At 44.2% G+C, this 60,276-nt stretch overlaps 3 protein-coding genes across 4 annotated transcripts in view; 1 reads left to right on the forward strand and 2 right to left on the reverse strand.

The window, feature by feature from the left end:
- The first annotated feature begins 3,007 nt into the window (after positions 1-3,007).
- On the forward strand, positions 3,008-4,066 carry LOC119821970 (C-X-C chemokine receptor type 1-like). The gene has a single exon (XM_038341050.1). It carries the CDS (start codon positions 3,008-3,010, stop codon positions 4,064-4,066), a length of 1,059 nt encoding a protein of 352 aa, XP_038196978.1.
- A 40,021-nt stretch (positions 4,067-44,087) lies between these two features.
- On the reverse strand, positions 44,088-45,335 carry LOC119821437 (C-X-C chemokine receptor type 2). Its single transcript, XM_038340442.1, has one exon. It carries the CDS (start codon positions 45,333-45,335, stop codon positions 44,256-44,258), a length of 1,080 nt encoding a protein of 359 aa, XP_038196370.1. The 3' UTR covers positions 44,088-44,255.
- Positions 45,336-58,406: 13,071 nt separating this feature from the next.
- Positions 58,407-60,276, reverse strand: part of Rufy4 (RUN and FYVE domain containing 4) — a 21,472-nt gene continuing 19,602 nt past the window's right edge. For both annotated transcript variants that reach the window (XM_038339794.1, XM_038339792.1), the window contains 2 exons: positions 59,776-59,886; positions 58,407-58,872 (listed from right to left, as the gene is read on the reverse strand). In XM_038339794.1, the coding sequence (XP_038195722.1) occupies positions 58,770-58,872; positions 59,776-59,886 (214 nt within the window). In that variant the 3' untranslated portion in view covers positions 58,407-58,769. The remainder of the gene's footprint in view (positions 58,873-59,775; positions 59,887-60,276) is intronic.

Consider the following 60,276-nt stretch of genomic DNA (forward strand, 5'->3'; position numbering starts at 1 on the left):
AGGGGGTAACACAGAATCGGGTGTTACAAGTAAGTGTAGACCTCACACTCTCTAAGCTTTCCCCTCAGTTCTCCTCATAGACTCCCCCAAGTCTTTTCCACTCTGGACTTCTGAAACTTCCACTGTAGAAAGTTAAACCCCCTTCTCTTTTATTTTCCCCGGGGAAGTTGGAAGCTTCCCAAGGTTCTATTAGGGAACTCGGGGACAGCACGTGAGAGTAAATTCAAGAACCTGAAGATGATGAAAGTGACCGTATTTGGAGGGAAGAATTTAGAGAGCACACCCTCAAGTGCAGCTGCACCCAGCTATCCCTGCTGAGCCCATGGGACTGCTGATGCTGTCGGGTCCCATGACCTAATCTGCACCCAAATGCAGACGTGGGTGGGCCTCTGAGGGGAGATATGGTCTGGTGTGGTTTCTCCCCCTTTTCTTTGCTTATTCATTTCCTTCAGCTGTTCGGTCATGCTGGTCTCTGAGCTGCAGGCTCCTGCACACACAGAACATAACGCAGCTGGTGCCTCAGGTAGGCAGCCACCCTTGTGTACCACACACTTGTTGGGGTAAGAAGGCTTGATTTGATTTGATTTTAGAAAATGCATTGGTTTCTGTAGAATGCAGGAATTTCTGATAAACTATTTCCTTTTTCTTTTCTGGGTTTGTTTTTTGAGACAGGGTTTCTCTCTGTGGCTCTAGCTGTCCTGGAACTCACTTTGTAGACCAGGATGGCCTTGAACTCAAAGATCCACCTGCCTCTGCCTCTTCAGTGCTGGGATTAAAAGTGTGCAGTACCACTGCCCAGCTTCTAAGATGTTTCCCGTCTACTCACTAGGAGTAAGTTCTCAACTCTGACTTCCTAGTGGTTGTGGTCACAGCCCCCTCATCTTTTGTTGTTATTCCTCTCCTGTTATGTGGCTGAGATGGATAATTCCCCAATTCTGTGTGATTGTTCCTGATAAGCTTTCGTTTTCTGTGAAGATACAAACACTGGCAGGGAGAGAGCATCCCAAGGTGCGGGGAGGTAAATGCACCTGCCATGGAGTCCAAGGCCTTGGAGTCAGTGAGAGCATCTCCCCCTCCCCCAATTTGCAGATGACAAATGGACTCTGTAGGGATTAAAGACCCTAGTCAAGGCTACCACAGAGAGAGGGGGCATTTGGTAACAGGTAGCAGTCCCCTCATTTCTAACCTGGTTAACTTCTAAGTGTTTCCAGGTTGGAGAACCCTCAGTTGGGTAGAGGCTTATTTATTTGTGTGTGTGTGAGTGTGTGTGTGTGAGCGCGCACAGGAATATATGTATGTATGTACACACACACACACACACACACACACACACACACACACAATCAGGGAATGATTTTAAGGAGTTGGTTCCCCTGTCCATCAAAGGTTCTGGGAGTAAACTCAAGTTGTCAGGTTTGTATGACAAGCTCTTTTGCCTGCTGAGCTATCGCACCAACTCTTACGTATATTTAAAATTTTTTCTTTTTCAAAGTTAGTGTGTGTGCATGGGTTGGGTGTGGAGACCAGAGGATGACCTGCAGGAGATGGCTCTTTCCTTCTACTTTGTGGTTTCTGAGGCTCAAATTCAAGTTGTTACACTGGGCAGCACCTTTGTCCACTGAATCACCTCATTGGCTCCCCCATACGTATTTTTGACGTGATGTTTACAACTATGAAAGCTAGACATAAACCCATCATAAGTCAAGGCACACTGGACAGTTTAATATAATCTGTCTCTCTCACTTCTTTCTCCAGGTAGATTTCATGAAAGGCAAAAAAGGGCCTGGAGAGATGACTCAGTAGTTAAGAGCACAAATTGCTCTTTTTTTCCTATTTAAAAAACTTTTTTGTGTCTTTTATGTCATGTATCTTTTTTTATTAAAATTTTAATTTTATTAAAATTAAAGAATTTTTATGATTTATTTAACTTTATTTTATGTGCATTGGTGTGAAGCTGTCAGATCCCCTGGAACTGGATTTACAGACAGTTGTGAGCTGCCATGTGGGTACTGGGAATTGAACCTGGGTCCTCTAGAAGAGTAGTCAGTGCTCTTAACCACCAAGCCATCTCTCCAGCCCCATGTCATGTATCTTGATCCCATTCATTTCTCCTTCCCTTTACATCTACCCTCCACCCCTTCACCCCCCTATAAAACAAAATTTAAGAGGAAAAAGAAAAAAAAGGGAAAAAAATCTCCTTATGGAAGCTGCAGTGTGACACAGTGAGTCATGCACTAAACCCTTTTGTCTATATGTCTTTATTTGCAAAAGTTCGCTGCAAAGAGTCGTTGGTCTGGCTCGAGGCCTCTGGTTTCTATTACACTATGGATGCTGGGCCTCACTGGGACCCTTCTTGGCTCCTGTGTCGTTTTTTATGTGTTGTGGAGATCCTGTAAGAGCACAGATTGCCCTTGAGGGTTTGTTCACAGCTCCCGGTAGCTCCAGTTCCAAGGGATCTGATGCCTTCTTCTGGTATGTATACAGACATACAGACTAGCATGCATGTATACACACATAAGTAAATGCCATGAGGAATAATAAGTCTTTTTTGAAAAGGGCAAACAACCACGAGGGGGCTCATATACAAAATAATGTCAGGAGGGACACCCAGATACACCACACCTCCTTCTGTTTTGCTGCGTGCTGGCTCTTTCCTGGGTATATAAGAGCGACCTGGTGGCTGCATCTGAATGTAGGGGCATGGCTGAGGACAAAAATGGTTAAAAGAAGACAAGGTAGCTGGAGATAGAGTTGAGAACTATAGTGCCAACTGAAGGCAAAAGTATCTTCCATGAGTTTTATTTTATCCGTACTCAGACTGAGTCTCCAAGAACTTTGACAGCATTAGGAACCAACTTTTATAGAAGTTCAAATTGAAGGCCAAGGGAGTGAACGCTGGTTGTCAAAGCAACAGGGAAGCCAATAATACTATCCCCTAAACATTCATGATGCTTGAATTTGGCTACTAAATCATATTTCTCTCTTGACCTTTCACCTAGATCGAACCATGGCCAAGGCTGACTACTTCTGGGCTGTTACTGATAATATGACATGGAATGACTTTGAGAAAGAATTCGGAAATAGCTCCGAAATACCCACTGGAGATTATTTCAGCCCTTGTAGGAGGGTTCCAATAACCAACACGCGGGCTCTGGTTGCCGTTTATGCACTGGTGTCCCTGCTGAGCTTGCTGGGAAACTCCCTGGTGTTGCTAGTCATCTCATACAGGCGAAGAAGCTGCTCTGTCACCGACGTCTACGTGCTGAACCTCGCCGTTGCCGACCTGCTCTTTTCGTTGACCCTGCCCTTCTGGGCTGTCTCTAAATTGAAAGGCTGGATTTTTGGCACACCCCTGTGTAAGATGGTCTCGCTCCTGAAGGAAGTCAACTTCTTCAGCGGTATCCTGCTACTGGCCTGCATCAGTGTGGACCGATACCTGGCCATCGTCCATGCCACGCGCACGCTGACCCAAAAGCGCCACTTGGTTAAGTTCATATGTCTAGGCCTCTGGAGTCTCTCTTTGATACTGTCCCTGCCCTTTGCCATCTTCCGTCAGGCCTATAAACCATACGGTTCTGGAACAATCTGCTATGAGGTCCTGGGTAAAGCCACAACAAATTTTCGGATAATGTTGCGGGGCCTGTCCCACACATTTGGCTTCCTCCTGCCGCTGCTGGTCATGCTGTTCTGCTACGGGTCCACACTGCGCACACTCTTTAAGGCCCGCATGGCGCAGAAGCACCGGGCCATGAGGGTCATCTTTGCGGTTGTGTTTGTCTTCCTGCTCTGCTGGCTGCCCCACAACCTGGCCCTGCTCTCAGACACTCTCTTAGATACTCACTTGATTGAGGACACCTGTAAGCGCCGCAGTGACATCGATCAGGCCCTGTATATCACTGAGTTCCTGGCCTTTTCTCACAGCTGCCTCAACCCCATCATCTATGCCTTTGTTGGCCAAAATTTTCGTCGTGCGTTCCTCAAGATCCTTGCGAACTGTGGCCTGGCTCGCAAAGAGGTTTTGACACCGCATCGTGCTGCTTTTCACACATCTCTTACTGTCCGCTAAACCTCTGAAAATTACCAGAGAGGATAACAATAGTGCTGACATGCGGTGCCATGCTGCGTGTGTACGTGAGTGTGCGTGTGTACAATACAGCTACGGACAGATAGTACCCGGTCTGGGGAGGGAGGTGACAGGATCAGAAGTTAGTGACAACTGTCTCTAGAGCCCATACCTACTTTCTGAGGTGGCACTGATAGTCCTCCAAGGACTGCCTTTACACTTCCACGGGAACAAATGTCACCATTTCTACTGAACACCTGCATCTATGATTTGTAATCTGGGTAATTATCACGGTCACATCTGCAGCCTAAGGCCATTAGAACCAAGAACTGGAGCTTGCATCTGACATTAACCCTCACGGACTGGGCTTTCTCCTTGGAACACCACCCTGACTGCTCAGCACATTCCAGCGGGCTGTCTAGTAACTCTTCATCCTGTGATCTGAGTTCATGAGACCGTTTTTCCCATCTTGGGGAATGTTGCAATGTATGCTGAGGACATCAGTCAGGTGCTGCTGAGGCACCCAGCCACCAGGCAGCCTTGTGACAAAGCTGAAGACCATCTTCCCTTTAGGTGTCCTGGGTGGACAAAGGGTGTTTGGGAAACTAGGCCTGAGAATCCCCTTTACCTCGTGACCAGCGTCACAGAGGGGGATGAGTGTGTTGGGTACCAGCTGAGCCAAGGATGGAGCAAGACTGGCAGCTGTAACTTTTGCCGTCTTGGCACTTCCGGTTTGACAGGGAACAACAGCAACTTTATAAATCCAAATATAGCTGTCGATCAACTGGACAGGCAGATATTTCCAATAAAATTTCTGTCCCATGTTTGTCCTTGTGAAAGTGTCTTGAGCGTGCCAAAGAGTGAAAGCCGTGGATGGAACGGCCGTGGTTCCTGCTGTAAACTGGGGTGAGTGTTCCTTATGCCTGTGGGCTAGTGGATTTACTCCCCGCTAGAGCCGCCTTTGCAGGCACAGCCTTGTGCTCATCATCACAGCTCACATTCAGGAGGGTCCCTTGTCCCTCATATGTGTGAGTTCAGCCTTACGTCTTTGTATAGCCATTGTCTCCTGGAGTGACCTGGCCTGTGTTTAATTTATATTCAGTGACTTTCTCATCTCCAGATGACTCCAAGAAATTGTGTTTGAGACTGGCGAGAAGGCTCAGTGGTTAAGAGCACTTGCTGCTTTTTCAGAGGACCCAGGTTTGATTCCCAGCACCCACATAGTGGTTCCCAACATCTGTAACTTAGGTCCCAGGGGAATCTAATACCCTCTTCTGACTTCTGTGGGCATTGGCTATGCACGGTAGAAACAGAAACTCCTACTAGCTTAAAGCGAAAATGGAGAAGGTACTGGCCTGTGTGCAGGCAGAGAGGGACCAGGATGGCCGGAGGCTGAGCTTCTGGGTGGGGCTGCAGTGAAGGCTGAGACTGGGATCAGGGACCAAAGCCGGGGTAAGGCTAAGGGTGGGTACAGGCCTGGCGGACAGCTTGGCATAAGGTAAGGTAAGGTCAGAAGAGGGCAGTTATCAGTAATAGGGAAAAATCCAGCCATGGAGAGACTGGGAGGGAGAGACTTAGGGACCCGCTGATGGTTGGAGGCAAGGAGTCCAGCTAGGGCCTGGACCAGGCCAGGACTGGAGAATGGCGTATGTCAGAGAGGGAATGAGTGCCAGGGATGACTGAAACTAAAGACCTCACAGGCAGGGTCATCATCCTCTTTGGGATATTGTCTTGGACACACATCCAGAGTCAGGACAGAGGATCCTAGGGGAGGAGTCAGGGGTTCGAGCTAATGGAGAGAGAGTACTGAGTTAGGAGAGAGGATGTGTTAGCTGCGTTTCCCTACGATACTTGAACTCTATTGCCTATAGCAATAATTCCAGCTGATATATGGCGTACTCACTCATGTCAAGAACTATGCTGAAGGATTTGCTACTAGGAACAGCTGCGGCTGGGTTGGGGAGATCTAAGAAATTCTGCAGGGTCTAAGCAAAGGTGAGAGAGAGAGGACACAGCCTGGGCCAAGCCTCAAAGGGCATGGAGTGCTTCAGTAAACCTTACCCGATAGCTCTTGTCCAGCCCTGGTTGAGCCTAAAGCTTATGTAGCGAAATCAGGTGAGTTCCTTGAGCGGGCTGTTAGTGAGCTTAGAGACAGGCCCTGGGATCCTGTTAGGAAGTAGAAGCAGAAATGGGGAGGGTATGGACAAGCTTGTGACAGTGTGGTAGGAGAGTGAGAACTCACGAGTGTTGCGGGACACAGAGACTCAAAGACCATTCAGCATGATCAAAATTCCAACTGAGAGTCTGTAGTAAGTCAGCCTGCAGCTGTGTGTAGAGAAACACTTCTCACAGGGCAGCTGGGATGCACATTTCAGGGAGACCCCCTCTCCTCACCCCCAGCAGGAGGAAGCAAGCAAGTAATTTAACAAGAGCCAAGACCGTGCAGTTAGCTGGGACGTTTCAACCCTGAGATTCTAGAACAGGGTTGGCGGCTTTTCCACGGTACTTTTCGGGTTGAGGTGGGTAAAAAAGGGGAGGGCAGTTTTGTTTAAACCAAAGATGGCTTCAGCTGAGACAAGATGGAGAAACCTTCAGACCTGTTACGAGGAGCTCTTCGAGGGGAGACCAGTAGGACCCAGCTGTCAGCTGAGGAGAAGCGGTGAAAGGGGTTCAACCACTAGCCTGGCTAACAACGGGGGCGGGGGGGGGGGGCATGAACCACTAGCCTGGATAACAACAGGGGCGTGAACCACTAGCCTGGATAACAACGGGGGGGGGGGCGCGTTATGGCTGGGTGGGTAGTGTATACATTTAATCCTAGCATTCAGGAGGCAGAGGCAGAGGGGAATCTCTGTGAGTTTGAGGCCAGCCAGGGCTATGTGGAAAGACCTTGTTTTTTTAAAAAAAAAAAGCAGTAAGAGGCTGCTTTTTGATCTGTGGGGTACAAGCGGATATACCCAATTACACAGAACAAGCTAGCTCTGAAGGTCTGGGAAGGATTTGACTAGCTTGGACTCACATTATTGAATCCCTTCTCATCGAGGCGACAGATCATGCAAGCTAGCAGAGGGCAAAAACCAACAGAGCTGAAAAGAGAGTGCGGAGAACATCGGATTCCAAGGGGCTGAGATGTGGCTCAACTGGTCGGGTGGCAGCCTAGCACGAACGAAGCCCCGTGTTCAGTTCTTAGCACTGTATAAACCAGGCATGGTGGGACACATGTATAATCCCAGCACCTGGGTGGTGAAGGCAGGAGCATGAGGGGTTCAAGTTCATCCTCACCTGCATGGCTTTCATCACCTCCTGACACTACATTTATGCTTAGCTGTTCGCTGTTAGCACCGTGTATACCTCAGAAAGAGGCTCCATATCTGCCAGGACCGCATGCTCAGCATCAGGCACTGATGAGTTTAGCAATATGCTTCACACACACACACACACACACACACACAGACAGACACATGCACACACACATGCACGTGTGTGCGCAATGTTGACAATAAATATATTTGGTATGCTAGATCTTAGATTTATTAGAGTAGCTTGCAGGCTGTCTCCGGACAGAAAGGCCATGAGGTGGATGTCTCGGCGGTCCCAGTCTGGTGCTGGAGTCCCAGGGAATTCCTAGAGAGCTGCCCGTCTTCAGTCTACATTGAAATCCCAAAGAAGTAGGTACTGACAGCAGCGAAGGAATGACTCAGAAACAGGGTAGATGAACTCGCAGGCAAAAAGCAAATGTCCTCTTCCATGTGATTTTCACGTGGGCTGCCACCAGAGGGTGTGACCCAGATTTATGTCGGCTTCCCACCTCAAATTAGGAGAATTCCTCGGTTGATTTCAGACAATGTCAAGCTGGCAACCAAGTTTAGCCATGAGAGCTTCTCAAACCAAATTTTTATATTCTTTCACTCAGAGTCCAGTTCTATATTTATCCTGGTGAAACAATCAAGGTGACCCAATGTAGCTCACTGAGTGGAATGCTTGCTTAACACACATGAAGCCCTGGGTTTCACGTCCAGTGCCACATAAACAAGGCATAGTGGCACGTGCCTGTTGTCCTGGCACTCAAGTGGATGACACTTTTTCTTGCTTCCAGGTCCTGTTGAAGAAGACATGTCTGCTCTTCATGAAGTCTTCACCTTATAAATGTTCATCTCCAGCCCCCTTTGTGGCAGGGGAGTGTTCGGATAGCCAGACAGACCAAGTGTCATTTAACTGGCCTTGTATCCACTAGGCCTGAACCTTTAAACTGTGGCGTCTGCACTAACTTTGGCTGCCAAAATTGAACTGAACTGTTGAACACCCAGTTTATGTCTGGGGAGATGGAGAATCGGTTGGTATGGGAAGAGACCCCACGCAGCTGGTGTTGAAGTGTTTGTGGCAAGTACACATTGCACAGAAGCAGTGTGCCATCATACGGGTATCACAGTCGCTGCTTCCCCTGGGACATTCCTAGATTTGAGCTATGCTGAGCACTGTGGCCATTAGCATTCAGATATGTCTTTGGGTAACTTTTGAGGGACTGGGGAGACGGCTCAGTTGATAAAGTGCTTGCCTTGTATGTATGAAGATCTGAGTTTGAACGCCACACAGAGAGCTGGTCATGGGGATGTACCTTGTAACCTAGTACTGGGGAGGGAGAGCAAACCCCTGGGGCCTAAGACCAGCCAGCCAGTCTAGACTACTTCATAAGTGCCAGGGCAGGGAGAGGCCTTGTTTCAGAAAACAAAGTGGCAAACCAATACATATACACTGTTGAAGGTATCGTCCATTCAAGGGACATTTTGGAAATTACTTTGTTTAATTTTGTTTTGTTTTGTTATTTTGAGTCAGGTCCAGCCAGGCTGGCCTCAAATTTTCTATGCTTCTAAGAATGGTTTTAAACTTTTGATATTCTTGCTTCCACCCCCTGACTGCTGGGATAACAGGCATACACCTTCATGTCTAGTTTAAAGACCACAAGGTCAAAATAGTGGATCAGAGTCCCAGAGTTTCAGTAGGTAAATGTCTTAACCTCTCAAAATATTGTTCTTTTTCAGGATGGGCCCTAAAAGTTAGAGGAAGCCAGGCACTCAGGAAGCTGAGGCAAGAGTATTTCAAACTGCAAGCCAGATTGACTGTATAAGACCTTACCTCAAACAAACAAAAAAACACCCGAGACAGATCAAGGCAGGGTAGTACATCCCTGAGAGCTCAGTATTTGGGAGGTGGAGACAGAGGACCAGGCCATAGTTCACTACATAATAAGTTGGAGGCCAGCTTGGGCTACTTAAGACCATGTATCAAAACCCATTTTCCACACCACTGCCACACAAAAGTAATAAAAAAAGGATACATCAAGAGCCTATACACATCAGAAATGGCCCTAGGATGCCTTTTTCTTGGTGAGGCTGGAAGTGTAGCTTAGCTGTAGAGAGTTTATCTAAGATGAGTGAGGTCCTGGGTTCCAACCTCAGTACTGGAAAGAAAAGGCATAAATTATTCCTTTGGGCAAAAATAGACATAATCAAATCTTGATTGGTTTAGTAATATTTAGAGTTTTTTTTGTAGTTTTAACTATTTAAAATAGTATGACTGAGAAAATAGTTTGACTATAACCTATATGGTTACAGTTTGAGCTGTCTGCACTTTGTCTCTCTGCCAAGACAGTTTTGTTATAGCAGCATTTCTTAGGAATATTGTGACATCACAACAAGACAGGCTGTACTGAAGAAGACAAGGGTGGGAAAGATGGCTCAGAGCTCAAGGGCGCTTGTTCTTGCAGAGGACCTGAGTTTGGTTCCCAGAACATATGGCAGATAGCTGGCAACTGCCTGTAACTTCAGCTCCAGGGGATCCAGTGTCCCCTTCTGGCTTTCCTGGACACTCGGACACATTTGGCATACATTCACAAAACAACCTCACGTACACATTAATAAGTAGAAAAATTAAAACAGCAGAGAACAAAACCAGGCCAGGCTACAAAGCATTGTCCTCTTGTTTTGTTTCCTTAAAAAAGGTACTCAGGAGGTAGAGACAGGGGGATTTCTGTGTTTGACTCCAGGCTGGTCTACATAGTGAGCTCCAGGATAGTCAAGGTTACACAGAGACACCCTGTCTCAAAGATAAACAAATGTGACTGTGCATATATTATGGCATTTGTGTGGAAGCCAGAGGGCAACTTTGGGGTTGTCATCGGGCTTCGGGCAAACACCTTTGCCATGGTCAGTCACAGCCTGGGTTCAGGTCCTGGGGGGGAAGGGCGTCGGCCTGAAGAAATGAATTATCTGACCACCAGATGACTTTCACACAAGTGGATAGCTCCAAATAGCTCCAAAATTTAGACATCAAAACAAGTATATTTTTCCACATTAACAAACAAGTTTTTCCCATCCTCCAACATTAACCTCCGGCAAAAACAAGTATGCTAAATGTGTGTGTTTTTTTTTTAACCAACTTTTACATCAACACATCTTTAAACCAAAAACAACACTTAACCGTTTTGTTAACTTGGCCAAATATAGAGCCAGGAACATCTCGTCTTTACAAAACTAAAAGGTGATTGACATAGGCACACATTTCCAAGAACAACAATCCCGTTCAGAATGTATTTACAGAAACAGGGGTGATCTGCCTCCGATCCTGTCAGCACTGAGTCAGCACAGCTGCCAGGTCTGGAGTGACAGCTGCATCCTCAGACAGCAACATCAGCTCCCAAAGAACTTTAGGTGAAGATATTCTAGGAAAAAAATGGCGTTTCCAGGAATGATCACATCTGTCCCATGCATGATTGACAAAAATGACATCAAAACCACCAAGAGAATCATCAGTCATTATAAGAGAGAAGAGAGTGTGCAGTTGCTCAGTCCCAGCAGTGTCCTTGCTGTCCCCAAAGTCCCCTGGTTCTTGTCCAGTGAGACTGTCCCTATGAGCTTTGCCTCATCTGGAAACCCGTTGTACAAACACTGGTCCAAAACTAGGCCACATGGCTCCCAACATACCTTTCTCCTATGAACCATCTGACCTGTCTATCTTGAATCTTTTTTTTTTAAAGATGTATTTTTTTTTTTTTTAAATTATGTGTATAGTTGTTTGCCTGCATGTATGTCTATGCACCGGGCACATGCAGTGCCCAAAGAGACCAGAAGAGGACATCAGTTCCCCGGGAAACTGGTATTACAGATAGTTGTCAGCTACCAGCCACGTGGGTGCTAGCAATAGAACCGCAGGACAGGCACTACTCACAGCTACTGAATTATCTGCTCCCCGCAAGCCCCAATCTCCACAGATGCTTCTCAGGTTGCCATGTTTTCAAGGAGAGAGGGTTGTGAGAAACTAAGTAACTTGCTCAAGATGACTCAGCAAGGACAGACGAAGACAGGCCCTCACTCCACCAGGGTGCCTGTCACAGGGCAGTATCAGGTAGCCACTTGCCTGCGTTACTGTGGGTGCAACCTTCGATCTGGTTTGGTCTTATTAAAAAGGGCAATGATAACTCTCACTACATACTTGGTGAGTATCAAATGAGATAAAAATGTTTTTCACAGTGCTGTGCCTGGGTTTGTGGTAAGACATATTGTTACTCCAAACAAAGATTATGTCTGTTGGTTAATGTAAAAGGAAACCCCTTGCATATATAAGGATTGAGAAAGGCCTTTTTATAATTATAAAATGTAGAGTGGAACTTAAGGAATAACATGCCATTTTCACAAAGCATAGCCGGCTTGTCTTTGGCTCCCTATTCAACAACTCCTTTTCCCCTTTGCCCAGAGCCCACAGAACATTTGTCTTCTCTTTCTCTCACCTTCCAGGTGTAATGATCGCTTCTGCGTGGTTCTTGATATTGAACGTTTACTTGCTAGATAGGTGCTCTGCTGCAGAGCTAAACCTCTACCCCATAGAGAGCCCTGATTTGCTCATTACCTGTGATGAAGATGTATCATTAGGTGAAGGGACCCCATAAAGATGTACAAATATCGCAGGTCAGAATAGAGTCTAAAGGGCTGTTCTGAAGTCCCAAGTAGACCCAGGTAAGTGAGCTGCAACAGAGTGAGACACTCAGCTGGTAAACTGGACCATGGTTTTCCAGCTCAGTTATGACCTTGAAGCTTCAGAATAAAGAAGATTTTTTTTTTTATTGTAGCATTTTCAAAATCAGGTACCCCTTTCTTGGTTTTATTTTTTTTTTTGATATTTATTGAGCTCTACATTTTTCTCTGCTCCCCTCCCTGCCTTCTCCCCTCCCACCTTCCACCCTTTCCCAAGGTCCCAATGCTCCCAATTTACTCAGGAGATCTTGTCTTTTTCTACTTTCCCATGTAGGTTAGATCTATGTAAGTCTCTCTTAGGGTCCTCATTGTTGTCTAAGTTCTCTAGGATTGTGGTTTGTAGGATGGTTTTCTTTGCTTTATGTTTAAAAACCACCTATGAGTGAGTACATGTGATAATTGTCTTACTATGTCTGGGTTACCTCACTCAAAATAATGTTTTCTAGCTCCATCCATTTTCCTGCAAAATTCAAGCTGTTGTTTTATATATATATATATATATATATATATATATATATATATATATATATATATATATATATATATATATACACACACACACACACACACACACACACACACACACACACACACACATATATTTTGCTGTGTAGCACTCCATTGTGTAAATGTACCACATTTTCCTTATCCATTCTTCAGTCGAGGGGCATTTAGGTTGTTTCCAGGTTCTGGCTATGACAAACAAAGCTGCTGTGAGCATAGTTGAGCACATGTCCTTGTGGCACGATTGAGCATCCTTTGGATATATACCCAAAAGTGGTATTACTGGGTCTTGAGGAAGGTTGTTTCCTAATTTTCTGAGAAATCACCACACTGATATCCAAGGGGTTGTACCAGCTTGCATTCCCACCAGCAATGCAAAAGTGTGTTTCCCTTTCCCCACAACCTCTCCAGCATAAGTTGTCATCAGTGCTTTTGATCTTGGCCATTCTTACAGGTGTAAGATGGAATCTCAGAGTTGTTTTCATTTGCATTTCTCTGATGACTAAGGATGTTGAGCATTTCCTTAAGTGCCTTTCAGCCATTTTAGATTCCTCTGTTGAGAGTTCTCTGTTTAGGTCTGTACTCCATTTTTTTTAATTGAATTATGTGATCTTTTGGTGTCCAATTTCTTGAGTTCTTTGTATATTTTGGATATCAGACCTCTGTCTGACATGGGGTTAGTGAAGATCTTTTCCCATTCTGTAGGCTGTCATTTTGTCTTGTTGACCATGCCCTTTGCTTTACAGAAGCTTTTCAGTTTCAGGAGGTCCCATTTATTAATTGTTTCTCTCAATGTCTGTGCTTCTGGGGTTATATTTAGGAAGTGGTTCCCTGTGCCAATGCATTCAAGTGTACTTCCCACTTTCTCTTCTATAAGGTTCAGTGTGGCTGGCTTTATGTTGAGGTCTTTGATCCATTTGGACTTGAGTTTTGTGCATGTTGATAGATATGGGTCTATTTTCATTTTTCTTCATGTTGATATCCAGTTATGCCAGCACCACTTGTTAAATATGCTTTCTTTTTTCCATTTGATATTTTTTGCTTCTTTATCAAAGATCAGGTATTTGAAGATGTATGGATTGATATCCAGGTCTTCTATTCGGTTCCATTGGTCCTCCTGTCTGTTCTTATGCCAATACCAGGCTGTTTTCATTACTGTAGCTCTGTAGTAGAGTTTGAAGTCAGGGATTGTGATGCCTCCAGAAGTTCTTTTAATTTCCAGGATTGTTTTGGCTATCCTGGGTTTTTTGCTTTTCCAAATGAAGTTGAGTACTGTTCTTTCAAGGTCTTTGAAGAATTTTGCTGGGATTTGGCTGGATATTGCATTGAATCTGTAGATTGCTTTTGGTAAGACTGCCATTTTTACCATGTTAATTCTGCCTACCCAAGAGCATGGGAGATCTTTCCACTTTCTGGTGTCTTCTTCAATGTCTTTCTTCAAAGATTTAAAGTTAAAGAGAATATTGTATCCAAGAGAAAAGTTTCAAAAACCATTCTCAGTATTCTCAGTATTTGTAATCCCAGTATTTGAAAGGCTGAGGCAGGAAGAGGGCCATGAACTTGAGGAGAACCTAGGGTTACTTAAAGTCTCAGGAGAGCTGGACTTAATGCCATCCTGTCTAAAAATGATCTCCTTCCATGCTTAATGGCTCAAAGAGAATGATTTCCCACTCAGAGGTGCTTGCCCTTTCCCGAGGGGCCTCTATCCTGAAGCAAGGAACTTCTGACATTTGGGGAAGATAGTATGGGAAAGGGAGGAAGAGAGAAAAGGGGTGGGGTGTGGGAAAAACTCCTCCTGTCAGATTTGCCTGGAAACCCCATACTAAGAAGTGGCTTCCCTGGGGCACCTCGTCACTGACAACCAGGGTCTGAGGGAAGGCAGATGCCTCTCAAGTCCTCATGACCCTGCGAACTTGTTGGTGAGGCTGTGCAGTCTCGGCTTTGGAGCCTGACACTTTACTAGAGCTGGAGAAGACCCTGTTTGACCAGACCGCAATTCACGGTAGAGAAAACCGACGTTCAAAGTTTGAAGGGAATAGTTAAGCAACAGCTCCCAAGTCTTTCTGTTTATTCTCACTTATTGAATTAGATGTGTTTTCCTAAACCTCTTGGTACAGATGGTGGGGCACAAAGACCCAGAAACAGATGTCCCTGTTCCAGCCACCCCACAGGGAGTTTTGTGCCTCCTCATGTGTCCTCCATTTGCCAGATTCCTTTGTCCTCTTAAATGCCATTTCCATAAGGCATGACTGCGTTTTTGAGGACCACACACAGCAGAGGGTGAATGTAGGCCTTTGTTATATAAACACGCAACCAATTGGCTCTCGTTTGTTTTGTTTGCTCACTTCTTAAGATTTCTTTTCTATTTCCCTTTCTTCCTCCAACCTTCCCATACACCTGTCCTTGCTATCTTTCAAATTCATGGTCTCTTTTCTCATTGTTGCTACACACATGTATGTATGTATATATGTATACATAAGCATATATATTCTTAAAAACATTATACAGCCTACTCGGCCTGCATAATATTACTTGTATGTATGTTTTCAGGGCTGACCATTTGTCACTGGAAACCAACTGTGTGCTCTTCCTTGGGGAAAACGGTTTTTCTTGTTCTCAGCATTCCTTGGTTGCCTGTATTTCTTTGTGTAGGTCAGAGAGGCCTCACAGACTTTCCTCCATTGATTTTTGGATTCAAGGGAGGGTTTCATGTAGCTCAAGCTGGCTTTGAACTTTTGTTATTTGGCACAGGATGACCTTGGGATCCTGATCCTCCTGTCTCTACCTCCCAGCTGCTGGGGTTACTGGGGTGTAGACCACGCAAGGCTTCAGCTTTACTTATTGACATGTGGGAATACGTTGAGCAGAAGGCCTACTGAACTTAGTACTATTTGCATTCCAGATAAGAGGGATACTCAATGCTGGTGACAAAGTGGGGAGCTTGCCTGAGGTCATGTCACAGTCGCCCCACACCCACCACACCTCCAGTGTTGGAGCAATGCCAGCTCTTTCAGGAAGACGGTCTTGTTTACAGAATGGGAACTAAGGGAGAGGCACGGATGTGGTCGCTTAGGTTTCAGTTGAGCAACAGGCTTCTTCCCCATGTCGGATGTGACTGGATTTCTTCAGAAGCCTCTTCCTACTTACCTTGTAGATCTTGCTTCTTCTACTCACCCTACATTAAACCTGGTTGAAGAATAGGGTGGGGAAACATGGCGTCTCTCTTCCTTAGCATACACATACCCACACGCATGACCATGTGGTATACATTAACGTGACAGGCTACCTAGAAATACGGTCAACGTGTCCTAAGGCTGATCTTTGCTTTTAGTGCTGAGGGTTGAGCCCAGGGCCTTGGACATGCTCCACAAGCACGCTGCCACTAAACCTATTCCCCAGGCCAACATTTCAGTTCTCTGGGAGAAAGTTTTAACAATGCTGATCATTATGAACAAAAATAAAGAATGGGAGGGAAAATCCGTTAGATTTGCTTTTAAAATCTTACTGATTCCCAGTTAGGATGATGGGGTTAGGGGACAGAGAAGAACACCCCCGCACACGTATTCACCCCAAAACTCACGAACATGGACAACACTTGTGCAAATACAACGACTGTGAAAATGAATAACACATTCACATCTGTGAAACACATAACACAAATAGCACATACACATGTGTACACACAAAACATGCATATGCATAACACACAAATCATGTAACACATACATGTGCACACACGATGCATATACACAGGTAACACACACACGTAGCTTGCACTTGTATAACACACGTACCACACACCACACATGCACATCCTCACTCTACACTGCAGTGCTAGATCATGTACCTTTAAAATCTAAACCTACAAATGTCCTTCAAGTTTGGCCTAAATCCTTTCCCAAACATAACCCCGAGTTTTCTGGAACTCTCACAGGCAAGACTACAAACTTTGTTTACAGTAAGAGTTCACCTCAACTCCCTTGGGTAATCCTTGTGACTGATATTTTCATTTTATAGTGGTATGTCTGCCCAGTGCTCCCCAGGAACAACCCTAGGATCTCACGTAAGTTCCTCTGCAGTTGTCCGAGATGTAGCGGCAGAAGTGGCAGAAGCAGTAAGTGTGGCTAGTACAAAGACACCTGAGGACAGCTCCCTGACAAACCCCACACCCAGGCTATGGTCTCTCCTTTCCTAAACACCTCTCCTCCTCCTTTCAACCCCTGTGTTTAAATTTATGTTAAGATCTCTGCTTTCAAAACTCTAGCCATGCTTCAAACTGACTCATCTTGAAGTTCTTTTCTGCAGAAAAGGAAAAGATCCCAGTTTCTCTTCTGAGCATTCCTCTGAGAGGAATGCCTCAAGCTGCTGCAGGCAGCGTCCTCTGAGAGGAATGCCTCAAGCTGCTGCAGGCAGCGTCGTGGAACTGTCATCAGCTATAAATGGCATTTATTTATTTATTTATTTTTCAGACAGGGTCTTGCTGCCTTGGAATTGGCAGCAATCCTCCTGCGTCTGCGTCCTGAGTGTTAGAGCAGATAACTTTTTTACTGTACCCAAACTTCCAGCATACCAGTTTCTCAACAAAGCATGTCCTTGTGTATTTCAAAACTAAGGATAAAGAAAACAATCCAAAATATCCTAACAGAAAATTCAGCCTCACACCAAGACTTCTATGTTAGAATAAAGTAAAAAACCTGGACCGTAACAGCTGAAGGTGGAGGAAGGCGGAAAGACTTCCGCAGGATTCTAAGAAAACAGATTCTAATGAGAACTCAGTACCTGGACAAACATCAACCCAGTGTCAAAGTAAAGGCAGTTTTGGAAATGAAAGGGTTTAAAAGTTATTGCCTATATACCCTTTCTCAGCAAACCCAGGAACCCAGCAAAAACAAAACAAAACAAAAACAAACAAGAACAAGTCAAAGAGTGATGGGCCCTGATGTTGCACTAGAACCTACGGTGTGTTGGCTATTCTCTTAAATGCCATCTGTGTGTGCACATGTACACATACGCCTTTTTCTTAATCCTCATAGCATTCAGCCCTGCTTTATTTCTGGTTACACTGTTCAAGGACATAGAAGGAAGTTCATTGTTCTGCAATCAGAAAGTTGGAAGAAGTAGAATTGCCTGTAAGCAACAATAACCAGGCTGCGTGATCCCAGAGATCAGGTCCTGCAGAGAAAGGGAGGATCAGCACCCACCAGTGATTTGAATATTTAATATTCTCAACTGCAGTGGTGGTGAATGAATTTAATCCCAGCACTAGGGAAGCAGCACTAGAGAAGCACTAGGGAAGAGTGAGTTCCAGGACAGCCAGGGCTACACAGAGAAACACTGTCTTAAAAAACAATAGACAGATAGACAAACAAAAACACAAACAAAAATAGAAAATTTAACATTCTCAGCAAGTTAGGACTAACAATAACGTCCTCGATCCCCCAAAAGCCTCTCTGAAATCATTGGCATCTCATTTGGTAAAGGTTAAGATCGAGGCCCACACGAGTTGGGCACAGTGGTACATGCCCGCAATTTCAGCACTTGGGGGCCTGAGACAAGAGGATGGAGAGTTGGAGACAGGTCTACATAACATAGCTAGACCTTGTGGGCAGCGAGCCTGCAGCAAGGCAGATGTTTGATCTCAATGTTCTTTAATATTATGCTCGGCTTTCTTCTTCTCAGTGAAGTAAGACAGGAAAAGGAATGATAGACAAGAAAAAATTCCAGGAGTAATTCTGGCTTTCTTCTCGGATCACAGGATTGTATAGTATGGACTTCAAAAGTGTTATTTAAAAAACTCTACTAAAACCAGTAAATGAATTTATATGGCCTCACATCACAAAGTCAACTGTTTTCTATACATCAATAACAAAAATCTGGAAAATAAAACTTTTTCAAAATATCATTATAGTAGCTCACCCTCCAAACCTATAAAATACTTAGGAATAAGCTTAACAGTGTATCTATATGAATTGTGGACTCTAAGCAGTGAAGCATTCTTTGTAAAGAAACAAAGGAGACTCAAACAAATGGAGAAAAATACTTTTACAGACCAGGAGACATCTCGAGAGATGTCAGTTTCCTCCTAACTGAGCAGTGGATTCAACACAATCAAAGTGAAAATCCCAAGCGGAAATGTTGTTGAAAGTTGCAATCAGGTTTAGAATTCGTCTGGAAGTGTCATCAAATGATGCAGAGAACAGAAACAGTCCTGGGAGTGAGCAGTCCAGGCTGAAACAAGACCATGGAGGCCCCCAGGAGAGAGGTTCCTAGAAAGTTAACACATTCCCTAGTGAGCGTGACCGTATCGAGAGTGACAGATGAGACAAATGCAATGATGAATATGTGGAAAACCCTAATTCCAAGGACAACAAAATAGGTCCAAAGACAGGAATGTAAACACTTGAACAATTGTTTTTATGGTCATTATAACAAAAACATTGAACCAAAAAGTGGTATCTGTGTCCAGGGAGAATATGGTATTTTATTTGGTTGGGTGTGGTTGAAAGGAGAGAGGCTGAGAACATTAAATTCTCCATTGCCACAGAAAACAGTCAATAGGAAATCTTTAATTTGGGTCGTGGGCATGTCAGGAATTTGCTGAACAAATATGGTACTGAGAAATGTACAGACCATTATTAGGTAAAAGGATTTTTGAATTCACTGTCCTTACCATGAGGATTAGGGCTGGAGGGCTGTTGGTTGTCATCAGAAGTCATTTCATGGCTCAACCATAGGTGGCTTAAAAATAAGAAGATAGTCAAGGCTACCCTGAGAAATCCTGTCTCGAAAAACAGCAGCAACAACAATAAGTAAATAAGTAGAAAATTTACTGAATGAAAATGGATACACAATAAACCCGAGCCTACGCGACACAATGGAGACCGTCCTAAGAGGCAAGCTCATCGCACTAGTTCCTACAGAAGAATCTGGAGTGGTTTTGCACCATCAACTCAACAGCACCCCTGAATGCTCCAGAACAAAAGGAAGTAAGAACATCCAAGAGGAGCAGACTGTGAGAAATAATCAATAAAGTAGGAACAAGCAAAAATACAAACAGCCAATGACACAAAGCTTGTTGTTTGAGAAAATCAGTAAACTGACAAATCCCTATCAAAATTAACTAAGAGGAGAAAAAAAATATCTAAATTAACAAAATTAGAGACATAAAAGGGGATATAACAGACACTGAGGAAACCTAGAGAATCATTAGGTCATACTTTAAACTTGTACTCCACCAAACAGGATAATATAAAAGAAATGGACAATTTTCTCAACGCATACCATTTACCAAAGTTGAAAATGAAGATTGAATAAGCAATTTAAATATACTTCTGGCCCCCGGTGAAATAAAAGCAGTCATTGAAGGCCTCCCCAACCAGCTGGGCGTGTTGGTGTATGCCTTTAATCCCAGCACTGGGGAGGCAGAGACAAGTAGATCTCTGAGTTCAAGGCCAGCTTTGTCTATAGTTCCAGGGCAACCAAGGCTACACAGAGAAATCTCTTGTCTCAAAAAACTAAAAACCAAAAAAGTATCAAATAAGAGTTAATTCCAATTCTCCTCAGATTATTCTATAAAATACAAACAGAAGGAATGTTGCCCAAGGCCTCTTATGAGGCCACAGTTACCCTGATACCCAAACTACATGAAGACCCAACAAAGAAAGAGAATTACTTACAAAATAAATCCAAGAACACATCAAAACAATCATTTACCATAATCAAGTAGGTTTCATCCTAGAGATGCAGGAGTGATTCAGTATATGTAAATTTGTAGACAAAAGTTTCTGTCTCTGCCAGTCCCACAGCTGTTCAGTCCCAAAGAAACACACAGGGACTTATATTAATAATAAACTGTTTGGCCTATTAGTTTGGGACTATTATTAACTAGCTCTTACAACTTAAATTAACCCACAGTTCTTGTCTATGTTTAGCCATATGACTTGGTACCTTTTCTCAGTAAGGCTTTCTCACTTTGCTTTCTCTGCTTCTGGATGATGACTGTCTCTGCCTTTCCTCTTCCCAGAGTTCTCTTAGTCTGGTTGTCCTGTCTATACTTCCTGCCTGGCTACTGGCCAATCACTGTTTTATTAAACTAATATGAGTGACAAATCTTTACAGTGTACAAGAGCATTATCCCACAGCATAAATCAATAAATGTAATCCATCATACAAACAAACTGAAAGGCAAAAACCACGTGAACATCTCATTAGATGCAGAACAAGCCATTGACAAAAAAAATCTAATGCCTCTTTCTGATAAAAATTCTGGAGATTTAAGGATACATGGGACATATTTCAACATAATAATGGCAGTTTACAGCAAGCCCTTAGCATCAACTTGAATGGAGAGAAACCCAAAGGAAATTCTACTAAAATCAGGAACAATACAAGGTTGTCACTCTCTCCATACCTATTCAATATAGTACTTAAAACCTTAGCTAGAGCAATAAGACAACTGGATGAGATCAAAGGGATACAAATTAAAAAGGAAGAAGTCAAAATATCTTTAGTTATAGATGATATAATAGTAGACATAAGTGATCTGAAAAATTCTAACAGAAAATGCCTACAACTGATAAACACTTTCAGCAAAGTAGCTGGATACAATATTAACTTACACCAGTATCTACCTATATACAAATGACAAATGGTCTGAGAGAGAAATCATGGAAACACCTTTTACAATGCCTCATATAATACAAAATGTCTTGGGGTAACTCTAACCAAGCAAGTGAAAGACTTGGTTGATAAAAACTTCAAGTCATTGAAGAAAGAAACTGAAAAAGACATCAGAAGATGGATAGATCACCCATGTTCTTGGATTGGTAGGATTAATATAGTAAAAATGTCCACTTTATCAAAAGCAATATATAGATTTAATCAGTCCCCATCAAAATTCCAACACAATTCTTCACAGATCTTGAAAGAACAATTTTCAGCTTCATATGGAAATACAAAAAACCTAGAATAGCTAGAACAGTCTTGAATAATAAAAGACCTGCTGGAGGTATCACCAGTACCAATTTCAAGTTGTACTACAGAGCTATAGTAATAAAAGCTGCATGGTAATGGCATAAAAATAGACTTGTTGATCAATGGAATCAAATTGAAGACCAGGACATAAATTCATACACCAATGGACACCTGATTTTTTATAAAAATAAGTCAGAAATACGTACTAGAAAAAAAGACTTTTATCTTCAACAAAGGGTACTGGTAGAACTGTATGGTAAAAAAAATCCAAATAGATCCATACTTATCACCCTGTACAAAATCCGACTCCAAATGGATCAAATGCCTCAACCTAAAACAAGATACACTGAACCTGATAGAAGAGAAAGTGGGGAATAGTCTTGAACTCATTGACTCAGAGAAAGACTTTCTGAACTGTTAGTGCAGAAACTAAGATCAACAATTAATAAACAGGACCTTATGAAAATGAGAAGCTTCTGTATGGCAAAGGACCCTGTCATTTGGAAAAAACAGCATCCTACAGAATGAGAAAAGGTATTTACCAATTACATAGCTGATAGAGGGCTAATATTCAAAATATATAAAGAATTCAAGAAACTAGATATCAAGAAAACAAATAACCTACTTAAAAAATGGGATACAGATCTAAACAGAGAATTCTCAACAAAGGAAATTCACTTAAAGAAAGGTTCAACACGATTAGTCATCAGGGAAATGCAAATCAAAACTACTTTGAGACTTCATCGTCTACTTGTCAGAATGACTAAAATCAAGTAAACAAGTGACAGCTCATTCTGGAGAGAATGTGAAGTAATCTTGTTCATGCACTGCTGGTGGGAGGGCAGCCGGTACAGACAATATGGAAATCAATGTGGCAGTTAATGAGGAAGATGGGAACTGGTCTACCTCAGGCTGCTCCATCATACCACAGAAATACTTGCTCAATCATGGTCATTGTTGCTCTATTCATAATAGCCAGTAATTGAAAACAACCTAGATGTGTCTCAACAGAAGAATGGATAAGGAAAAATGTGGTAGATTTATGCAATGGAGTATTACTCAGCCTTTTAAAAAATGACATCATGAAATCTTCAGGCAAATAGATGGAACTAGAAAAAAAAACCATCTTGAGTGAAGTATCCTAGACTCAGAAAGATAAATATGATATGGTATGACTTCACTTATGTGTGGCTATTAGCTGTGAAGTCATTGATAACCAAGCCATAATATATAGAACCATAGAGGGTAGGTATAGAGTAAGGGACTGGAAGGAACAGATTGATCTCTTTAGGAAAGGGAAATAGAATAGATAGTTAGGGATGGATGTGAGGGGCTGGGATAAGAGGATCAAACAGAGGGGGGTAGAGAGAGGGGATTATGGAGGGAACACAGGGAGAGACAACTAAAATTTAGGGACATTTGAGTGGGTAATATGGAAACCTAACACAGTAGAAACTTTCTAAAATATGTACATATATGAAAGCAATTTAAATGAAAGCACAAAATAATGGGGGAAGACAGAGTTTCAATTGGCTATCTCTTGTTACCAAATAAAGCTTCCAGTATTTATATGGTTACATATAAATGACTTGTTTGCCAGAGGCTCCCTATGGGAATCCCCAAAGAACCCAAGTTGTTGCCAAGACTCATTGCTCTCCACAAAAGGACAGTAAGGTCCATTGTTGAAGACAGTACCTACTCAATTCATTGAAGATGGAGATGGCAAATTGGTGCCTACATAAAGCCTTCACCCCAATATTCCAGTGTTTTTTGGTACAGTAACATAATTCTGCATGCTCTCAAAAGAGGAATGCAAATACCAAGCCAGCCACAAATCCTTTATCTATATTGCTCTACTGCCCACAAGATATGCTAGGGCAATGGTGGCACAAAGCTTATGGGAGCAACCAACCCATAACTGATTTCCCTTAAGATTCACTTTTTGAGATGGACTCCATGCCCAACACCACTTGGGTGACCAAGAACCTGGGAGTAGATAGCCCAAAGACCTAGTGTAAAGCCAAATAATACTGGTTAAAAAAAAGAAAAATGAGGTAGTGATAAAGTAATTCCTGATGATGTTCTGCTATACTCATAGATCCGTGCTTTGCTCACCCATCATCAGAGAAGCTTCCTCCTGCAGCAGATGGGAATAGGTATGAGATCCATAGCCAGACATTGTGCAGAGAGTGAGAAACCTTGGAATATTCATCCCTAAAAAGGGATGTATCCATCAAATCCCTTTCCTCAGAGCTCAGAGAACCTCATGGAAGAGGAAGCACAAAGAGTATAAGACCCAGAGGGGATGGAGGACACCAAGAAAACAAAGCCCCCTAAATCACATATGCAAAGCTCATATTGCTCGGAAACCTTCCAATGACCTTTGAGATACTGGACCAGGCTGGGCATGGCCTTCAGTACCAAAAACGTGTGCACTCATGCACCTGCTCTCTCTTGGCTGCTGGATTTGGTTCCTGTTCCCTACACGTGCAGAGGACTGTGACCTGTGAGTCTGCCCCTGTTGCGGGAGCTCCTTCTGCTCCTTCAGCCAATAGCCGCTGAGATACCAGCCCATTGGGGCGTGGTCTCTCTTTTTAAAAATGCGGCCACTTCCCTCCACTTGCTCTGGCTTCCGGCTCTGCTTCTGGCGACTAGGCTCCTTTCCTGATTGTGCAGAGGGCTGTTGTCTGGGATGGTGATCTGTAAATTTTTCCCCTTAAATAAATAACCATTCTATTAATAATAATTCCAAACCGGTGTGGGATTGTTTGTGATTTATGCCTTCATTCCCCCCTAAATAAAGAACCTTTACTATACTCAATTCAGAACTAGTGTGGGACTACTTTATTCACATTCATCTACATCTGGCGCCCGACGTGGGGCATGAGCCTACACCTACAGGAATTGGCTCAAAAGGTTTGCACATGCCTTTTTCCCCACACTTCACTCCCTGGCCTACCAGCCTGGGCATACTTCCTGCCACTGCAGCCTCTCCCACCTACACCCAGACTGCCCTGCACACAGCATGCTACTGCAAGTTCTCTGGCCACCCAGTTTTTCTCCCACCATGATACGCACAGCAACATGTTTGCCAGCCATGCCCAGGCCCTATTTGTGGCTCTCCACTGCTGGCAAGCTTTGGGTTCCTTGATATTCTGGCTAACTCAGCCCTCTGTGTACGAATGCACTGCTCTTAATTAATTGATTAATTCCCAGGTGATTTAGGTACTGGAACTTGCCTTCCACTGCCCGTTGTGTGCACCTTGCAACTACAACACCTGCTGCCCAATAAAGATTATTACACCTACAACAATTTATTGAAATCTCCTAATGGAGATAAGTATAAATAAAATAACTATCTAGAAAGGATCACTGCTTTCCTCTTTTCTGCTTAAATAAAAAGGAAGGTTTTAACTTTAACATAGTAAAATTACATATAACAAGACAGGTATTAAGCAAGAATTACAGTTACAACATTTATATCTACTTTATCTTTTATCATAACAAAAGAAAACTGTAATTATAACTACCTATTCTTTAAATCCATCAAAGACCCCAGAAGGACATAAGATTTCCTAAGTAAACAGGAAGTACATTGTAAGCAACTTTCAAAACTCTAGAATTTACAGAGACATCTTGCTGCCTAGACAATCACCCAAAGTTCTTCTGTAACATTGCAGACACCCATCTTCAGCCTACTGGCCCATAGTATCCAGCAGACTTTTCCATGAAGCAGGAAATTTCAAAGACAGCTTCACCTATATTGGCAGTTTGTGTTCTGCAGAATGTCTGGCAAACTCTTTCATGAAGCAGGGACCCTGAAGGATCATCTCACCTTTAGGCAACTTAACCAGTCATTTTTCTGTGGGTTGTGCATCTCCAGTTCATACAGCATAACATTAAACAGTCCAGGCAAGAGCAGTTTCATGCCCAATGGTTATCAAACTCCATAAGGAGCCTCATCAGTGCCCATCATTCTCTTGAAGTAGATTGGTGCTACCAGGAACAGATGAGTCTCATTGTCATAAAACGTCCTAAGATCTTAAAACATTTTAAGGTCTGAGAGCTGCTTGGCCTGCAAGGGGACCTCACAGTCTGCAGAAGGATCCATCATTCTTTGGGGTGAGTGAGGAGTGAGTGCCCGAACCGCGGCAGCTGCCCGGAGAGGGACCACCGACTCTCCACAACTCCCCCTGCCACCAGCACACTTCCTGCTCTTCCTGCAGGGGTTATTCTCCCCGGATACTGCCTCTCTCTTCCTGTCCCTTCCCAGCTTGCACCCAGAATCCTCCCCCCCTCCCCCTGCCTCATCCTCCCGTCTTTGGGGCCACAAAATCCCACAGCTCAGCCTGTTTGGGCTCTGGGGACCTGGAATTGAGTGCACCCAGGCCGGTGGGAGGTCCCCTCCTTCATTTGACTGCCCGGAGCAAGGTAGGCCTTTCTCTGAGAGCTGCTGGCCTGCAAGGGGACCTGACAGTCTACAGGAGGATCCATCGTTCTTTGGGGTGAGTGAGGAGTGAGTGCCCGAACCGCGGCAGCTGCCCGGAGAGGGACCACCGACTCTCCACAACTCCCCCTGCCACCAGCACACTTCCTGCTCTTCCTGCAGGGGTTATTCTCCCGGATACTGCCTCTCTCTTCCTGTCCCTTCCCAGCTTGCACCCAGAATCCTCCCCACCTCCCCCTGCCTCATCCTCCCGTCTTTGGGGCCACAAAATCCCACAGCTCAGCCTGTTTGGGCTCTGGGGACCTGGAATTGAGTGCACCCAGGCCGGTGGGAGGTCCCCTCCTTCATTTGACTGCCCGGAGCAAGGTAGGCCTTTGTCTGAGAGCTGCTTGGCCTGCAAGGGGACCTGAAAGTCTGCAGGAGGATCCATCGTCCTTTGGGGTGAGTGAGGAGTGAGTGCCCGAACCGCGGCAGCAGCCCGGAGAGGGACCACCGACTCTCCACAACTCCCCCTGCCACCAGCACACTTCCTGCTCTTCCTGCAGGGGTTATTCTCCCCGGATACCGCCTCTCTCTCCCTGTCCCTTCCCAGCTTGCACCCAGAATCCTCCCCCCCTCCCCCTTCCTCATCCTCCCGTCTTTGGGGCCACAAAATCCCACAGCTCAGCCTGTTTGGGCTCTGGGGACCTGGAATTGAGTGCACCCAGGCCGGTGGGAGATCCCCTCCTTCATTTGACTGCCCGGAGCAAGGTAGGCCTTTGTCTGAGAGCTGCTTGGCCTGCAAGGGGACCTCACAGTCTGCAGAAGGATCCATCATTCTTTGGGGTGAGTGAGGAGTGAGTGCCCGAACCGCGGCAGCTGCCCGGAGAGGGACCACCGACTCTCCACAACTCCCCCTGCCACCAGCACACTTCCTGCTCTTCCTGCAGGGGTTATTCTCCCGGATACTGCCTCTCTCTTCCTGTCCCTTCCCAGCTAGCACCCAGAATCCTCCCCCCCTCCCCCTGCCTCATCCTCCCGTCTTTGGGGCCACAAAATCCCACAGCTCAGCCTGTTTGGGCTCTGGGGACCTGGAATTGAGTGCACCCAGGCCGGTGGGAGGTCCCCTCCTTCATTTGACTGCCCGGAGCAAGGTAGGCCTTTGTCTGAGAGCTGCTTGGCCTGCAAGGGGACCTGACAGTCTGCAGAAGGATCCATCATTCTTTGGGGTGAGTGAGGAGTGAGTGCCTGAACCGCGGCAGCAGCCCGGAGAGGGACCACCGACTCTCCACAACTCCCCCTGCCACCAGCACACTTCCTGCTCTTCCTGCAGGGGTTATTCTCCCCGGATACTGCCTCTCTCTCCCTGTCCCTTCCCAGCTTGCACCCAGAATCCTCCCCCCCTCCCCCTGCCTCATCCTCCCGTCTTTGGGGCCACAAAATCCCACAGCTCAGCCTGTTTGGGCTCTGGGGACCTGGAATTGAGTGCACCCAGGCCGGTGGGAGATCCCCTCCTTCATTTGACTGCCCGGAGCAAGGTAGGCCTTTGTCTGAGAGCTGCTTGGCCTGCAAGGGGACCTCACAGTCTGCAGGAGGATCCATCATTCTTTGGGGACACCAAACACCTCCGCGCTCCTTTTGAAGGAAGAGATGGGCAGGCGCCAATGCAGGAGCTCCTCCAACAACATGAAAGGCAACATGACATCACCACAAGCCAGACATCCCGAAACAACAAGAATTGAACACCCTACCCCAGAAGATATAGAAGAAACTGACATTAAACAGTACTTTATAAAAATAATAGAGGACCTTAAACAGGAGGTAAAAAACTGCCATAAAGAAATGGAGATGACAAACAAAAAGGTAGACGAAATAAATAAATCTCTCAAAGATACCCAAGAAAAACAAGAAAAACAAGAAAAAGCAATCAAACAGGTAAGGGAAACAGTACAAGACCTGATAAATGAAATGGAGGTATTGAAGAAAACACAATCTGAGGGACGACTGGAAATGGAAACTCTGAGTAAACGAACAGAAACTTCAGAGACAAGTATTTCCAACCGAATACAAGAGATGGAAGAAAGAATCTCGGACTCTGAAGATACTATAGAGGAAATAAACTCACAGATTAAAGAACTAAACAAATCTAACAAATTCTTAACACAAAACATTCAGGAAATCTGGGACACCATGAAAAGACCAAACCTAAGAATAATTGGGGTAGAAGAAGGAGAAGAATTACAACTCAAAGGCCCAGAAAACATATTCAACAAAATTATAGAAGAAAACTTCCCCAACCTAAAGAAGGATGTTCCTATGAAGGTACAAGAAGCCTACAGAACACCAAATAGACTGGATCAAAAGAAAGCATCCCCACGCCATATAATAATCAAAACACAAAACATACAGAATAAAGAACAGATATTAAGAGCTGCAAAGGAAAAAGGTCAAGTAACATATAAAGGGAAACCTATCAGAATTACACCTGATTTCTCAATGGAAACCATGAAAGCCAGAAGAGCTTGGATAGATGTGCTACAGACACTTAGGGAACATGGATGCAAGCCTAGACTATTATACCCAGCAAAGCTTGCATTCACCATTGATGGAGAAAACAAGATATTCCAGGACAAAAACAGATTTAAACAATACGCAGCCACAAATCCAGCCTTGCAGAAAGTAATAGAAGGAAAATCACAAACCAAGGAGTCCAACAACGCCGACAATAACTCAGGCATCTAGCGACCCTTCACCAGCACAACTAGAAGAAGGGAAACACACAAACTCTACTACTAAAAATGACTGAAGTTAACAACCACTGGTCATTAATATCACTTAATATCAATGGACTCAATTCACCTATAAAAAGGCACAGGCTAAGAGACTGGATACGAAAACAGAATCCAACATTTTGCTGTTTACAAGAAACACACCTCAACCACAAAGACAGGCACCTACTCAGAGTAAAGGGTTGGGAAAAGGTTTATCAAGCAAATGGCCCTAAGAAACAAGCGGGTGTGGCCATACTAATTTCCAACAAAGTTGACTTCAAACTAAAATCAATCAGAAGAGATGGAAAGGGACACTTTATACTCATAACAGGAAAAATCCTTCAGAATGACGTCTCAATCCTGAATATCTATGCCCCTAATATAAAAGCTCCCACTTATGTAAAAGAAACACTTCTAGAACTCAAGGCAGCCATCAAACCACACACACTAATAGTTGGAGACTTCAACACTCCTCTCTCACCAATGGACAGGTCAATCAGACAGAAACCTAACAGAGAATTGAAAGACTTAATGGAGGTAATGAACCAAATGGACTTAACAGACATCTATAGAACATTCCACCCAAATAGGAAAGAATATACCTTCTTCTCTGCGGCTCATGGAACCTTTTCGAAAATTGACCATATACTTGGTAACAAAGCAAACTTCCACAGTTACAAAAAAATATTAGTAACCACCTGTGTCTTATCGGATCACCATGGATTAAAATTAGAATTCAACAACAATGCTACCCCCAGAAGGCCCACAAACTCATGGAAACTGAACAGTCAACTACTGACCCACACCTGGGTCAAGGAAGAAATAAAGAAAGAAATTAAAGTCTTTCTTGAATTTAATGAAAACAAAGACACAACATACTCAAACCTATGGGACACAATGAAAGCAGTGCTAAGAGGAAAGTTCATAGCACTAAGTGCCCACTTAAAGAAAACGGAGAAAGCACTCATTGGTGACTTAACAGCACACCTGAAAGCTCTGGAAAAAAAAGAAGCAGACTCACCTAGGAGAAGTAGAAGACTGGAAATAATCAAACTGAGGGCAGAAATCAACAAAATAGAAACACAGAAAACAATCCAAAGAATCAATGAAACAAGAAGCTGGTTCTTGGAGAAAATCAACAAGATTGACAAACCCTTAGCCAAACTAATCAAACGGCAGAGGGAGAACACGCAAATTAACAAGATCAGAAATGAAAAGGGGGACATAACCACAGACACAGAGGAAATTCAGAAAATCATTAGATCTTACTACAAAAGCCTGTATGCCACAAAATTGGAAAATGTAAAAGAAATGGACAGTTTTTTAGATAAATACCATATACCAAAGTTAAACCAGGACCAGGTAAATGCTCTAAATCGTCCTGTTAGTCGCGAAGAATTAGAAACTGTTATCAGAAACCTCCCTACCAAAAAGAGCCCAGGACCAGATGGTTTCAATGCGGAATTCTACCAGAACTTCCAAGAAGACCTAATACCTATACTCCTTAAGGTATTTCATAATATAGAAACACAAGAGTCACTGCCAAATTCCTTCTATGAAGCTACAGTTACCCTGATACCTAAACCACACAAAGACTCAACCAAGAAAGAGAATTACAGGCCAATCTCACTCATGAACATGGACGCAAAAATTCTCAATAAAATACTGGCAAACCGAATCCAAGAACACATTAGAAAAATTATCCATTACGATCAAGTAGGCTTCATCCCAGAGATGCAGGGCTGGTTCAACATACGAAAATCTATTAATGTAATCCATCATATAAACAAACTGAAGGAAAAAAAACCATATGGTCATCTCATTAGATGCTGAAAAAGCATTTGACAAAATTCAGCACCCTTTTATGATAAAGGTCTTGGAGAGATTAGGGATACAAGGGTCATTCCTAAATATAATAAAAGCTATTTACAGCAAGCCGACAGCTAACATCAAATTAAACGGAGAGAAACTCAAGGCTATCCCACTAAATTCAGGAACACGACAAGGCTGTCCACTCTCTCCTTATCTCTTCAATATAGTGCTTGAAGTTCTAGCAATAGCAATAAGACAACATAAGGGAATCAAGGGGATTCAATTTGGAAAGGAAGAAGTTAAACTTTCATTATTTGCAGATGATATGATAGTATACATAAGCGACCCCAAAAACTCCACCAAAGAACTCCTACAGCTGATAAACTCCTTCAGTAACGTGGCAGGATACAAGATCAACTCCAAAAAATCAGTCGCCCTCCTATACACAAAGGATAAGGAAGCAGAGAGGGAAATCAGAGAAGTATCACCTTTCACAATAGCCACAAATAGCATAAGATATCTGGGAGTATCGCTAACCAAGGAAGTGAAGGATTTATTTGACAAGAACTTTAAGTCTTTGAAGAAAGAAATTGAAGAGGATACCAGAAAATGGAAGGATCTCCCCTGCTCGTGGATTGGGAGGATCAACATAGTAAAAATGGCAATTCTACCAAAAGCAATCTATAGATTCAATGCAATCCCAATCAAGGTCCCATTAAAATTCTTCACAGAGATTGAGAGGACAATAATCAACTTTATATGGAAAAACAAGAAACCCAGGATAGCCAAAAAAATCTTATACAATAAAGGTACTTCTGGAGGCATTACCATCCCTGACTTCAAACTCTATTACAGAGCTACAGTATTGAAAACGGCTTGGTATTGGCATAAGAACAGAGAAGTTGACCAATGGAATCGTGTAGAAGACCCGGATCTTAAACCACAAACCTATGAACACCTGATTTTTGATAAAGGAGCCAAAAGTACACAATGGAAAAAAGAGGGCATCTTCAACAAATGGTGCTGGCATAACTGGATGTCAACCTGTAGAAGAATGAAAGTAGATCCATATCTATCACCATGCACAAAACTCAAGTCCAAATGGATTAAAGACCTCAATATTAATTTGAACACATTGAGATTGATAGAGGAGAAAGTGGGAAGTACTCTACAACAAATGGGCACAGGGAACCGTTTCCTATGCATAACCCCAGCTGCACAGACTTTAAGGGCAACATTGAATAAATGGGACCTCCTGAAGTTGAGCAGCTTCTGTAAAGCAAAGGACATTGTCACTAAGACACAAAGGCAGCCTACTGACTGGGAAAAGATCTTCACCAACCCTGCAACTGACAAAGGTCTGATCTCTAAAATATATAAGGAACTCAAGAGACTAGACGGTAAAATGCCAATTAACCCAATTAAAAAATGGGGCGATGAACTGAACAGAGAATTCTCAACAGAAGAAGTTCGAATGGCCAAAAGACACTTAAGGTCATGCTCAACCTCCCTAGCTATCAGGGAAATGCAAATCAAAACAACTTTGAGATATCATCTTACACCTGTCAGATTGGCTAAAATCCAAAACACCAATAATAACCTTTGCTGGAGAGGTTGTGGGGTAAGGGGCACACTCATCCATTGCTGGTGGGAATGCAAACTTGTGCAACCACTTTGGAAAGCAGTGTGGCGGTTTCTCAGGAAATTCGGGATCAACCTACCCCAGGACCCAGCAATTCCACTATTGGGAATCTACCCAAGAGATGCCCAATCATACAACAAAAGCATATGCTCATCTATGTTCATAGCAGCATTATTTGTAATAGCCAGATCCTGGAGACAGCCTAGATGCCCTTCAGTGGAAGAATGGATGAAGAAACTGTGGAATATATACATGCTAGAATACTACTCAGCGGTAAAAAACAATGACATCTTGAATTTTGCAGGCAAATGGATGGAAATAGAAAACACTATTCTGAGTGAGGTAACCCAAACCCATAAAGATGAACATGGGATGTACTCACTCATATTCGGTTTCTAGCCATGATTAAAGGACATCGAGCCTATAAGTTTGGGTTCCTTGAGAAGATAATAAGAAGGTGAACTCCCAAAAAAGATATAGTAATCCTCCTGGATATTGGAAGTAGACACGATCGCCAGGCAAAATTGGGAACTTGAGGGTTGGGCAAGACTGGGCCAAGGGAAGATGGGGAGAGAAAAGTGTGAAGGGGAGAGCGGGGGGAGCTCGGAGGAATGGGGTGCTTGGGATATAGGAAGGGTGGATATGAGAGCAGGGAAGCATATATCTGAATTTAAGGAGCTACCTGACGGTTGTCAAGAGACTTGACCCTAGAGGGGTTCCCAGGCTTCCAGGGAGACGCCCCCAGTTAGTTCCTTGGGCAGCTGAGGAGAGGGAGCCTGAAAAGGCCAGTTCCTATAGCCATACTGATGAATTTCTTGCATATCACCATAGAACCTCCACCTGACGATAGATGAAGAAAATGACAGAGCCCCACCTTGGAGCACCGGACTGAGCTCCCAAGGTCCTGATGAGGAGCAGAAGGAGAGAGAACATGAGAAAGAAAGTCAGGACCGTGAGGGAACCTCCAGCTGGCGACAGATGGGGAAGGTGACTGAGCCCCACATTGGAGCACTGGACTGAGCTCCCAAGGTCCCGATGAGGAGCAGAAGGAGCGAGAACATGAGGGAGAAAGTCAGGAACGAGAGGGGTGCGTTCACTCATGGAGACGGTGGGACAGAACTAATGGGAGATCACCAACTCCAGTTGGAATGGGACTGATGGATCATGCGACCAAACCCGTCTCTCTGAGTGTGGCCAACAGCGGGGGCTGACTGAGAAGCAAAGGACAATGGCTCTGGGCTCTGATTGTTCTTCATGGACGGGCTCTGTGGGAGCCTTCTCAGCTTGGTCGATCACCTTCCTGGACCTGGGGGGAGTTGGGAGGACCTTGGTCTTAGCATAGAGTGGGGAACCCTGATGGCTCCTTGGCCTTGAGAGGGAGGGAGGGGAGGTATGGGTGGAGGGGAGGGGAGGGAAGGGGGAGAAGGAGGGGAGAGAAAGGGGAGAAGGAGGGGAGGGAGGGGGGAGGAGGAGGGAAGGAGATGGAAATTTTTAAATATAAAAAAAAAATAAACCATGAGAAAAAAAAAAAAAAACCAAAAAAAAAAAAACAAAAACATTTTAAATGCCATATTCTGTAGGTCTTTGAAAGGTTTGACTATCTATCTAACTGAAATATATCTCTATATATCTAGAAAACCTAACTAACATGGCTACAAGCTTGGCTATTATAGATGACTATTTATTAACCTATATTTCTTAATTATATATTACATTTTTAAATAAGCTGCACAAACACAATACTGTAATCAAGAGCAGAAATACACATATAGCAAAATTTACCTTAAATTTGTATCAATAAAGCAAGATCCACACCAATACAAATCTCTATAGCATATGACATATGAGGACAGGTCATCTGCAGGGTAAAATTTCATTACTGCCCAGTATAATAATAGTCAAAACTTACTTAAAAATCACAGCTGGCTTTGGAGTTGGACAATGACCATCCTTCTCTAAATCTGAGCATGTTGTTCAAAAAAAAATTCAGAGTTTCTGTCTTATGTCAGGGGCCATCTGGTATGGGACAGAAAGAAGAAAGAACTTAGGAAAAATTTTACTTTTCTCCATACCTATTTTTGTCTATATTGTACCTTTCTTAAATATGTGTTTAATGCTTAAGTTTTCCACAACGAACAATAAATTTTTCTGCAATGATCTTTGAAGTTTCCAGGAAGAAGATGGGGCCCCACAACATTGACACCACCTGGTTGATATGATGTTATGATGTTGATAGTGCTACTTTAAGATCAGTTTTGGGTACCAGCTGCCCAAGATGGTTCCAAGTTGGTTAGTTGAAATGGTGCACCTTCTTATAACATTCTGGCCAGAACTCCAAATAAGAACTTCAGAAAAACCCTATCAACTACTCAGAGACTATTTGCAATTATACCAGACAATAATCTTAAAACTTAACCATCATTTTAGTTTAACATAATCCCATAAAAAGAACATCACTCACATGACAGCTGGAAGAGACTCTAGAAGATGACATTCCCTCTCCAAACAAAGTTTGTCCTCAGGATTAGGGACATCATTTAGGAGTTGATTATAGCTGGTATAGAGTTGGGGTTGGGGTAGAAAATTTGTAGGCTCAGGGATCACTTGAAAAAAAAAGGAAATTGAATGGGATAATAGGTATATTAGCATGAGCTTATTTACCTTAATAATAATAATGAATAATAAAGTGAGTACTTGTGAGCTATTATTTATAGATAATTTACATTGTTATAGATTCTGGTGTATTGATATAAATGCAAATTATATTTGTTATATTGGATATTCTCCCATTTACGTTTACAATATTTGTACACCTATGCAAAGTTATTTTGTCATATTGTATGCATGGTGTTTTACCTCTACTTAAGACATTTTATTTATTGTATTTTGTATATTGATACATTTTAAAGATATATTTATCATATTGCACTATGCATTTTTATCTTTGATCAAGATACTTAAATATTGTTTACATTTTGAGGTCATTGTCCTCATTTGCTACATAGTTGTTTAAAGATTGTTTAATATTCTAATATAAAGTCTTAGTCTTTAAGCTACACAGGTATTAAGTATTATAGGTCAATAGTTATCCATGTTCATCAAACTTAGACTAATCAGGTTCTTTAAATGCACAGAGATGGTATTCCACATAGATAGGTAATCTTCAACCACTTCAAAGACCTGTGTAACATGGCATTTAAAAAACTTAGGGCTCTCTTGGCATGAGATACAATTGCTCCTGGAAGCACCAATCTATTCCTGAGAGAATGTTGAGCACTGAAGACACTCTACCTGGAACTTGTTTTCTTCTTGGCAAAACTGGCCATTGGGCAAGGAATTGCCCATGCCTCAATCATTGACAAAATGTACAGTATCCAGACTGGACAAGCAGGATACAAGAAAAAAGACTACCAAACCTTGCCAAGACAAGGTAAGACAATTTAAAAAAATTTCCTGCCTCTAAAAATGGTCTGTCAGTTATTCTAGGCCTTAGCCAAAATTGGTTGGTCCAATGATGCAAATGAGTCTTTGGGTGATTGCCCAGGTAGCCAGTTGTCTCTGTCATTTATTGCACATTTTGGAAGCTGTTTGAGTTCACTTCCTGCCTACTCAAGTAATATTAACTCCCTTCTCAGGCCTTCAACGAGGCTGAAGATTCGATAGTCATAGTTACTTTTCTCTCATGACTTAGCCAAGCCATTTCTAAAACAAGACTTAAACTCCTTAGGATAGAATAATTATTAAAACATTTAGCATATGTTTCTTGCTTAATACTGTTTATATTGGTTGTAATCCTAATTTTTATACTTGATATCTGTTCTTATTGTATATAGTTTTGTATTCGGTTTGGAAGTCTCTCATTTAGATAAAAGGGGGAGGTGCTGGGGAACCTCCTTCACTCAACGGCCTTTGAGATGCTGGACCAGGTTGGGCGTGGCCTTGGGTACCAAAAATGTGTGCACTTACATGCCCACTCTCTCTTGGCCACTGCATTTGGTTCCTGTTCCCCACCTGTGCAGAGGACTGTTATCTGTGAGTCTGCCTCCCTAAATAAAGAACCCTTTATTATACTCAATTCTGAGCTAGTGTGGGATTACTCTATTCATGTTCATCTACATCATATGAACTCACAGAGACTGAAGCAGCATGCACAGGACCTGCATGGATCTGCACCAGGTCTTCTGTGTATATAGTATGTCTTTCAGATTAGTGTTTTTAATGGGATTCTTGAGTGTGCATACAAATGAGTCTTTCATTCTTGTGCCTTCTCTTGGGCTCTTTTCCTCCTGTTTGTTTGTCTTGTCTAAGTTCAATGTGATAGTTTTGTTTTATCTTATTATATTTTATTTTGTAATATTTAAAAATAAATGAATGAATAAATGAATGACTAGCCTGAGCTACATAGTTAGATCTCCTCTCAATCAACTGCAATATTGTTTGATTAAATATTTTTACACTGCATCACAAAATGTGATTCTCTACCTATAGTGCAAAACATACACAATTTGGATTTCAGACTTAGAAAACTTTTATTACATGTATGTAGTGTGTGGAAGTCAGGTGATAAATTTGAAGGAATTAGTTCTCTCTTTCCACCATGTGGGACCCAGAGATGAAACTCAGTTGTCAGGCTTGGTGGCAAGAGTGACCCGCTTTGGTTTGGTTTTAGATATGTAAATAGCGGCAAGTCTAGTTAGTCGATGTTGGATTCTGAGTCTGGATTTGTAGGGCAGCAGCTTTTTGTTTAGTTACATTTTTAAATGTTTATTTATATATTTGTATATGTGTATAGAGATTTGTGTTTGGGAGTCAGAGGTCAATTTGCAGAAGTCAGTTGTCTCCTTCCTTCCACCTTGATTATGAGGAAGGTCTCACTTGTTTCTGTTGCTATGATATGTATTCATACTTCTGGCTTGTCTGTTTCCCATTTCACTATAGGACTGTAGCAGTGTTAGGATTACAGACAAGACCTATTGCATTGGGCAAGGAAAGGAAGGAAGGAAGGGAGGGAGGGAGAGAGGGAGGGAAGGAGGGAGGGAGGGAGGAAGGAAGGAAGGAAGAAGGGACGGAGGGAGGGAGGGAGGAAAGAAGGAAGAAGGGAGGGAGGGAGGGAAGGAGGGAGGGAGGGAGGAAAGAAGGAAGGAAGAAGGGAGGGAGGGAGGGAGGAAGGAAGAAGGGAGGGAGAGAAGGAGGAAGGGACAGAGGGAAGGAGGGAGGGAGGGAGGGAGGGAGGGAGGGAAGGAAGGAGGGAGGGAGGGAAGGAGAGAGGGAGGAAGGGAGGGTCCCAGAATCAAACTCAGACAATCAGGTTTGTGTAGTCAGCACCTTTACCAGCTGAGCCATCTCAGTGCCCTGAGGTCTTAGCTGAGTTTCATTGGCCATGCTGTTCCTACAGAGCTGCTTGGGTTTGTTTGTTTCCCCAACAGCATTCTGGTCTTCTGTTTTTAAGTTAAATATCAGGAAGGGCACCAGGAAGCCAAACAAGGGCTGAGCCGTGGTTTCCATTCTGAGGTCCTTCTGAGAAGGTCAGTTTCAGAGGCTGGCCTGAGTTGGCTCTCACAGTCTTCTGGCTTGGGTCCACAACAGTCGTTGTGTGGGTGCGACGTATCCAGAGCTTGACACCTGTAACTTTAAGAGTTGAAGTATTTGGCATATTTGGTGAGGATTTGGCACATTTTGTGTAGTGCCAGTCAAGTCTTTCAAGCATGTCCATACTCTTGGAGGTCTTCTGAGTCCTTTCGGAACAGCTGAGGTGGGTGGTCAAATATGATCTCAAAGCTATCCCCTCCCCAGCCTTTTAGTATTGTGCTTTTGTTGTTTGTTTGAGTCAGAGTCTCATTAGCCCAGGGTGGGTTTAAATTCACTATATAACCAAAAATGTTCTTGTAATCCTACTTTTTCTGTACCCACCTCACTGATGCTTCCATCACAGGCATGTGCCAGTACATTTAGCCTCGTCTATTTAATTTATTTAGACTTTTTTCAAGATAGAGTCTCAGTATGCAGCCCTGGCTGGCCTAGAACTTGCTATAGAACCAGTAAAACAACTGGTCTACAGACCAGACTGGACTCACTCACAGAGACCCTCTTGCCTCTGTCTCTAGAGTGCTGGGATTGAAATTGTATGCCACTATGCCCTATCCTTCCATTTTAAAACACAATTATTTTATTTTGTTCCCATATTAGAAGTTACTAGTGTGGCAGGGAGACTTTTTATATGTTTATCTGTCATTTGTACCTCACTAGATCCCACCTGGACCCTCATTTGCTCCTGAAACCCTGATGGAGTTATCTTTTGGGTGACTTACACTTTGGGAGGAAGATGGATGCTAAGAAAATAATTAGAGAGATGTGTTTGGGGGCAAGCAGAAGGACAAAAAGTAAAAGAGGCCAAACCTGAGACAGACCACCTGATAGGAACCAGGCTTCAGCCTGCCACTGGGTCAGCTTGGCATGGAGCGAGTTTGGAGGGGAAGCTGGCCCAACTGTTGATGGTCAGGGGAACATGTTTGACATCACACTTTGCAAGACCCTGTTGAGAAATCAGTACCGTATCCGGCATCCTTTTCTCTGGGAAGGTAACTTGTACAGAGTTGCTGGGGGAAGGGCCTGAGCTGAGGCTGAGCTGAGGCTCTGATTGCTTCTCCACACCACTGCCACCCTTCCACAGCTGCTCTCCCTTGGGCCACTGGAGAGGTCAGGGAGGTTTCCAATCTTCAAATAACTAGAGCGAGCAGGAGTTGGCCATGTTAAAGACTGGAGATTGCAATGATAGAGGGCATAGGATACATAGTGAAAGTGTCACCCCACATGCACTCTAAGAAGACATTTCTTGTCTGTTGCAAAGGAGATCCTTCAAGCCAGACTGCCACCATTACCATCAGATCATCTGTGCTCACTTGCTAAAATCATTACTGCTGTGTTTGTTGACTGTTGACCTTTCTTCATAGAAGGAGTGGACAGGAGGGTCGTGGGTCCCCTCCTAATATGTTGTATACAATTCTGCCTAATTGAACACAGCTCCAGAGAAAGGCTAAAATATACAGGCAGGGAAGGACTAGGGGAGGAGGCTCCATCTACATAGTCAGGAGAATATTCATCAACACTGGGTGTAAACCTTCCAGTGTGTCTGCTTTAAGGTCATCTATGTTCCTGCCCATAACCCCTCACCTGCTGCTGTGTAAGTAATGGACTCACAGGTCCCCCAGGGTGAACCTTGGTGGAATCTACCTCTGTTTCTCACTGAGACCCTAGAGGGAAGGGTAGAGATTGCGTATGTCTCCCTCAGGGAGGAATGTTGTGAAGATGCATTGCTGTGATTTGTGTAGTAAAGAGATGAAAGGCCAACAGCTAGGTAGAAAAGAGTAGGCAGAATTTCTGGGAAGAGAGAGAATGCTGGGAGAACAAAAGGGAGATGCCAATAAGACACTAAATAAAGTCGGACATACAACATTGTGGAAAAATAACCAAACCATGCGGCAGAACATAGATTAATATAAATGCATTAATTTAAGTTGTAAGAACTAGTTGAGAGCAAGGCAAAGCTAAGGCTGATTGCTCATAATTAATAACAAGTTTCTGTGCCATTGTTTGTGAGCTGAGGATACAAAGGAAAGTCCAACTACAGAGGAATTTTAGCAACCGTGGTTCTAAATGGTTTCTCCATTGCTTTTGGTCTGTGAGTTTTAAACTTGAGTCTAGATCCTAGAGCTTCACGACCATTTTACTACATTTTTATTCATCTATTTAGTGTGTGTGTGTGTGTGTGTGTGTGCACACCCACATGGGTGCACAATTGGTGTGTGCAGGTTGTGTGGAACATGTGGAGGTCAGAGGACAACTTGAAGCAGTTAGTTCTCTCCTTCTACCATGTAGGCTCTGGGATCACTCTCAGGTCATCAGGTTGGAGGGTAAGTCCTTTTATCCACTGTGATCAGTGATTAGCCTGTGATGGTTAACACTGTCACCTTTACAGGACCAGGAATCACCAGCAGACAGGCCTCTGAGCATGCTGTAAAGATTATGTTAAGACTCTACATAAAAGTTGGCGGTGCCATTCCCTGGGTTTGGATTCTGGATCTCACACAGAGGAGAAAGCCAGCTGAACAGGAGCATTCATCCCTCTTTGCTTTCTGACTGTGGATATGATATGACCGACTCCTTTAAGTTCCTGCTGCCCTGACTTCCCCATCGTGGTGCACTGGACCATCAAACTTAAAGCTAAAACAATCTTTTTCTCTTCTATGTTTTCTTCAATACATTTTGGCATCAGGAAAGTCATTAAAATAGCGTTGAGACTCAGCACCACAAAAAAGAAGAGAAAAGACTCGTTATTTGTGTTTGCTGTCAATCTTGCTTGGGTATCCTGCCTCCTGTCACAGGCAGACACCCATATATTTTCTGTTTCATAGATTTGCCTTCTCTGGACATTTTTTTTTTAAAAAGAATCACATAGTATGTCATCTTCTGTTCTAGAGTCTTTCATTTGGCATACCCTCCCCCAGCCCAGGCTGGCCTAAAACTCACTGTGTAGGTCAAGTTGGCATGAAACTCCCAAGTGTTAGGTCTGGCAGGTATGAGCCCCCAGGACTGGTTGCATGTTGTCTTCAGTCTTGTTCATAAGCCAGCACGTTCAAGTCATCCCACAGTGTACATACGTTCATAGGTTTTCTGGTCATGTCCCTAGAGCTGGTTATTTTGGTTGTTTCCAAGCTTTGGTGTCTATACACAATGCCGTGACAAACCTTCCCCACGGAAATTTTGTGAGCATGTCTTCTGGACAGGTTTCTAGAAGTGTGATTCCTGGACTAGAGAGCGCGTGCGTTAAAATAGAAATCGGTCATCAGCCAGGTGTGGAAGTACACACCTGCTGGTCCCAGTGCTCAAGAGGCCGAGGCAGAAGATTGCAAGTTCAAGACTGGCCTGGTTTACATAGCAAGACTGGAAGCTGTCTTGATTTGCTGAATAAAGGAACCCATCCTGTAGAGACTGGGAATGTATGTGGAGAGGCATTATCAACTCAGAGGGATACTGACTGGAATCAGGACAGAGATGTTATTGTAAGTACAGGAACACAGTTCAGAAGCCAGAAAAGCAGGTTCATAGTAGGCAGATCTAAGCAGAGAAGGACGGGGACCTTAGACAGTCAAGGCCCAGAATACAGCAAGGAAGAGAAGAATCAGCACATCAAAGGCAGCTCTGGATTTGCCCTTTTCCTGGTGATGCTCTCACTGGTAAAGAATTTGTACTAAGACTGTTCACAAGAGGTGGGGGTGGATCAGCAACATTCACACCAGTGCCATTCAATCTCGGCGTCTTTTGCACTGGGTTTTTGGTTCCTCCTGTTTTCTGTGCACAGTGGCATTCCCAGGCCTTGTTGGAGAAGCAGAGAGCACAGACCTAGAACAAAGGTGAGCCTTCACTTGGACCCCTCTCTTTGACAGTCATCTTGAGGACCCGTCTGACCAGGCACTGTGCTCAGGCAGAACAGCACCTGTCCCCTCTGGCAACAATATGTGTTCTTCAGCATTTCCATCCTGCAAAATCAGAGGCACAGCTGAGTCATGCTTGTTTCTTGTTCCTGATTCTGAGTTCAGTGCAGGGCCTGGCACTGGATGGGCATAGGGTGGGGACCGTAATGCTGGTTTACTAACTATTGCCTGAACGTTTTCGTGAATTGTGAGTGAATGCTGTCTACTCTGGAGCCTCCTTCTATTCTTCTGCTCAACCCTGCTGAACTATAGGGTTCAATCTTTTTCCTATGCCCGTAACAGGGCCCCTCCGACAAACCCTTCAGAGACAAACCCTGTTTGTTTGATGCACTGCTGTGTCCCAATCCCCCAAGCAGGTCTATCAGTCAATGAATATTGATTCAGGGGCTGGGATACAGCTCAGTTGGTAGTGTGTTTGCCAAGCATGTACCAAATCCTGGGTTCAAGCCCAGCACCATATAAACCAGGCAGATGGTGCACCTTTGTAATCCTAGCACTTGGGAGGATCCTTTTATCAAGTTCATGCCAAGTTATATAGGAAGTTTCAGGCCAATCTGGGATATGTAAGACCGTCTCAAAACCCAACTCACCCCTCCCAGCAAGGAAACAAGGAAACAAGAATGCCTCAAATCCTTTGTCTCCTCCGATAGGTTACAAATCACTTCTCCACTCTGAATTAGTGCCTGCTTGGCAACCTTGGATGAGGGTGGGTGTTGGAAAGAGGAGGGGAAAGAGGGAGGAAGAAATCTCAGTGAAATCTGCTGCTGGAGCTCCTGTGGTCTCCTGGCCTCTCTGCTTCTCCAAGGAGATGAGCCAGTGACTTCCAACCCGTGTCTTCTAAACCTGTTCCTGAGGCTTTTGAGGGCCGTTCCATCCAAGGACCTGGGAACACCGGAGGAAGAATCCGGTGCACTTTCTCCCTGGTGATCCATGTTCAGCCAACGCAGGCTAGGTTGAGCACAAAGGGGCAACCAGACAGGGACAGACAAGGGTTTTGTCTCCATCTTCTCACTCAGGGGAGAGTGAGATGGCTCAGCCAGTAAGGATCCTTGCCACCAAGGCTGATGACCTGAGCTTGAGTCCCAGGAGCCATGTGATGGAAGGAGAATAGATTTGACAAGTTGTCCTCTGACCTACACATGTGTGCTATCACATACACACACACACACACACACACACACACACACACACACACACACACGAGACAGAGACAGAGAGACAGAGATAGGGACAGACAGAGACAGAGAAAGACACAGAGAATGAAAAAAAAAAACAGTTAAAACAACACAAATTCCCACTCGGGCCTTTTGCTCGTTGTTGCCCAGCCTCTGCTTGGAAAGTCCTGAGAGAAATACTCAACTCCAAGTGAGTTATATAGTTTTAAAAAGACATTTAATGATCACACTTTACAAGAAATTATAATGTACATGGTTCTGCATCCGTTCAGTGGTTAAAGTAGACTTAGATTTTTTTTGATAAACTGACGTAAAACATATATAACAAAAAATACCATTTTAGCTCCCTCCCCTGCCCTGGTTGAGGCCCTAGAGTTCAAGCCTGAGTTCTCAGAAACGTTAAGTAAGCACTCCACCAGTAAACAATACCTAGCCCTCATTTTAACTTTTTTTAATGCAATAGCAATGAGCACTTTCACACCGCTGCAAAGGAGTCAGGAATCTTCCATCATCCTAAACTAGAGCTGTGCCATCAAACACAAATGCCCTACCCTCCGTCATCCAGCCTCTAGCCATCACTATCTGATTACTCTTGGTACTTTTTAAGTGTAAACATTCAACGTTTGTCTTTGGGGTCTTGTTATTCTGCATGGAAGCATGCTTTCAAGGCTCATTCATAGGCAATATGGGTCAGTTTCTTGTTCCTTCTCATTGTGGGATGGTCTCCTGCTGTGTGCACACACCATGTTTAATTTACCCATTTATTTGTGGGTCATCATTTTAGTTTTGACTTTTGACTCTTTTGAATAATGCTGCTGTTAGCATCAACCTACAAATGTCCGAGCCCTTGCTTCCAATTCTTTTGGGTATCTACTTAGAGTTGAACTTGATGGATTATGTGATAGTTCCATATTGAATGTCTTAAGGAAAGCGATATGCTGTGTCCCACTGTGCTGGGATACTATTCAGGTCTACCAGTAAGATGAAAACTTTCCCTTTCTCTACTTCCTTAATAACACTTGCTATTTTCTCTTCTCCTCCTCTACCTCTTCCTTTCACTGGTAAGGACTCTGATGGGTAGGAGGAAGTATCTCACTCTAACTCTAATTTGTGCTTCTTAGCAAAGAGTATTTGGGGTCCAGTGTTAGGATGGACCAACTGTATCAATAGGCATACAATATGGAAGGAGTGAACAGCCAGGGTAGGGGTTCTAAACTCTGCAGTGGGGGCTCTGGTAAGAATGTGGCCTCTGTCTCCCTGTAACTTTGAAATACATGTGGGTGAGTCAATTCAGATACCACAGTCTGTGTACGTGAGCCATGCTGAAGGACAAGAAAGAACCCTAAAGGGCCACAGTGTAGGTGGACAGGCTTAGAGGGTAGTGGAGGTGTTCCCTGAAGATGAGCCAGCAAATGAAGGCCTGCCCTCCTTGGCCAAGAACTCCTTGCTGATAAGGCCGTGAGTAGCCATGATCTTGAGGAGTCCATAGCGAAACTTCTGGCCAATAAATGCATAGATGATGGGGTTAAGGCAGCTGTGCAGGAAGCCAAGAATTTCGGTAGCATTCAAGGCCCTGTCAATGTCTTCGCGGCGCTCACAAGTCTCCTGGATCTGTTTGGTCCTCATGAGGGTGTCTGCGAACAGGACCAGGTTGTGGGGCAGCCAGCAGAGCAGAAAGACAAGCACAACAGCAAAAATGACCCGCATGGCACGGTGCTTCTGCCCCATGTGGGCCTTAAAGAGCGTGCGCAGTGTGAACCCGTAGCAGAACAGCATGATCAGCAGCGGCAGGAGGAAGCCAAAGGTCTGAGGCAGGAAGCGCAATACCATCCTCCACTTGGTTGTGTTGTTACCTGCGTCTTCATAGCAGACTAGCGTTAAAGAGTTTGCCCTAACGGTACTACGCAGAATTAAGATGGGCAGGGACACAAATATGGACAGTATCCACATGGTTATGCATACAAACTTGACCAAATGTCTCTTCTGGATCAGTGTGCTTGTGGCATGAACGATGGCCAGGTAGCGGTCCATGCTGATACAGGCTAGTAACAGGACACTGCTGTAGAAGGTGACTTCCTTCACGAATGAGAATATCTTGCACATGGGTATGCCGAAAGTCCAGCCATTTACCTTGGACGCAGCCCAGACAGGCAAGGTCAGAGCAAAGAGCAGGTCGGCAATGGCGAGGTTCAGCAGGTAGACGTCAGTGACAGAGCAGGAACTCCGGTTGTATAAGATGACCAGCATCACCAGGGAGTTTCCCACAAGGCTCAGCAGGGTTACCAGGACATATATGATAACTACGGCATATCTGTTGATTTCTACATTCTTTGAGTAGCATGGGGCAGCATCTGGTAGAATGGGGGGCAGGTCAGAGCTATAATTGTAATTCTCGATATCGCCACTGAAGAAATATTCAATATTGAAATTCTCCACATTGAATTCTCCCATTCTGAGGTAAACTTAATCCTGTCAATAGAGGAGAGATGATGGTTACTACATAGCAAAGTGACTCTGTTTCTTGTTTTTTCAACTAAGGAACTAGGATATAAGGATTTGTTACATTGGCTTGCACAGTACAAGGAAGACTTTTTATTTTCCTTCAAATTTTAAGATGATAGCAGTAAGCATTTGAGACAAAATAGTAGACTTTTTGGGGGGTGGATAAAGACTACAGTTCTCTTCAAGACATTTTTTTTTCTTGAAGTAGGGTCTTGGTTGACCTCAAACTAATTGTGTAGTCAAGGATGTACAAATGTATTATGTACATGTGTGAAAATGTTATAATTAAGCTCACTGTTGTGAATATATAAAATATCCTAATAAAACATTAAATATAAAAGGTTAATTGGAGAGCACACAGTTTTACAAAATAAATATATTTCATTTCAAATAAAATAAATACATATATTTATTTTAATATTTATAAATAAATATTAAAACAATAACAATAAGAATAACAAAAAATGGGGGCTGGAGAGGCAGCTCAGTGGTTAAGAGCAATGGTTGCTCTTGCAGAAGACTCAAGTTTGGTTTTCAGCACACACCTGATAGCCAGCAACCACCTGTAACCCCAGTTCCAAGAGATCAGATAATCTCTTCTGGTCTCCTCAGATACCGGGCATGCACATGGTATACATACATACTTGCAGCTGAAACACCCATACACATAAAAAATTAAAAAAAAAATCAGTTTAAAAAAGAATAACAAATCTGGGTTGGAGGCAGAGCTCAGTGGATAGAATGCTTGCCTGGCACACACATAGTCCTAGGTTGGATTCCCAGAACTCAATAAAAATTGAATAAATTGTGTGAGGGCACGTGCCTGTAATCCCAGCACTCTGCATACGGGAGGTAGAGGAAGGAAAATCAGGTCTTTAAAGTCATCTTTGACTGCAAAGTAAGTTCAAGTCTGACCTAGACCTTATGAGAGCCTACCCAAAACAACAACAATAACAACAGCAAAAATCAAAACAAAACAACAGGCTGGGGAAGTGGCTTATTAAGTAAAAGTGCTTGCTCCTCAACTTGACCACCTGATTTTGGTAGGTGGCTAGATCTTGGAAACCAGGGAACAAGCAGGGCTGTGAGTCACTCCCAGTCCCAGGCAGCAAGGGCAGGTTTGATGTTCCATAAGGAGATCTTGAAGGCGGGATGCAAGGTAGGCAATCAGAGGAGAGGGCCAGGAGGAACTAGCACCACACAGTTGCGGGCAAAGGGACCAGAGTGCTGTTTGTGTTTAATGTGCTCATTTCTAGAAGGGATGCGTTAGTGGCTGAAGGGACAAAGGGAAGGATGGGAGATGACAGTTGAGACCTGCTTTGTGTAAGGTTACCCTTGGTCCTCACTAGTGGCATAATTAGCCCCTGTTTCCTGGGGGGAGAGGAGCAGACGAGGCCCAGAGAGGCTCAGGAACCAGCTGCGCTTACAGGGTTGTCCTGGTGCTGCTGGGTTACAACTTTACAATGCTTCCAGTCTAACACTGGAAGATCATACCTCTTACATTAGGTGTGCTCAACGCCTAAGAGTTTTGCTTTATTATTCCTCCTGAGGGTTGGCCCTGTATATGCTAAACACATACTCTACCCTAGAGCTATGACTTCGTATATATATATATATCTAAATTCTTAAATTATCTTTCACTGTGGGCACAGTCCTCTCTTCCTGTTTAGAAACTTGGACATCACCATCTTTTGCTACTCCTTAGGTTGCAAATTAACAACAACAACAACTATCGCTGGAATGGTAGCCAGACATCTTCATCTGAGTGCCCTATCGTGACCTCAGGGATGCAGTAGGAGCTGCTGAATTGAATGGAAGTACCAACTCCTTGAAATGCACACTAGCCCAGAAACTCCTTGGGTGGGATGAGTCAGGGAGGCGCATGAAAAAACTCAAGCATGAGGGAACTTTTCGGGCCCCAAACATTCAGTTAATCTTTTCGATGACAGATAAGCCAGTCATTTTACTACAGCTCCGATCCTCGTTCTCTTGAGAAACACAGTCCATAAATGCTGCAGGGCGTGGGAGGCCCAGTGCCAGGTGCATCTCCACACCCAGACAGAGCCCAGGCAAGGACGGTAGGCAGACTTGGGAAGACTGCAGGCAGGGGCTGGGCTGCAGGTAGTTCTAAGTAGTTTTTGGAGGATGTAGGAAGGAGGTCAGGTCCTCTATGGTAAGGAGGCTTAATGTTTAGGGGTCCATCCACAGAGGGGGAAATACCCAGTGTCAGGCTAGGCATAGAGGGACAAAGAGAGAAATTCTAGATAGTAATACAGGGTGTTCCAGACTCACCAGGATGCTAACTTTTCTCCTGTGGGGACACCTGAGCTAGGCAGCTGTGACCCATGAAGAGCAGAGGTAGTGAAAACTGTCTAGAGGAAGTGAGGGGTGGATTAGATTGCCCAAGCAGGGGAGGAACTCCTGAGGGTGTGGGACGCGTTTGATGGCTTGAATATGAATTCTCAGCCCGGCCCACAGATGGAGTCATCTTATGGATTTAGAGAGTTCATATTGGGAAGTGATCTAATAAGGTTTTCTAGCCTGTCTCCCCAGGTTTCAGTGGGGGAGGAAAGAGGCCCAGATAAAGGAAGGGGTTTGCTCAGGATCTCACCTCCCTCTGCTAGGATCTCAAAGTCACTGGCTCCTGCAGCCAGGATCCCACTCTCCCTATTCCAGCGCTCCAAGTGGGTCTACCTTACCATTCAGCTGTGCTGTCTCTCTTTCTGTTCTAAGCAGGGTAGTTCAACCACACAGCAGAGCTGGACACCGAGGTCCTGGCACTTGCAACCACTTTCTGGCTTCTGTCTCCCCTAAACTCTTCAAAAGCACATAGATTCTTCGTCCTTTTGTTCACCTCTGAGTGGCTTCACCTGATAGGGGTCTCCAACCCTTCCTGCCTGATCTTTTCCATTTCTCCCAGCCACCGGTGCAGACCACGGCCCAGTTTTGGGTGCTGCTGTGCTTTCTTGGCTCGTATACTTGGCAGTGAGTTGAGGATGTCAGTTCCAAGGCATTGCTGACCCACCCTGGGAGCCAACACCCTCACCTTTGAAAACAGCCTTTTGATAAAAGTGATCAAAGCATGGACTATTGTGGAATATTACTTTATGTAAAGATGTGTTATATTTGTTTACGCTGCTTTTGTTTAACCTTGTGAAGAGGTGTAGCCGTGCTTGCCTGAGGCACCGATTGGTCTAACAAGAAGCTGAATGGTCATTTTTTTAGGCGGCAGAGGGATAAGCAGGGCTGGCGGTCAGAGAGAACAAGAAGGAAGAGAATTACAGGCTTGAGAGTGAAGAGGGGGAGAGAACGAGGGAGAAAAAGAGAGAGAGATGCCCAGGGCCATCCATTCAGGCAGCCACCAGACAGACAGACATGGAGTAGGACACAAAATTTCCATTTCTTTCGGAAGGTAAAAAGCCCTGAGGCAAAATGTAGATGAAGAGAAACAGCTTAAGTTTTAAGAGCTGGTGGGACAAGCGAAAGATAAGGTCAAGCACTCATAACTAATAATAAGTCTTCGTGTCATGGTTTGGGAGCTGGTTGGTGGCCCCGGAGAAAGCCTGGTACAATTGACACAGTTTGAAAAGGAGACACCAGGGATGTACCTTGTCCCCTTTGCTAGTGATTACAAATGAAAGGCCTACAAAAGGCGGAGTCATGGACATCCATTATCTGCATGCCCATGGGACAGTGCTGGAACTCCACCACCTCTCGTTAGCCTGTACACCAGAGTTTAGAGCACACAATGGGGCAAATCCACTGAAGTGGTCTACCCTAGGGAAAGGAAGGGTCTTTGCATCCAGCTTGAGCAAACACTCCTTAGCATCTGTCTGGTTTCTTTCCCCCGCTGGGGAAGAATGAAGTGATCTTGGGCCAGTGGACTCTAAAGCCTGATAGTGCAAGGATGGTTACCCATGGGCTAGTGGCAGATGCGTGTGACACACACACACACATATGTACACACACATAAGGACACATACATGGACATGCACATATGCACACACAACACAGCGCTAGCTTGTCCTGTGAGTCTTAGGATGGAGACAGAGTTTCTACGGATGGCTGTTCTTTTCCATCCCACCTCAGTCAAGGTCCGGGAGAGGAGCAAGCCCACCTCATTTTCAGGGCTAAGTCCTGGGAGCACCTTCACATGCTCTGACCTGGACAACAGCCGTCTCAGCATTTAGTTTACATTTCATCCCTCTCATTAGTCTACACAGTCGGCATGTTCTGGGTGAGGAAACCAGGTCCCAGGAGGTGAAGCAACTCACCTCGAGTGACACAGCTGGACTGGGCTGTGGACTTCTTAAGTGGATCCTAAAATCTGCTCTTAAATGTTCTTTTATCAAATGCCACAAGGAGCAGGCTCCCAGCCTCAGTCAGCCTCAGGTTTCCACAGGTCCTGCTCTTTTCAGACAATCAAATACCATTAGTGTGGAAAAGGAGCCCAGATTGGACATTTCTCAATCACCTACTTCTGTTTTTTTTTTTTTTTTCCTCCTCCTATGTAGCCTAGGCTGGGCTACGTGAGACCCTGTATCAAAGTTTTATTTTGTTTTGTTTTTAAAAAAGAGTTTTAATCTTAGTCCTGCCCTCAAGGGTCAGGGCAAGAACATTGTCTGTCTCTGGGCCATGGTGTTCTCCTGGACGACACTAGGCTGTTTCAAATCTTCTCTGCCCAGAATTGTAGCCGTAGTTCATTTAACTCAATGAAAAGTGTAATTACAATAGAGTGGAATTCCTCACTGGCAGTTGGGGAGATGATTCTGTCAGCAAAAACACTGGCTTCTTGTCAAATGATCTGACTTGGATCCCTAGATAACCTGCGTGAAGAAATGATTTCACAAAGTTGCCCTCTGACCTCCACACATATTCCGTGGTACACACACATACACACAATAACTTTTAAAAAACTAATTTACAAGCCGGGCGGTGGTGGCGCACGCCTTTAATCCCAGCACTCGGGAGGCAGAGGCAGGCGGATCTCTGAGTTCGAGGCCAGCCTGGTCTACAAGAGCTAGTTCCAGGACAGGCTCTAGAAACTACAGAGAAACCCTGTCTCGAAAAACCAAAAAAAAAAAAAAAAAAAATTAAAAACTAATTTACTTAAGTGGCCACTATAGCTACATTTTGAGGGCTCGGTGGACATGGGTGACCCGCGGTTTCCGTATTAGCCAGTGCAGATACGGTGTGTGTCCTTTGTAGAAAGAGCTTTGACACAGCCCCGGCTAACTGAAAATGGGGATTGCAGCTCTCAGGTTATACAATGCAGTGAGCCACTTCCCAGGGCTCCAGGAAAGGCAAAGCTCTAGGTCCCTTCTACCAGAAGTACATTCCCAGACAGTGACGGATCAGCTCTCCTACCTGCAAACGCTCCGCTCCACAACGCTGTTCTGGGTGAAGCGGCCCGGCCTCCCTGTGCCTCAAGGCTTGGAAGCAGTCAGGGCTGTTGAACAGGCAGCAAATGAGGTGGCTGTGATGGGGAAGCTTCCGACCTGGGCTACCGATGGGGAAGTCCTGGAGGCCCTTGGGACCAAATGTCCCACCCCCGAGGGAGGTGTCCTACAGAGGAGTAGCTAATCTGTTCTGGGACTCTGACTTCAGGCTCAGGTTCTAACTGGGGATTCTGCGTGGAGCCTTTGGATTTTTCATGCCTTCCGATGGTTTCTGGAGGAGACTGCCAATCTGAAGGCAGAAGTCTGCTTCCTTCCCAGACTATGCCTTTTTTTAACAAGGAAGATGTGGGCACCCCCAGACCCCACTGGTGGACTTGGCTGAACTTGCACCCACACTTCCTTCCTTCCTCTCAGGGTCAGCAAGATAACAGGTACTTCAGTTTCTCGTGAGCCCCTGCCCTGCAGGGGGACCTGGTGCCGTCTCTCTCTGCTGAGAATCTGCCTTCTGCACCACAATTGGCTCTCCCCTTCAGCCTGAATTTAGTCCTTCTCACTCTGTCTCAGAACCCTTTGCCTCTGTTACGCCACCTTCCTTTCCACAGTTGCTGTCTGTCCTTCCCCACCTCTTATTTGCTGCGCCACAAACATGCTCCAGAGGGTTTCTTTTCCTACTCTGTGAATGGGGACCAGTAAGGCATGGATTGGCGGGTGGGGAGGGTGTCTGGCAACCTTTTTCCTTCAGTTAAATTGTTCTTGTATTAGCAAAAGAGTATCTCAAGACAAGCAGACCGAGAATGAGACAAGCAATACACAAGCATATACACAGAACCTGAAACTTTCTTTCCACTTATCTTTTCCCATGGTGACCACCATCCACATTGCTGAGACCAGGCTATACCCTATCTTAAGCTACTCCATATTGTACAAAAAAAACCATACATGTAACTATTTTGTCTGCATATATGTATGTGCACCATATGCATGCCTTCCTGATGCCCTTGGAGGTAAGACAAGGATGTTGAATTCCCAGGAACGGGAGTCATAGATGGTTGTGAGCCACCAGATAGGTGCCAGGAATTGAACTTTCCAAGAACAAGTGTTTCAGCGACTGTTCAAATCCTATCATCTTTGATTTCTATATCATTTGACTTGTTCTCTTCTCATTTACCCCGACTTTCTCTGGGTGTCATTTGCTGCTTAAAAGCTGTCCCAGACGGCTGTTCCTGGATGTCTTACCTGGACCTTCTTGTCTTTCTCTATCAGCTCTCTGTGGCAAGTCCACCTGCCTCTGTGGCTTTAGTTAGTACCACCGGTCAATGTCATTAGCACCTCCGTTCCCAGCTTCTCTCCTGAGTCCCAACATTGCGTGTGATGATTACCTGTAGTCTCCCTTAAGCTCCCCAGATGCTGCAAACTCAGTATGTACAACACCCTGGAGCAGTGCTTCTCAGCCTTCCTAATGCTGTGATGGTTTAGTATAGTTCCTTGCGTTGTGGTGACCCCAACCATAAAATGATTTCGTTGCTACTTCATAACTGTTATGAATCATAGCGTAAATATTTGACATGCAGGCTGTCTGGTAAGTCACCTACTGGGGGTGACGATCCACGGTTTGAGAACTGCTGCTTCCCCTCCCCTCTTGCCTATCTTCTCTACACCACCTTCACTGACAGAGTTGCGCAACACTTCCATCCTCTCTCCTAAACTACATCAGTAGTTATGAAACAGTTGTGGGTTCCAGAGCTGGGGTGGCTGAGTGGAATCCACTAACTGGTTATCAACTCACAGCAAGGAATTTAATCTCACTCAGTCTTAGTTTTGCCATTTTATAATGGGCACAATGAAAACACCTACTGCACATGGCTGTTACAGGGACCAGAGGAGTCCCTGTGAAGCATTTAGAATGGTGTTCAGCACCGCCTTCTCTGTCTCCTTTCTTCCTATATGATGGCTGCCTCAAGTCTTTCCCTTCAACCCACCAAACACTCTGCTGCCAGAAAGATCTTTCTAGAAGGTAAATATACTCAGCTCATATGCCTCCTAAAAAAAATTTTGAGGACCTTCAACAGCCTCAAATGAAGTCAGTCCTGATTGGACACTTGATACCCTTATGGCTGACACCTATTATTTCTGACTATACCTTGAATTCCAACCTCTGAGAACCCTGTGCAGCTCCCTAGGGGTTGTTCTATTTCTATGGGGGCCTTGGTGTGCACTCCCTTTCCTTGGATACTCTTCAAGCCCTCTGATTGGATTCTCCTTTTTGTTTCCACATTTGGTTCAGGTTTTGTGACCAGACATCTGGCAATTTACCCCTTTTGATGTGGGATGTCCTTCTGTATATGTGTTGCTATTATTGGCTAATGAATAAAACTGTTTTGGCCAATAGATTAGCAGAGTAAAGCCAGGCAGGAAATCCAAACAGAGCTATTTAGAGAGAGTAGAGGGAGTCAAAGAGACACCATGTAGCTGCCAAAGGAGACAGACTCCAGCCAGAACTTTACCTGGTAAACCACAGCCTTGTGCTGATACACACATTAATAGAAATGGGTTAATTCAAGATGTAAGAGCTAGCTAGAAATACGCCTAAGCTATTGGCCCAACAGTATTGTAATTAGTATAGTTTCTGTGTTATTATTTGGGTCAGGGAGGCCAGGAACTAAATGAGCAGTCTCCACCTACAACATGATGCCAATATGGACAACTACATCCACATAAAACCTGAAAGAGCCTGTGAAGGAATTCTAGACACAAGAGAACAGAGTTAAGCACAGTTTCTTGGTAGCAGCATATTTTCAGACAGGTTATGTTTGCTGGTGTCAAACAGTGGCATGGCTCCTTTAAGAGGTTTCCTTACTCAGCTTTAGTGGCAAAAATGGCAAATTTCTTTACAGAAAGGCTTCCTGGTTCATGCTGGCAGCATGTACTCTGGCTCTTTAGGGAGGTTCTGCACTTAAACAGATTTGTGAGCAGCTGCTAATAGTTGCTTAATGGCAACATTGACCTGCTGTGTTCCTGAAGTTGGGGCAGTGAGCATGGCTCACAGAGCTGGTGGTGAACATACCTCTGCCAAATTTTACTGGGCAGGGACAAAAGGCAAAGCAGCCTCAGTCCTAATCATGCCACTTAGTATTTTAAAAAGTGCTCCTGGTCAAAAAATGATTACAGATATGCAATAAAGACAGATACAAATGAAAAAGGCCTCTGAATGGGTCACAGTGTTAGAGGAATGTATGTAGGCTTGAGAGAGAGAGAAGAAAAAGAGTATAGACAGTTATGAAAAGAAGAAAAGTCTTTAGAGAGACAATAAAAGTACAGACAGTCATAGATTAAGGGAGTAAAGAAAAATAAGCCACGTAAAGATGGAAAATACACAGAGAATTTAGATTATGCATTTTATTGTGTTTTCTTTGAATTTTTTTGGCTGCAGAGAGACATTTGATTCTGGGGGCTGCTAAGCTAGACCAACATATATATTTTAAAGGTATCTTGACTTCAAAATTTGGATCTAAGGATATGTTATTTTGGAAAAGAGGTTCTGCTTTTGTTCCCACAGAAGATGAGAATGTGTGGATTCTTTCCAGGCTAATGTTTGATGGAACAAGAGCCACCAGAAAAGTTTCCGTGAATCCTAAAAATACTTTGTCCAACAAACAGCAGAAAGCAGTTTGGAGAAAATAATGCCCAAATTCCCAATATGATTGTTTATAAATGTTTGTTTTTATTTAAAGGGGGTTAATTATAAGTGATTAATGGTCACAGTCAATTTCTAAAAAAAATAAGGGGGATATTATATAGAAATGAATACATTGGTATGGATTTTGGTTTATTGATACAAACTTAAAGTCAATTTTGTTATACTATGTATATATACATATATATTTTACTCTTGTTTAAGGTATTATGTTTATGTAGCTCATTTTTAAATGTAATGTATAGTTAAGAAATACAGATTAATAGATAGTTATCTGTAATGACCAAAATTTTAATTATGTTAGTTAGATTTTCTGGATATATAGAGATATATTTCAGTTAGATAGATAATCTTCAGAACTCCAAAGAACTACAGAATATAGCATTTAACATGTTTTAAGAACTTAGACTTTTCTCAACCATTAGACATATCTGCTTCTGGCAGCACCAATACTTCAGAGAGATTGATGGGCATTGGAGAAAGCCGTTATGGATTTGCTTTCAGTTTGACAAGGCTAGCCATTTGGGCAAGAAACTGCTCTTGTCTGGACTGCTTTAGGGTATGCTTTATAAACTGGACATGCCAGATCTACAGAAAAATGATTGCTGAACTTGCCAAAAGAAGGTGAGACGGTACTCTAGGGTTCCTGCTCCACCAAAGAAACTGCCAGACATTCTGCAGAACATAGAAGAAAGTGATTGACGAACTGCTAATATAGGCAGAACGATCTTCAAATTTCCCGCTTCATGGAAAAGTCTGCTGGATACTATGGGCCTGTAGGCTGAAGATGTATGCCCCAATGTTACAGAAGAACTTTGGGTGACTGTCCAGGCAGTAAAAGGTTTCTGTCAATTCCAGAGTTTTGGAAGTTGCATACAATGCACTTCCTGTTTACTTAGGTAATATTATATACTTCTGGGGTCTTTGAAGAGTTGAAGACTGATAAAGTTTTTCTTAGTTATAATAAAAGATAAATTAGGCATGAAACTTTAGACTCACAAGGATAAAATAGATAATAGAATATTTTCTTTAATTTTGCCAGATACAAATAGACTAAATATTGAAATTGTAAATCTCACTTGATATCTGTTTTGTTATATGTAATTTTACTATGTTAAAGTTAAGACCTTACTTTTTATTTAGACAGAAAAGGGGAGATAATGTGGGATGTCCTTCTGTATATGTGTTGCTTTTATAGGCTAATGAATAAAACTGTTTCAGCCAATAGCTTAGCTGAGTAAAGCCAGGTGGGAAATTCAAACAGAGATACATAGAGAAAATAGGTGGAATCAAAGAGATGTCATGTAGCTGTCCAAGGAGACAGATCCTGGATCCTTACCAGTAAGCCACAGACTCGTGCCGATATACATATTAATAGAAATGGGCTAATTTAAGATGTAAGAGTTAGTTAATAAGAAGCCTGAGCTAATAGGCTAAGCAGTGTTGTAATTTATATAGTTTCTGTGTGATTATTCGGGTCTGGGTGGCTGGGAATGAACAAGCAGTCTCTGTTTATACCCTTTACATCTGAAAAGCAGGGATTTGTGAGTTTGTCTCTGCCTCCCCAAATCGATCATAGTACGATGATGTCACAAGTGCTTCATGCATTTTTGGTGGACACTGCTAAACTGATAAAGTTTGCAGGTGAACTGATGGACATGTGATCATCCCAAGGTTTGAAGAACTATGTCCAAACCTCTCAGAGCCTCTCCATCTTGGCAGCAGAAACAAAGTCACATCAAAAGTGACAATGCTGACCTCATTGGCTCAGAAACTGTGCTCAGGCAGGGCTCTGGCCCCTGCGGGGTGCTGCTCAGTGATATAGGAGACTCACTGGAGGTGAGTGCCCCGTGGGTGCGGCTGTGGATAGACATGATCCTTAAAGCCAGCGCCGGAGGACTGTTATCCTTGCAAGGCCATGCTCTTGGGGTGGTCTCTAGTGACCCCTGTGGAGCTATCCTTTAAAAGGGTCTCCAAAGTCTAGGAAGACTTTTTTGTTTTTCTTCAGCTCGTTTGCTAAAGAGATTGGTGGGCTAAACTCAGCATTAGTCTTCCTTTGCCCAAACAAAGGAGCTCAGGCTCAATCCCGTCATTCCATTGCCTTTGAATCCTTCTTGGAGAGTTCTGCCCATCACTTTGTGACTGCATTTGCTGAGGGTAAGTTTTTACCAGTGCACTGGAGCAGAAGTTCCTGTTGCTAAATCCTTACTCCATGCAAAGACAATAGGATGCAATGCTAGGCAGCCAAGACCCTCGGAGGCTGTCTCCAGGCTCTGGTCAGTACCACAGCATTGCTCAAGCATGGCAGAGGCTCCAGCAGGGTGGATGGGGGTAGTGTGAATACCAGTCTAGAGTTCGTAGTGTTCTCTAGAAGCTGGGTCGGGCAGCTAATTGCCTTGTTCTAGAATGAGCCCACATATCTTCTCTAACAGGTTTCTCAGAAGTGCCCCAGTTAGTACCTAGAGAATGAGCAACACAGTTTGCATAAGCTTTTTCAGAGGCTTCCGAGGAAATGATGTTACTCAAGATCGGCTCATCTCCTGTCTTTATCAGAGTCTAACTAAGTGAGCTCCAATGCTGAGTCATCAGGGCCGAGCCCCTCCCTCCTTCCAAGTACTCAGAATGTGGGGCTCGTTGAGTCACCTTAGCAATTGAAAGGGAAGGACCACTTCTGCCCACCAAACTCAGATGCCCGGGAGAGCAGTTGGGATTCTCACATGCGGATGGTGGGATAGTAAAATACAAACCTTTTGGGAAACTACAGGAGCCCCCGCCACCCGCGTTCACGGGGGCTGCGTTCATGGTTTCTCATTCACAGATTCAACTGACTGCAGGTTGAAAGTAAATTTGAAAAGTTATGTCTACACTGGACGTGTTCGGACTTTTTCTTGTCATCGTTCCCCACAGAACATAGAACACCGTTTACATGGCATTTATACCGCCTTTCACTAACCTGGAATTGGTTTAAAGTCTGTGTGATGCTCGCATTGGTATATGTTTACGGGACTCGAGTGTCTGGGTGATTGCTCCCTGCAGAGATTTGGTACCTGCTGGGATTCTTAGAGCCAATTTCCTGAAGACAACAGGAGACGACTGTTGATTTATCAGCTTTTGGAGAGTTACACACATGTCCTATGACCTTTGGGGTTTTACCTCCAAAGGCCTCAGGTGCCAGGCATTTCATCCCTAGGTATTTTCTAGGAAAAATAAAAGTATAGATCTACCAATGACTGTGCATGAAGCTTATAGGCACCTCCAGGCAATAACTGCCCACTGGAAACCACTCAAATCTGAAGCAACGGGTAAATGTGAGAGTAAATCCTGGGAGTGGGATAATAGAAAAGACCACAGGGCCTGGTGAGAAGGCGCAGACGGCACAGCACTTAACTGCTGAACCTGATGGTACAAGCTTGAGTCTTGGGACCCACATGGCAGAAGGAAAGACTTCTCCCATGAACCATGAATGCTACGTGCATTTCACACACACACACACACACACACACACACACAAACACACAGTAGGAAAGAACTGCAGGGATATGCAACACCTCGACAAAGCTCAAACCAGTTATGACGAGTAGAGGCAGCAATAAAAAGTGAACCATACAATTTCATTTCTGCAAATTTCTAGAAAGTGCCTATGCTCTCCAGTGACACGAGGCAGGGTCAGGGATTGCCTCAGCATGGAGGCAGGGGTTGAGGGAGGGTGAGGAAGCTTTGTAGCCGATGTCTGTGCAGAGAGATGGCCTCATAAGTGTATATTAAAGAAAACTCAACTCATCAAATTTATGCAATGTTTATTATACGTCAACAGTACCCCTGTAAATTTATGAAAAATGAAACAAACCAATGATCCCTGAAGAAGATTGGAGGGGGAAATCAAAAAGCCCAGTGTATTTGGGCTTCACTTCCTGTGAGGGGGTGGAGGGGAGGGAGTGTGGATAGGAAACAGCTGGGCTCGGGCTGTTCTTATTCATGGTCACGGACTCACTGTGTCTCTAAGAACTTTACAAAGAGTTCATAGTCTGTCTTTCTCGCATCAGATGCAAGCTTCTAGAGTTGAGGCATGTTCCACTCAGCCCCTTCCACAGGAAGGCAGAGCTAAGTCTATCTGTGGACAGCCAGCACTAAGTCTATCTGTGGACAGCCAGCGGTTCTCTCCCACCCCTCACAGCTGTGCTGGTGCCTCAGCTCACCAGCTTCCAGAAGAAAAGCGTGGTCAGACTTCAGGGAGGGAGTGAGCTGGGAGGTGGAGGGGGTGGCTGTCTTAGGCTCCTCTTGTGATTTCAGTCAGCTGATCTGGATTTCTTCCCGCTGGGCACAGGCTGGGCAGCAGTGCTCTCTCTTCTTGTAGTCTGCAGAGCAGGCGTGGCACACCAGGCCTCCACAGAGCCTGGGGAGCAGAGACAGGGAAGCCTGAAGTGGCTTCTAGGGGGGCATCTGCCAATGCTCATGGTCCAGCAGGACAGCCTTTGACTAGCTCAGGATGCTTCCCTTTTCCCACAGGCTGTCATCTAACTCAGGTGGCAGCTTCCCCTGGTGGTTTGTTTCCTTCTCCTGTTCTTCCCCATGATGTCAGTGGAGCAGGGAATGGGGGTGGGTGATGGGGAATGAGCATCTGTACAGATGCTCTCTTTCTGTACAGAGGTGCTGGGATCCTCTCCTTAGACAGAAGCCCAGCGGGGCATCCTGGGAGGCTACTGGCCTCATCTTCTAGGACCTTCCCTCCTTTGTGGCCCTGCCCACTGTCCTCTTTCAGGGGTCTGCTTAGGAGCAGTAGCCAGATGGGGTGACACACATGGAACATCTCTTTATAAGCACCCATTTCCCATGCCCTGGCATGGTGGTGAACATCTGTAATGTCATCGTGCAGGAGTGGCTGAGTCAGGAGGATCATAAGTTTGAGTTCCTCCTGGGTCACATGATGAGTTAAGGCCAGCCTGAGGTACATCAAGAGAACCTGCCTCAAAATAACCAGCGAAGCCAGGGCTGATGAGAAGGCTCAGCGGCACTTGCCACTGACTGGGATGACCTGAGTTCGATCCCTGAAACACACATGGTAGAAGAGGACCAATTTCTGCAAGTTGTTCTCTGTTTTCCACATATGTGCTGTGGCACACATGTGCGTGCAAACACACACACACACACACACACACACACACACTGAAATAAATGTTAAAAAGAAAAATCTTAAAAGCCAAACAAATCAAACAAAACTAGGCATTTCCCTTGGTCCTTCCTTCCCCGGGTAGACAAGGGGCTGTGGGTTGTCCCAGACTCCGTGCCTTCCTGGTACCTGCAGGGATACCGCCGAGACAGACGCCTGAAGACCTTGTTGCAGTCCATGCAGTGTCCAGCGGCCACGGTAGACAGCTGCTGGAGCCTCTGCCACTGGTGGTCCTTCTCGCTGATGGGTGGAGAGGGAGACAGAGAAAGAGAAAGAGAGACAGGGAGGTGGTGATGGAGGAGACAGGGCCTCACATTGGCCTGAAGCTTGCCAGGTAGGTGGGGCTGACTAGCCATTGAGTCCCATAGGTCTGTCTGCCTTTGCTTTGTTAGCACTGAGATTGGTTGAACTAGTCCTCACGTTTACACAACAAGCATGTTACTGACTGACCTAGCTCCCTAGCCCTCTTCAGTGGTGTGTGTGTGTGTGTGTGTGTGTGTGTGTGCGTGCATGTGCATCTTACTGACTGACCTAGCTCCCTAGCCCTCTTCAGTGGTGTGTGTGTGTGTGTGTGTGTGTGTGTGCATGTGCGTGTGCATCTTACTGACTGACCTAGCTCCCTAGCCCTCT

The sequence above is a fragment of the Arvicola amphibius genome, chromosome 8 (assembly GCF_903992535.2).
Source record: "Arvicola amphibius chromosome 8, mArvAmp1.2, whole genome shotgun sequence".
In the NCBI taxonomy this organism is placed as follows: domain Eukaryota; kingdom Metazoa; phylum Chordata; class Mammalia; order Rodentia; family Cricetidae; genus Arvicola; species Arvicola amphibius.

Bases quoted from the DNA above. Each gene is read 5' to 3' on its own strand.
- LOC119821970 (XM_038341050.1), top strand. From the start codon at position 3,008: ATGGCCAAGGCTGACTACTTCTGGGCTGTTACTGATAATATGACATGG.
- LOC119821437 (XM_038340442.1), bottom strand. From the start codon at position 45,335: ATGGGAGAATTCAATGTGGAGAATTTCAATATTGAATATTTCTTCAGT.